Genomic DNA, 72,089 nt, shown 5'->3' on the forward strand with positions numbered 1-72,089 from the left:
CTATATTTCAGATGGGCTGCCGTTACTTAGCCGTACTTCAGATGGTCTGTCTTTACTTACCCGTACTTCAGATGGGGCGACGTTATTGAATAGTACTTCAGATGGGCTGCTGTTATTAACAGTAGTTCAGATGGGCTGCCATTACTTACCCATACTCCAGATTGGCAGCCGTTATTTACCTATACGTCAGATGGGCTGCCGTTACTTATCCCATACTTCAGATGGACTGCTGTTACTTACCCGTACTTCAGATGGGCTGCCGTTACTTATCCCATACTTCAGATGGGCTGCTGTTACTTTGTACTGCGCACCTCATTGTCATTCCTAAAAACCCGTTTTAATTCATATTACGCTACATAATATTCAAATCCACCGCGCTTGTAGAATCTCAGGAGAGACGAGTATTTCCCATCTGTTTTACCCTCAGGATCACTCTCAGTAAGCCCCGCCTTCGAACACAGTTGTCACTGCGTTTATTGCACTCTCTACTGGCAAACGCAACCTTGAATTAGTCTGTTTAAATCAACTTTAGTAATTCGCCAGACCTTTGTCAACTGAGGGTCATCTTTGAATGAGTAACAGTTAGTTTGTTTGTGATTATTGTCATTGCGTGAGTAGGGATCACTGGCAACTCAGGGGTATATAAACTCAAGATGGCCAGGGAGCGCGCCCCCTGACGCTGCCCCGTTTGTTCCCAGGTATGTTCTGTGTTCCCTAGCCATTCAGTTACTTCAGTCAATTGTAGTGAATATCAGTGTTCACCAGTGTTCATGATTTAACAGTTGAATTGTCATTCACCCAGTGTAGAAGTAATATACTGTAACGTAAATACGTCTGTCGTCTAGACAAGAGAGTTTGTTGGTGTTGTCATGTTTCTCAGTCCCCTGACGCTGCCCCGTTTGTCTCCAGGTCGAGGGTGGGCTTAATTGAAACCCACCGGTCGCTCGGAGCCGGTGGATACCCAGCAGTGGTCAATATAGGAGTGATGGCGCTGATTCGGCATGATTAATCGGCTCTACTCTACCTCGTGGGCCGAGGACCCCAAACCCACCTCGGGTCGGAGTGTAACCGACCACAACAGCAGTTGTTAGAGGCGCCAGTGCTATACCCTGGGCCAGGCCTGGGAATTATGGTCCACAGTGTGGTTGTATGTGTTTTTTACCAGTATGTTTTATAAGGAATAAATCAATTAAGACATGTTATGGTTTCACCCTTCTTTACCCTTATCGATCTGGTCAATGGAAAACCTAACCCAATGCCTAGTCCACTCTGCCCGCTATCAAACGAGCTACATGCTGTCCAGAGGGGGTTTGGTGGCAGCGACCCTTAGAAATTAAGATTAGAGTTAAGTTATCCCCTTAGATTTAGTGACCCCAGAATCTGGCAGTATAAATTGGTGGCTATAGCGGTGGGATGGTTTTTAATCATTGATCAAATCCGAGGGAATTGAAGCTGTGATTTAAGTTGCAGAAAAAGAACAATTATAGAGAAGTAAGGTAAGGGTGGTGTAGGTGTTGAAAAAAAAAAACCCGCCCCCTTACACAGGTGGCACGGAAGTGATGTAATTTACATGGTATCAGATCAGGAGGAATAAATGTGATGCTGTGGATATTTTTTTTTGTGGTTTTAAGGAGAAATTGAAAACAGTTCACGGCAAATACCTTACTCGAAGTTAGGTTAGAACAATTGCATCCAGAAAATTAGAAATCTGTTTTAAAGTAGAGTGTGCAGTGAAGTGTTTAAGATTGAAAAGTTCAGTGTTGAAAAATGTCTGAGAATCAGAGTTTAGCTACCTAACTATTTTTTTTGCAGTCTTTTGTGAAATCTCAGAAAAGTGTTGGTTGTATGCCAAGGTAAATTTTTTTTGGGTGCCTTTCTGCACTGGTACCATAGCAATTGTTGTGATCACCCGAGTTAATACTTTGTTATTTACAGACAATGAGGGACATTGAACATGTGCCGTGTTACGAGTGTTGTGGACAGTGTCGATTTCTGAGTGTACCGGAAGGCCATAATTATATTAAGGTTATGTAACAGTGTTATTTGTAATTGACAAAATATGGGTGTAGTTGTTTTAATTTTAATTGGAAGTGTTTTAGTTATAAGTTGAGGTCAGAATTGGGGCAAGTGAATTTATTTGTATAACCTGTGTTGTGTTAGATACCCGAGTATTTGGTATATTTTGTATTGTTTCTATTATTATGATTTTTAGTGCATAGAGCATTAGTTTCTAGCAGTGTAGACTTACAGGCAATGTCATTGAGTGTGTTTTATGTATATTTGAGATCTAATACATGTATAATTTCAGCAATTGCTTTGATGAGTTGAGGACTCTATGGTGATATGGACATCTGTAAAAGAACGCAATCTTTGAAAATTTATTGGTGAAAGTACATGTAAGGACCCCCCATTTGTGAGTACAACAGAGTACATTGTGAAGTGATAAGTGTTGAAATCATTGCAATTGAAAAGACAGTGAACATTTGTTGAGTACTGAGGGGACAGTCTCGTAAAGTATTACCATATTACCACTGATTCTTTTTTGTGTGCGTGACTCAGTAATGGAAATGTCTATGTTTTTGTTTAAGTTGATTTGTTTAATTATAATCTTTTGGTAGGGGGGGGGGGAAGACAGTTACTCAGATGGTTTTTGAGGATGCTTTTTGAAGATCAGCTATTAGTAGTGGTATCTATATTGTCTGAAAAGGTTTTTTTTTGGGTTGTTGACTTCGTCAGTCGTACTGAAGTCACCCCAACATTATAAACCCAAGTTCTTACGAACTGAAGTCCGGAGATCCAGTTGCTGCCTATGTTGTCGAAAGGAAAAATCTCAGTTTATGTGTGTCGGAAGTTTTTTTTTGGGTTGTTGACTCACTCCAAGTGAGGGAGTCACCCCGACTTTGAAATACCAGTTCTTCTGAACTGTGAGATGGAAAATACGTGTTTTGTGTTATGAGCCCCATTGTGTACTTATAGAACCACGGTTTTGTGTTGAAAAGGTGAATTATTATTGAAACGAAGTAGTAATCGGAGGATGTGGCTGATGTAACTAATGCCCCATTCATAGACAGGAATTTAAATTCCTAAGTATATGTAATTTCATGCAGAGTTCTTTGTTGTATATGTAAGGTCAGAGTCACTGTTTATGCGCTGGTGCCAAAAATATGTTGAGGTATTATGCTGATGAACTGTTAGGGGAATGTTCCCTATACTATATTGTACGGAAATAAGAATTAAGTTGTTGCAGGTATTGGTAGCGGAGACTCGAGTATGAAACGTTTAAGTCTCCTTAGGTTTTGTTTTATGTATTAAGGTACTGTAATCACGAACTGTTAAGATATGTCGAATGTATGTGCACTACCGCGTTAGTGCTTTTGCCTATTATTCCGCCTAATATGAATCTTTGGAAGGGGAAGGCAATGTACTGCGCACCTCATTGTCATTCCTAAAAACCCGTTTTAATTCATATTACGCTACATAATATTCAAGTCCACCGCGCTTGTAGAATCTCAGGAGAGACGTGTATTTCCCATCTGTTTTACCCTCAGGATCACTCTCAGTAAGCCCCGCCTTCGAACACAGTTGTCACTGCGTTTATTGCACTCTCTACTGGCAAACGCAACCTTGAATTAGTCTGTTTAAATCAACTTTAGTAATTCGCCTGACCTTTGTCAACTGAGGGTCATCTTTGAATGAGTAACAGTTAGTTTGTTTGTGATTATTGTCATTGCGTGAGTAGCGATCACTGGCAACTCAGGGGTATATAAACTCAAGATGGCCAGGGAGCGCGCCCCCTGACGCTGGCCCGTTTGTCTCCAGGTATGTTCTGTGTTCCCTAGCCATTCAGTTAATTCAGTCAATTGTAGTGAATATCAGTGTTCACCAGTGTTCATGATTTAACAGTTGAATTGTCATTCACCCAGTGTAGAAGTAATTTAACGTAAATACGTCTGTCGTCTAGACAAGAGAGTTTGTTGGTGTTGTCATGTTTCTCAGTCCCCTGACGCTGCCCCGTTTGTCTCCAGGTCGAGGGTGGGCTTAATTGAAACCCACCGGTCGCTCGGACCCGGTGGATACCCAGCAGTGGTCAATATAGGAGTGATGGCGCTGATTCGGCATGATTAATCGGCTCTACTCTACCTCGTGGGCCGAGGACCCCAAACCCACCTCGGGTCGGAGTGTAACCGACCACAACAGCAGTTGTTAGAGGCGCCAGTGCTATACCCTGGGCCAGGCCTGGGAATTATGGTCCACAGTGTGGTTGTATGTGTTTTTTACCAGTATGTTTTATAAGGAATAAATCAATTAAGACATGTTATGGTTTCACCCTTCTTTACCCTTATCGATCTGGTCAATGGAAAACCTAACCCAATGCCTACTGTACAAGGATTTCATCATTATCCTCATGGACGAAGGAAGGGCTCATAGGTGTTAAATGATCAGCTGCTTTTCCCTCAATGATATCTTTAGACACTAGACCTTCTATGACCACATTTTGAAGAACTTCTTTAGTTACGTTACATGAAGGGGGGATTTGAAAATAACAAGCAATGGATTTCCAGTCATTTTTCTTTATGTCTTGACCTTGTAATTGATCATAAGTTGGCTCTCTACAAAATTCTTCTACGTTAAATTTAGCAGCAGCCATGGTGTACACAGACAATAAAAAGTGATACCAGCAATACATTAAAAAAAAGTGTTAAAGAAACAGGTGTTATTACATTCCAACCAAAATGGAATAAATGCCAAGTATCACGAAACAGATAAATGAGAAGAACTTGAAGGTAGGAAGATAACCAAGAAAACCCTCTGGCTAGTATCTAGTTATGCCCGAATTACAACAATCACGAGTGTGGACACCTCGATTTATAGACTGGGATAAGGGGAGGATAAGGCATTGGTAAGTTTTGGTAAGTTTCTCTGTTGAGTTCAGTCACTTTGTTCCAGATATTTGCGGTTTTGTTGTGTAATTCTACATTGATTGCTAGGAGGTTTGCTCTCTTGCGTAGCTGTTAATTATTGATGTGGTCTGTATATTTTATGTTATATATAAATCTGAGGGCTATATTTTGTATTGTTTGTAACTTTTTAATGCTCGTTTTACTAAGGGTGTTCAATGGGATGGGTGGGTATTCCATAATTTCTTTGGTTATACATGCTAAGGTTCTTAAATCGTTTTAATTTTGATAATCTTATTCTTACCTGTGGTTCTTTATCTTGTATGTATGTTATATATCCTCTTTTTGTTAGTCTTAGTCCAAGCATTCTGCCTTCAGTGTCGTATGGGTATTGTTCCTGGTTGACTATTATTGGACTTGTTTCGATTTTGCCTATTGGTTTTATCTTGTATTTATTCTTATTTGTCCTGATTTTCCATTTTTTCTTTAAAGTCATTTATGGTTTTTTTATCGCTGTTGAGGCGTAGCGTGCCATATATTTGGTTGATTTTCCTGTGTATGATACTATTTGAGTGATATTATCAGTAAACATTACATATTCGCTGAAGGAGGTTGGATGAGGTGTGCCTGAGGTATATATTGCATAGAGTGTTGGAGAAAGGCATCCTCCTTGAGGTACTCCACTCTCGAGATTAAATATAATTCCCATAAAGTTTCCACTTTGAATTTGTGCTCTCCTATCATCTAAATAGTCATGCAATATTCTTAGCAAGTGTTCATTAAGTCCCAATTTTAATATTTTATATTTTAAGCCCAAATACCAAACTTTATCAAATGCCTTAGAAACGTCCCTTGAAATTACTGTATATTGATCTGGTTCCCCTTGCTTTTTTCTATCGCCATTATTTCCGTTATTGTAGCTATTGCAGTTAGGGTAATTCTATGGGGCATAGATCCACAATATGTATTTTTTTTTACCCCTGTTATGTTAAAAGAAATTATAAGTCTTGAATTCATTTTTTGCCAATATTTTCCCGGTAATTTCTAGTAAGGATATATTGGCCGGCAGTTTAATATTTCCTTATTGACCTTGCCCTCCTTGGGAATAAATATAATTTTAGCATATTTTAGTTTGTCTGGAAAGTAACCGCTTATTAAGCATGCGTTATAGATGTTTAATAATGTTTTTAAGATGTTTCCGGTATATTTATGATCATATTCCGTGTAATACCCGTGAGACCAGGGGCCTTTTCCTTAAACTTCCTCAGTGTATCATTTCTCCCATAGTTATTATTTGATTATTAGGTAATAAGTTATAGTCTAGATATTGCTTTGGGGTGATTCTTTGTATGTGTCTTCCCATTTTATCTTCTATCCTTCCTTCGTGTTCATTATCAAAATCTTCATTTTCCTCATCTGATATTTTAAAAACTTTTACCCATTCCCATTTGAATGCTGACTCTTGTTCATTTTCCTCGTACAGTTTTGTTCCATTATGGTCGTTAATGTATGGTGTTTTTTGCTTGGTATGCCCCATCATCTTGTTTATGGAAGTCCAAAATGTTTTTGTGTTTTAGTCTTGTCGGCCGCCATTATAATATCATTCGATTTTGTTGTTGTTTGCTTCCTTACATGCGTCTCTTAATTTTATCTGTAGTGCTGTCTGCGTCGTATATAGCCATCTGTTACTGCCGTGTCTTTCCATATACCTGTTTATTCTTCTATTAGTCTATTGTTGGGTAATGTTCTGAAGTGTGAAATAGGAGTGTGTTTGGTTATAAATGTTTTTATTGCTGAGTGCAGTTTGTCAATTTCTGAGTCTATGTCTTCTATTGTTTTCCCTTGTAGATTAAACGAATGGTGATTGCCTAAGTCTTCTTTGTAGCTGTCCCAGTCAGTTTTGCTCATTTTCAGTCCCTGAATTTACAGGGACTGAGAGAGGCTTATATACAAAGGGTGCCCTTGCATAACATCAGGTCAGGTTAATAACATGGGATCCACTACTCCACACACCACCTCCACTGCACACAAAAGAAAAGTTTTTAAAAATGGGTTACGTAATAAATCATGTCAAATCAGGTAAAAATCATGAAGCACAGTAACCATCTACCCTACATCTCCCTCAAATGCTTTCAAAGCATTTTTAACCTTGCGCCACTGGCAAATAAATTTATGTAACATATTATCAGACTTCTTGCTGATTAGGGAAATGAATTATATATATATATATATATATATATATATATATATATATATATATATATATATATATATATATATATATATATATATATATATATATATATATATATATATATATATATATATATATATATATATATATATATATATATATATATATGCAAGTAAATCACTGTAGGTGCGCGTGATCTAGGTATATGCTGATAACCACAAGGAAAGAAGCAAACACGAAGTTCCCAAGCGCTTTCGTGTAATACAAACCAAGGTGTATATATACACCTTGATTTGTATTTCTCTCTCTAGTCTGTACTCACCCCTGAAGATGTGAATTACACGAAAGCGCTTGGGAACTTCGTGTTTTCTTCTTTCCTTTTGGTTATCAGCATATATATATATATATATATATATATATATATATATATATATATATATATATATATATATATATATATATATATATATATATATATACTAGCAGAATCGCCGCCCTCCGGGCGGCTCATCCGCTAGGTAACGGTAGGACGCCACCCTCTGGGAGGCTCAACATTGTCTCACTGTTCAGTCCCCAAAACTTCTTCTTCCATCAATAGTTCATTAATGGTGTATGTAAGTTCCATCATGTTTTTTACTACAACAGTACAGCAAAGTAAATTTTTTTTAGCATTAAGCTGTTATTATTTTATTGTCTAATCATCACTACATATAACACCACCCATCATCACTACATATAACACCATCCATCATCACTACATATAACACCACCCATCATCACTACATATAACATCACCCATCATCACTACATATAACATCACCCATCATCACTACATATAACACCACCCATTATCACTACATATAACACCATGCATCATCACTACATATAACACCATCCATCATCACTACATATACCACCATCTTCTCGTGCGGACACACAAACACATGGACATATAAATGTATATTAGGGTGGTCCTTTATTTGAGGCAAAAAGCAAAGTTTGCCATTTTTTTTACAGACCCTGGCAAAAGTTTCGTTTGGGGTAGAAACATTGCTTGTAAAATATTTTTTAAATATCTTAATAATTAAAGGTTGCTCAAGTCAAATGAAATTTAACAATATTATGCCCATGCTTAATGTTCATAACACATCATTTCCTAGCCCCCAACCCTGGGCCCCCCCACTGAGTCTAAGTGGGTATTAGCTGCTCAAGGCAGGGGTCGCATGAGGACCAGTCTCACTCTTTGTCGCCCAGTAAGGTCTGCTTGAGGGCATTAGGGAATGATTTCCTGTGGTCAGCAACTGTCTGCAGTAGATACTGCAGTGACTGTTCGTCCTTGGTGATGCGGCCTGAGAAATCTTGGACTAAGGCTACTCCTCTTTCTGCATGATCATTGATCACAGACAAAGCTTGTACACTGGCTTTTGCATTTTGGAAGCCAGGATCATCTTTCCATTGTTCTACTGGGAGGGCCAGGAAATCTGTATTCAAGTTGAGCTTTTTGAAAAATGACTTTGTGTTCTTTGTCGTGAAATCATATAGGTTCTTCACTTGGAGTGTGTCTGGATTGATTGTAACCCGTTCGACATGCTTTTCTTCTCCAATAACGATGTTCATAGCTTCCAACATGCGGTCCTTCACTGCTGGGAGAATATCGTCATCAAAGAAGGCCAATGCAACCAACTCTTCTGACAAGTACCAGAGGTGTCTCATCATTTTGTGGAAAGTTGCCTTTGATATGGCATCGCTGATGGTACTGTAGTCTTGTAGAGCTTTAAGCAACATCAGATCTCCTTTTGGTGCCTTTGCAGCAAGTGGAGCAGTTGACCAAGCCTTCACATATATTCGGGCAAAGAAAATGCACAAATCTCTTAGTCCTCTGTTCTCCTTTGGAGTAAACTTAAACTGAGAACGGAATAACCACATTTTGAAGGAATAAATGGTTTTTGCCATCCATCGTGCTTGGTGCATTGCACCAGGAGCAGAAAATCGTACTCCCCGAGAAGGTGATGTGCCAAGGAAGATGGAGACCAGCTCTAGCAGATCTCGATAATCATCTCGAAGCTGTGTCTCCAAAAGAAACTTCTCAATGAAGTTGGTTAGATCGTCCCTAACAGCTCTGACCGATTCTTCTGCCAGATCGTCGGTGGAGGAGTCTTCAAACTTCTGCTTGTCAATTTGTTCCCATTTGGCTTGGAATCTTCTGAACAGCTGTATGTCAGGAGCAGCTGAGTGCCCCATTACAGCTTCAAAAGCAGCTCCAGCTACAAGTTCTAGTACATGGTGGCGGCAGGCAAAATATAGCAAATCACGACCCAGCAACTGCTCAGTTTTGACACACGCACCCTTGTGGTGACCAGTAGTTGAGCTTGTATCAAAACACATGCCATGCACGATGTCTGCAATGTGCCATTGCTGCAAAGCCTTCACAACAGCTTTTGCTTGTTCATCACCGGTACCAGAGGGAAGTTTTGGAACAGCAAGAAGTTGGGAGGTGCCATTGCCTGAGACAAAAACTGGAGTCTGTCATGGCCCCCATGCCCCGTCAAATCAGGCATCAATTTACCATCCCAGTGAACAATTAAAACTGACTCTGGTTTGAAGTTTGAAAGGATTTCAGCTGCCCTGCTACTGCGATGATGCTGACGTTTCCTCCTGATGCTTGATCGATTCAAAATCAATTCACTGACATCATGGCCCAGACTCCGAGCAGTTTGGGTGACAATGTGCATGTCCATTCTATCTGAGGACTTGGTCCGATCTAATGCTGCAGAAAGTTCTGGAGTTAGAACTTTTTTTCGCCCACGCTTCTTGACAGTAGGTGGAGTTTGAAGTGCTGATGGGCCAGGAACTGGGTTGGATTCCTCAGAGGAAGACGTACTACTGCTGTCCAAGACAACGATGGCCTGGCATTTTTTGGCTTCTTCCTCTGCACTGTCTGCAGCCAACTTCCTTTTCATTGATTTCTTGAGAGTTTTTTCTCGTCGTTTCTGTCTTTTCAGGAATACTTTGTCAAGAGATGACATTGCCCCACGACGCCCTTATTCTCGTTGCTCTATTAAGAAATCCTTATCCTCCTGAACTGTCATCATATTCAAAGCATTCACATGTGCAATGTCAAAGAGATCTTCAAATGTATCAGTGAACTCTTTCTCTTTCTGCTTTTGAGTTTCTGTCTTTCTTGAAGAGTTCTTTTTCAAACTACTCCACTTGTCAAACATTTTGTGAACTTGATTCACACAATCTGGTTTGTGGTGTGTGGGAATGTTTGCTTTTGTCCAAAATTGAAGAACTTTGTCTGTGACTTCCCTAGCTGCCACTCTGATAGTTTTTTTCTGTATGCGATGCAGGCTTAAAAAATACAGTAACACTTGCCTGTTTGAAGGTAACTTAGCCCCTGTAATGTCATCACATAATGCCTTTATCAAATACACATTTTCTCGTGTTTTTACTCCCACATTAGCCATTTTGACCTGAGGAATAAAGAAATTAACTATTAATATAAATTAATAATGAGAATACTCTGCAGAACTGTTTCTAATTTCCCCAATCATCAATCACGACCTGCAAAAACTCACCACAATCGTGCTAAATGCGACGCACTAGTGGTGGGCGTAACAACAACACATCGCACAGATGGTGGCCTAGAAGCATAAAAACTGATAACGAAGAACCAGAGACTCTATATACACAATAAAAAAGAACCAGAAGATGGGAACAACTCTCCAGTCACACAAGGACGAGGAAGGACCCCACAAACAAACAAAGACTTAAAAAGTTCACAATAAAAAGTAGAAACGAAACAGATGGGGATCATCCCTCCAGTGCCACAAGGACCTGGAGCGATCCCCCCCCTAACATAATATGCCCCAAGGAAACATCAAACATCAAATAGAACAACTTAGTTTAGCTTGGCTGAGACCGGCCTTCCCTAACCGCAGCACTGTTGACGGAAGACAAAAACCTCGTCTCCTCAAGGTGGATAGCCCACCTGCTGTTAACCTCCTCCTATATTTCCCACTTCTGAGCTTTACCTTGTACTGATATCCTTCTTGCACCCTCAGAGCTAATGCTCTCTTCTCTTCGTATCACCGACCGACCGTACCAAGCCAGTAGTGTGTCTTTGTGTAGGGGGGAACGACATAGGAAAGGTTCGGAGTTAAGAACTTTTCAAGAGGTATAGGCAGGCGCCAGGGAAGGTTAGAGATAGGGGAGGTAACCCGATAGTATGTTGTGTCTTGCCTAGAAGAGGAGTTAACGATAAATGGCTGTCCATGGCAATTGCCATAATTTGCCGACTGGAAAAACATTGTGCAAGCAATGGTTGGGCGTACATTAATAAGTGACAACCATTCTATGGCAACGACTACCTGTACAGTCGTGATGGAGTACATTTGTCTCGCACGGGGGTAAAGACGTTGTTTGCATCCCTGGAGTGTGAAATTGTTACTCCTACGGGGGTGTTTCGCCAGTAGAGAGAGGTTAGGGTAAATGGGAGTGAAAAATTAAGCAGGTCCTGTGGAGTAGAATTGGTTACTCAGGACACGGGGTAAAACAGGGCCAGGGAAAGGTAGGTTTAAATGTATACTATACAAACAGTAGGAGCGTTAGAAATAAAATACACTTGCTGAGAGCGGCTGTATGTACCGAGAATGTAGACGCCATAACAATCACCGAAACATGGATGAATCTGGCTAGCAAGAACTTTTTATCAGAGTACCACATAGACGGGTACAACCTTTTACACAAGGACAGAGAAGGTAGGAAGGGGGGAGGGATCACGCTCCTCGTCAGGGATGCATTAAAATGTTGTATTAATAATTCAATAAAGGGTGAAATAGGAACCGAGTCTGTATGGGTAGAAATTGCGGAAGGAAGAAAAACCTAATAATCGGAGTGATTTACAAGCCCCAAAGTCTTGGGAAAGAAGCAGCTCAGCCCATATGGTAGGAAATGAGTAGGGCAGCAAAATACAACAACCTGTGCATTATGGGGGATTTCAACTTCAGAAATATTGACATGGACAACATCATAGGTGACTATGAATCTGACGTCTTCTTAGACGCAGTACGGGACAATTAAAAAATATATATTACAGAACCAACTAGAGGTGACGATATAATAGACCTAGTATTAACAAATAAAGAAAATATTATCAAAGACATCACAATAGGGGAAGAACTAGGGAACAGAGATCACAGAGAAATCAGGTTCACCCTAAATTGGGAAACGAAAAACAATTACAATATGGTCAGAGTCCCAGACTTTCTATCAGCGAATTATGAGGGGTTAAGAATGTACCTAGGTCAGGTTCGCCTGGGAACCATCAGGTCAGATCCCGGTAGGAACGGGTGAGGTCACCGGCGATACAACAATTGATCATGAGTTCATGACTATAATATATTCACTGGTATACTACGTAAAGCACAGGAACAAAATATACCATACAGAAAAATTAGGTCAAATAAGAATGAGACAAGGTGGATGACCAAAAAACTTAAACATGACATAGGAATAAATGATCGAATTTATAAGAAATTAAAGGGAGGGGCATCTCAGAAATAGGTATAATGAACTATCTAGGAATGTTAAGAAAAATGTAAGGAAAGGAAAGAGGAACTTCGAAATCAGGATAGTAAGAGAATCCAAGACGAATCCCAAGGGATTTTTCCAGGTATATAAGACAAAGGTCAAAGACAAAGTTGGGCCTTTAAAGTCAGAGAGAGAGGGGAGGTGATAGATGATAGTGAGAAAATAAGCAAAGCATTAAACAGCTACTTATAAGTTTTTCACAGAAGAAATTCACGAGAAAATGTCAGAGATGGATCTGATATTTAGGGGAAATTAAGTCGAGAAATTAAAGAATATCGCTATCAGAAAGGAAGATGTTCTTAAGAAGATCAATAAATTAAAGAAGACAAAATCCGCAGGGCCGGATGAAATTTTCCCTCGAGTTTTGAAAGAGTGCAAGGAACAGATTAGCGGACACCTCTTAAATTTATTTACAAAATCATTAGACAGGGAAATTGCGCCAGACTTGTGGAAACAGGCAAATGTAGTACCCATATTCAAAAAGGGAGATGGAGCATCTGCGTCAACTTACAGGCCGATTAGTTTAACGTTAGTAGTGGGGAAATTTCTTGAATCAATTATAACAAATAGCATCGATCGCATTTAGAGAAAACAAATTAATCTATGACTCTCAACATGGATTTACAAAATGAAAAATCTCGTCTATCAAATCTGCTGACTTTTTTAGGAAATTCATCGAGGTAGTAGATAATGACGAAAATTACGATGTTATTTACTTAGACTTTAGCAAAGCGTTTAACAGAGTACTGCATCAGAGGTTTCTGAGAAAAGTTAAGGCTCATGGTATCGAGGGGAAAGTTTTACATTGGATAAAATCATGGCTCACCGATAGAACATAGAGGGTCTGCGTAGATGGTGTTAAATCTGATTGGGGCAGTGTAACTAGTGGGTTCCCCAAGGGTCAGTACTGGGCATACTCTTGTTCATAATCTACATACACGATTTAGATACTGGGATTAGCAGTAACATAAGAAAGTTTGAGGATGACACCAAAATAGGACGGCAGATTAATTCAGGGCAGGATGCAAATGCACTACAGGGATATCTAAATAAACAACAAGAGTGGTCAGAAAAATGGCAAATGGTATTCAACACCAGCAAGTGCAGCGTACTTAATATTGGAAGAACAAATACTGTCAATGTATACAACCTTAACAACATCAACCCAGAGAAGTCGACTTGTGAAAGAGACTTAGGGGTACTTGTAAGCCCGGACCTATGGCCTAGAAAACAATGCGTTAATGTTCGAATAAGGCAAACAGAGTATTAGGTTTTATATCTTGAAGTATAAGTAATAAGATTGCGGAGATCATATTGCAACTGTATCTTGCGCTAGTCAGGCCGCACCTCGATTATGCTGTTCAGCTCTGGTGCCCTTATTATAGAATGGATATCATTTCACTAGAGTCGGTGCAAAGAAGACTGACGAAAATGATTTAGCGACTTAGAAACCTTCCATATCAAGATAGATTAAAAAAAACTAAACTTGCATTTCCTAGAAAGACGAAGAGTGTGGGAAGATATGATAGAAGTATTTAAGTGGGTGAAAGGAATCAATAAAGGAGATATAGATAACGTTCTTATAATATCCGTGCAGGATAGGACTCGTAGCAGCTGATTTAAGTTGGATAAGTGTAGGTTTAGGAGGGAGATAGGAACTGGTTAACAAATATGGTGGTAGACGAGTGGAACAGGCTTAGCAACTTTATAGTAAGAGTTGGAACGCTGGAAAATTTTAAAAGGAGGCTAGATAGATTCATGGCTGATAGAGAGTGGTAGTAACTCTTGACAGGAGCTGCCATGCACAAGTCAACCGGGCTATTGCAGACTCCTTATGTTCTTATGTTAACACACTATACACCCAATGTGCTACAACACACTATACACCAACCGTGCTACAACACACCATAACACCCACCATGCTATAACACACTCTACACCCACCGTGCTACAACACGCTATACATCCAGCGTGATACAACTCACTATGCACCCACCGTGCTACAACACACTATACAACCACCGTGCTACAACACACCATAACACCCACCATGCTACAACACACTATACACCCACCGTGCTACAACACACTATACACCCTCCGTGCTACAACACACTATAACACCCTCCATGCTACAACACACTCGACACCCACCGTGCTACAATACACTCTACACCCACCGTGCTACAATACACTCTACACCCACCGTGCTACAACATACCATAACTCCCACCATGCTACAACACACTCTACACCCACAGTGCTACAACACACTATACACCCAGCATGCTACAACACACTATACACCCACCGTGCTGCAACACACTATACACCCTCCGTGCTACAACACACTATACACCCTAGGTGCTCCAACACACAATACACCCACCATGCTACAACACACTCTACACCCACAGTGCTACAACACACTATACACCCACCGTGCTACAACACACTATACACCCACCGTGCTGCAACACACTATACACCCTCCGTGCTACAACACACTATACACCCACCGTGCTACAACACACTATACACCCACCGTGCTGCAACACACTATACACCCACCGTGCTACAACACACTATACACCCACCGTGCTGCAACACACAATACACCCTCCGTGCTACAACACACTATACACCCTCCGTGCTACAACACACTATACACCCTAGGTGCTCCAACACACTATACACCCACCGTGCTGCAACACACTATACACCCACCGTGCTACAACACACCACAACACAATAGGGCTACACCTGGATATCCATTTCTCTGTCCTTCTAGATCAGTTGTTGTCAACCTTTTTCACTCCATTCCCCCTTTGAGGAATTTTCAACATCCTCGTGGCCTCCTTCATTTTTCTCCCAGAACAGACAAACAGACAAGTGATAAAGACTAAAGAATGATAAAGAAGGACAGATAAATAGGACAAGAGTTAGAATGACAAACACACACAGACACATTCACGTACATGCACTCACACATAAAGCACATATACAGTCATACACAAACATGTACACAGGTAAACATTCACACTCAAGCTAGCAAGCTGAAGTGTACTTCCTGTAAGCAAGAACACGCCTCCTTTGATAAGCACTGCCCAACTTGGAAGAATGAGAAGAATAGTGAGTCATACCAATTTAGCACTAAAAATGGTAGGATTATATAAGTAAAGAATGAGTATGAACAACAATGACACCAATAAATAAGGAAATAATTAATAAAGGAAGCGTACAAATATTTCACCCACGTTAAGCAGCGACCACATGAATTATGAAACAAAATAAGTAACACCAATTAGGGAGTATATTATGCTTGAGTCAAGCTCAAACACAATATATGGTTCAGAGACAATACACTCCAGTGTTATCGTGATGGTATCCCAGGCCAGACTGAGATCATTGAGTCCTATCACCACTTGCAAAGGGATGACACACGGACACGTACTGAACAAGTCAGTTCAGCAGTTTGGTCCAGCGCCTGTCACACAGACAGGGACTGGACCTGTGAAATCTTAAATAATCCGTAAAAAAAAAATAGCACCAGAGTATGTAAATATTAAAATTGCATTGTCGTTATGATTAAACAAAATGACAAAAAAGAATGAAAATTCTCTTCTGCCAAGTCAAAATAAGTAATACAAGTTTTGTTTAATTAAGATTCCCAACATTATCTGGAAACGTACAATTTATAACAGCTCGCCGTGGCTCCCCTAAATTCTTGCCGAGGCTCCCTTGGGGGCTATGGCCCCCAGGTTGAGAACCACTGTTTTAGATCGTCTCACGTCGTACAGTATGCCAGAGGAACATTAAATTTATAGAACATACCCATATTTGGAAGAGAAAGGAATTTTTAAAATAAATGAAATCAGATAATTTACCTTCGGTACCCAACATTTTCTGCGACTGAAGGAGGGGTATTTTTCTAAATGTCGACTTCATCCTTCTTTAATAAACTATAATTATTAAGAGTTAATCGGATGGTGAATTAAATGTAATAATTCTCTTGTAACAAAACGTATTAACTAATTTTTGAAGACTGAACCGGAAGAGGTCAATGATACTAGGGAAGAATAAAGATGTTATATCATCAGGAGCGGCGGCGGCACCAGCCTCGATTATCAGATAGTTACACACTCACGTTCGAGATGAAGGAGCCAATATTCCCGAGACAATAAACAAGACTACCTGATAATATGGTGGGATGGAGGTATGTTATGGATGGTTGATGGGGTGGTGGTGATAGTGCTATTGATAATAGTGGTGGTATTGGTGGTGATGGTGTTGATAGTGGTTGTAGTGTTTTGGTAGTGGTGATAATAGTTGTGGTGATGATGGTGATGGTAGTAATGGTGTGTTGATAGTGGTGGCGGTATTGGCGACAGGGACAGGCAGAGATGACTGCCGGGAGTCTCTAGTCACAACTCTGCACATGGACAGCATAGATTAGATGGTCGTTTATGCACTGGGATCTTGGCAATCCGGTACTGTCTGTGCGACCGAGGAGCTCTTTTGAGGAGCCACTCCGCTCACCTCACATAGGGAGGGGACTAGGAAAGGTGCCCTAAACATTGCCTGCCTAAAGCACCAACCTGACTGGGCAACCACACCCAGTAAGGCCATCCCTATGCTGTCGAAAACACAATCATAATCACAGATCCAAGAATTACAAACTATACAACCTTTTATGGTCACTGCATGGAATGGCAAGACCCTTCTGGATACTAGTACAAATAAGCATCATGAAAGAAGAACTACACTTGTGGCAAAAGAGCTGGCTAGGTATAACAACGACATAGCAGCCATTAGTGAGTCCCGGCTCCCAAACGAGCGTTAATTCACAGAACTGGGGTCTGGCAATACCTTCTTCCAGAAGGGTAAGCCTGCTGCGGACCGAAACCACATTTATGGAGTTAGCTTTGCCCTAAGCGAATGTATCCTACATAGGCGAACTGATATGCCTGTTGGAATCAATGAGCACCTCATGAAGCTCCGAGCCCCACTGAATTTCTCACGTCATGCCTTCTTTATCAATCCATAAGCCCCAACACTAGATGCAGAGGATGACATCAAGGAGGCCTTTTACACCAACCTTGACAGAGTGGTAACCTCTATCCCTAGAGAAAATAACATTGAGCTCCGAGGTGACTTCAGTGTCCGAGTTGGCAGAGATGTTAACATTTGGCAGGGAATCATTGGGAGAAATAGACTAGGCAAGTGTAAACCCAATAGCCTTCTCCTCCTCAGAAAGTGTGTTGTACACAACCGTACTATCACCAATGCCTCGTTTAGGCAGCCAGACAAGTTCATGGGTTTATGGCAACACCTAAGATTCAAACACTGGCATCTCATTGACTACATCATTGTCAGAGAAATATATCCCCAAGATGTCATCATCACCCGAGCCATGCGTGGCTCAGACCACTGGGACGCTGATCATCGACTCATCAGAGCCAAGCTCTCTCTTCACATCACTCAAAAACGGCAGAGACAGCAAGCCTCGAGAAGAGGTTTTATCATTAAGAGTATGGAGGTTCCAGCTGTTTCAATTCAATTCAGTGGTAGCACATGCTTTCAGAAAGCAGCTCGAACCAGGGCTGATAAACAATCCAACAACAACCAACCCAAATCCCAATACCAAATGGAATATTCTCGACACTGTCATGACGAAATCCTGCAGAGAGACCCTCTGCTAGATTGAAAGAATAGACCAGGACTGGTTTGGTGAAAATTACCCGGAATTCATTGAACTCGTTGATGAAGAACGTGCTACTTTAACTGACTGTCAGAACAATCCTCAGTTTCGGACCAAAGCTGATACCTTCCGCAAGAAGAAAGCGGTGGCCCAGCGCAAACTTCACATTCTAAAGAATGACTGGTCTAAAAATAAAGCATGTGAAACACAAAAACTTGCATCAACAAAAGATGCACGAATTTTTCAATTCCACTAAAACATTGGATGGGCCAGTCACTCATGGCACAGCTTCCCTCTGTTCAACCGACGGTAACTCCCTAATTAAAGACGAAGAAGGCATCCTTCGGCACTGGAAAGAGCACTACCATTTGCTGCTCAACCGAAACGCCGATGTGGATGTCCTGACTACCCTGTAGATCCTTCAGCATCCAGAGCTGACTCACCTCAGCTATCCTCCATCCCTAGATGATGCAGCTACTGCCATCAAACAAATGAAAAATAGCAAATCCATAGGGCCTGATGGAATCCCAGCTGAGATGTATAAAGCACAAGGATCTTTGCTCACCTGCCGTCTCAACTCTCTCCTGGAGAATGTATGGGAAAAGGAGGAAATCCCCAAGCTCTTAAAGACGTCTTCATCATCAACGTTTATAAGAACAAGGGAGATTGGTCGGAATGTGGCAACTATCGTGGGAACTCACTGCTGTCCATAGCTGGTAAGATTATCGCCCGAGGAAGAAAGCTTCCCCCAAGAATCTCAATGTGGCTTTTGACCATCACGTGGCTCCACTGACATGATCTTTGCTGCCCGCCAGATACAGGAAAAGTGTAGAGAAAAGTGTGGTGACCTGCACATGGCCTTCACTGGCCTTACCAAGGCCTTCAACTCGGTCAACAGGGAAGCCCTGTGGCGAACCCTCAGCCGTTTTCGCAGCCCTCTAAAATTCATCCCTATGTAACAATGTCAGTGTTTCCGCCAAATTCGAGCCAATAGGGTGAATGCCTTAGGCCTGGACCAATGAGAAACCTGCTAGACGTGACGTCATGAAAGATGTAGCATCCCTTTGTGGGCGACACAGTTTGAAAAACACTGCTGTGTTTTTGGAGAGATGAAGTGTGGACGTGTAGGTATCAACTCCTCGTATGGCGACCTATAATGTGAGTACCTTTTAGGTTTTTCCGTTTCACGAAATGTATTGTGATTCATATGAGCCGCCTGGTTAGCTAGCTCGGAAGATAGGTTATAGTTTTGAGATTGTAACTGTTCATTTTGAGTTGACTAAAACATTGTCATGCATGTCTTTGGTATTATGCAGTAATACAGTGACTCCTAAATAATAAATATTTCATATTTCCCCTCTGTTAAGTGTTGTATCTTAGTCCCCAGCTATCCACCTCAGTTATCCACGTCCTCAGTCTCCCCTTGGTGTGTGTGTGAGCCAACTGTAGGCCTGACCAAACCTCCTTCCCTCCTCTAATACGCTCCCCACAAACATAAACAATTACTTCTCACTCCTTCCCTTCTCGAAGAGACAGAAGAAAAGAAAGAATAAAAGGAATAGAAAAGAAAGAGTAAAAGAGAAGTAAAAGAGTAAATAAATAAATAGAAGTAGGAAAAGAAACATACATAAGTAAATAAAATAAATAAAAATGTAAACAAAACAGACCTCTGTTACACCCATTGTGAGGCAACTCCACGATGGCATGAACGGCAGTGTCCTGCACAATGGCACCCAGTCTGAGTTTTCCCCATCCACACGGGGTTAAAACAAGGATGTGTACTGGCACCAACTCTCTTTTTCATTTTCTTGGCTGCATTCTTTACTCATCTCCGTGCCAATTTAGCTGGTGGGGTGGACATCGAGTACCGGATGAAGGGTCTTTTCAACATAAGACGACCCCAGACAGGAAAAAAGTATCGGCAGCTTCCATTACTGAACTTCATCATGCAGACGATCTCACCCTTGTCGCTCACACTGAATGTGACCTACAGGAGATCCTGAACACCTACACAGATGCGTATGCACACTTCGGCCTTGAGGTGAATGTACAGTACGTATGAATCAGATTCTCTTTCAGCCTGCCCCAGGTTCAGCCGCACCTCCACCATCCATCCAGCTTAACAGTATTTCTTTCTCGAATCTTACCCACTTTCGGTATCTCGGCGCCCATTTGTCCACCACCGCAGACATCGATGAAGAGTTTCAACATCGGATCTGATGTGCATCTCAAGAATTTCGTAGACTCCATACCAATGCCTTCAGCTGTAGGAAGCTGAAATTATCTACAAAGTTGCACCTATATTGAGCAATGGTCCTCCCCACCCTGCTATATGGCAGGGAGACATGGGTCCCATGCAGGTGTTACCTGAAGGCACTTGAAAACTTTCACCAACGTAATCTACGTTCCAACCTCCGAGGTCGCTGTTAAGATAAGAGAACAAATACCAATATTCTCGCTGACACCAAATGTAGGAGCATTGAGTCTACCATTATCCATGAACATCTACGCTGGGTTGGCCATGTTACCCTCATGGACGACAGTAGACTGCCAAAGCAGCTACTTTACAGTCACCTAACGAATAATAAACGTAATACTGGCGGACAACTGAAAAGGTATTAGGATAGTCTGAAGACAGACTTGAAAAAATGCCAAATCGACACCCTCAACTGGGAGACGATTACTCCACATCGTGACGATTGGAGGAACACCACACAAGAAGGTGTTAATACTTTTGAGTTACCCTGACTGTAAGCCGAGGCAGACAAGTGCCAACGCCGGAAAGACACTGTAGCCCCTCCCGTTTCGGCTTCTTTAGTCACCTCAGAACTCACCAACGAAGGTGACATCCTTAATAACTCATACAATTGTATCATAGGTGGATGATAGTCATACTCGATTCTGGCCCTCACGGACCACATAATAGCCCAGAATGCAACAGGGGAAGTGGATACCAGTGAAGTAAATAAGATTCGTAGGTCCATTACGACAGATCGACAGCACTGCCAAAATGATAAGTTGCAGCAACTATTGCTCCAGGTACCAGAAAATTTGAAAAAAAAAGTAGCTATAGCGCAGGAGGTGGGCGCCTCGAACTGGTTAACTACGTTACCGATAAGGGCAAATGGTTTCGATCTTAACAAACAAGAATTTACAGATGCCATTGCTCTAAGGTACGGTCGGCCAGTAGAAGGTTTGCCCTCCCAATGCGTGTGTGGCTCTTCCTATGATGGCGATCACGCCATGGTGTGCAAGAAGGGGGGTTTCATATGCATGAGGCATGACGAGGTAAGGGATCTCACAGCAAATATGTTGAAGGAAATCTGCCGGGATGTCACGGTAGAACCGACCCTTCTTCCATTGGATGGTGAGATCTTCCAACACAGGACTTCAAACACATCTAACGAAGCCCGTGTGGACGTCAGTGCTCGAGTATTCTGGACGCGGGGACAGCGAGCTTTCTTCGACATCAGGATTTTTGATCCCATGGCCGCATGTCACCGTAATCTAGCTCTCGATGCTGCACACAGGAGGAACGAGAACGACAAGAGAAGGGCATATGGGGAGAGAATTCAAAACGTTGATCAAGGCAGCTTCACTCCTCTAGTGTTCACAACCTCTGGTGGGATGGGACCAAGTGCAAGATGTTTCTACGCCAGACTCGCGGAGTTGATCTCCGAACAGAAGCAGCAGCCCAGAAGTTATGTTACAGCCTGGATGAGATGTCGACTGTCCTTCTCTCTCCTTCGGTCGGCTTTGCTCTGCCTCAGGGGAACGAGAGCTTCTGCCCCAACTCCCACAACTGCTGCAGATATACTGTCACTGAATGCCGCATAGATCTGCGGCTCAACTAATTTAACACAGATAGGATAGCTTCTTATGTATTAGGATATTTAATATTAAGGTAATTAAATGGTGGCGAAGGTGTGGCTATTGGGGGAGGCTGGAGGCCACTTAAAAAAAAAAAAGTAGAAGTAGTAGTATTGGTGAGGATGGTAGTGGTAATGGTGGAAGTGGTTTGTTGATAGTTATGATGGTATTGATGGTGTTGGTGGAGATGGTGGTGGTATAAGTGGTGTGGTAATAGTGGTGTTAATGGTGGTATCACTGGTGATAATGGATAAAATTGCAAAAATACAACATAGTAAGTGCAAAGAATGTTAATTCTCTCCTGGTGATAAAGTACTACTATTTCTGCCCATTCTTGGTAATCCACTAAAGAGTAGATACACTGGTCCCTACATTGTCTCCCATAAACTCAATTCTCTAAAGTTTGTCGTCAATACTCCTGACCGGCGGAAAGATTCACAACTGGTCCATATCAATCTCTTGAAAGCTTATGTTGACAGGAAGCCAGAGGAAGAAACCACAGAGGGACAAATGTAATTTCCAGTGCCATGTGTAATACTAGTTTGGTTCAAGAGTAGGAGACAGTCGCTCCCTTTTCTAGAGTATTTGACTTGGATGAAGAGCCCAATCTTCCTACCCCTAATGGAAACCATAAATACACAGACATCCTCGGTAATCTTGACTCTCACTTTGATACGTTACCTCAAACACAGAGGGACGATTTAAAACATTTGTTATTCTCTACCCCAGAGTCACTTATGACCTCCCCGGGTTTTGCAGTTTTCTCCAGGATGACGTCACCCTCATTTCCCTAGATGTTCAACCCATAAAACAATCTCTTTATCGCCTTAATACTGTAAAAAGAGAAATATTGAAAACCCCTAAACCTGATGGCAGTAGGCACACTATGTATATATAAGCGTTAGGTCAATAAAGTAACTGTCCCCGATTCTTTCCCACTTTCTCTGATGGAAGATCTGATAGATAACACTGGGCAAGCTAAAAAATATTACTGTAGTACGATTGACTTGTTAAAAGTTTGCTACCAAATAGGATTAACAGAACCAAAACCATCTGTGTCTTTACTACACCCTTTGGTGTATATCAATACACTGTTATGTCATTTACGATGATTAATGCGCCTGCTACCATCCAGCGAGTGATTAACTACAATATTCAAGATCTTGAGGACTGCTGCTTATCTAGACGATCTAGTGGTCATCGCCAACAGCTGGGGAGAACATCTTACCAGGCTCAACGCACTTGGATCGAAAACAGGGGGACTGGATTCGCCATCAATCTGGCCAAATCCACATTCGGGAAGGCAACTGTTGTATACTTGGGACATGTAGACTGGTGCGACCAAAGACTGCAAATGTTGAAGCCATCCATGGTTTTCCTCCACCTACCACCAGAAAAGCTCTTATGATATTTTTGGGAATGGTTGGCTACAACAGAAAGTTCTGTAGCAATTTTTCCACCGTCGCAATCCCTAAACTAAACTGATCAGTCCCAAAACTCCATTCCTATGGACACTTGAATGTGAACACGTTTTTGAACACCTCAAACTGTTCCTATCCTCCCAGCCTGTCCTGAGGACCACTGACCACTCACGACCCTTTACCCTCCAGATTGACGCCAGCGAGGTCACATTTGGTGCAGTCCTCCTACAAGAAGACTCTACCAGCGTCATATTGCACTCTGTAGCCTACTTTTCATCAAAACTCAAGAGAGGTCAACAGGGGTATTCAATCATCGAGAAGGAGGCCTTGTCACTAGTCTTGACCAAAAGGAGATTGGAATGTTACCTCCACCAGAACCCGGAACAAACCACAGTCTACCCTGACCAAAACAAGTTAAAAATGTGTTCATACATTAATTATTATTCAGCCCACCATAATACTCAAACAGTCAGAATTTTCATTAATGTTTTACATGGTCTAAGAATATGCATTCCGGAATTCATTGATGAGGAAAATAAATATATCTATTATATTGGCTTGAACCTTAAATACCCTAGGTCTTTTAAAGACAAATTCCTTAACATTTCAATAAGAATCTCTTAGTATTACCATTTAGCAAAATTTCTCTCAAATTCCAATGCAACTGAAAACCTGGAACGTTAATGTAGCATTTAAAAACTCCTGCACTGTAAAACAAATGTTAATTAAGAACTCCCCCAACAATGCAGGCTGCTGCATTTACAAGGTTCCTTGCAAGGAATGTAATATGTTTCACTTCGGCCAGAACGGGTAAAGATCTTATAACTAGACTTAAACAGCATAAATATAGTGTTAGGACAGGCCAGGAATCCAATGCTTTGTTCATTCATATGAGAGATGTTACGAGTTGGGGATTTAGAATATAGTTATACGTCTACCCAGATCCCAACAGGTAACAAAAAAAAAAAAACAAAGACAATCGGACTATAAAAGGGTAGACAAAGGATGTGAGTTTTCGTTGTATATAATAAAGTACCATAAATCCCTAAACAAAATATTCAGCTTGTAAATTACCCTTAACCAAACTTAACCTAAACATTAACAGTATATACATATTAATACAACATAAACAATTTTGAAGCAAGTGGACGTGGGGGAGGCAATACAAGATACAAATACTTAAGTGAGGAGCTGAGATGGCTGACGAGTAAGGCCGAGTATTGTAGAAGACGGTAGGTAGTCACTGCACCGTAGGTTTAGAGGATAGATGATCCTGTGGTCACTTCCCAGAGCCAAGTCTTCTTTGTGAGCTCCAATTCGAGGAAAGAGCACTTGGCTCTGGGAAGTGACCACAGGATCATCTATCCTCTAAACCTACGGTGCAGTGACTACCTACCGTCTTCTACAATACTCAGCCATCTCAGCTCCTCACTTAAGTATTTGTATCGTGTATTGCCTCCCCCACGTCCACTTGCTTCAAAATTGTTTATGTTGTATTAATATGTATATACTGTTAATGTTTAGGTTAAGTTTGGTTAAGGGTAATTTATAAGCTGAATATTTTGTTTAGGGATTTATGGTACTTTATTATACACAACGAAAACTCGCATCCTTTGTCTACCCTTTTATAGTCCGATTGTCTTTGTTTTTTTTATTGTTGTTACCTGTTGGGATCTGGGTAGACTTTTAACTATATTCTAAATCCCCAACTCGTAACAAATGGCGACCGTGACAGGATACGACCTTAAGTACCATATTCCTTCCTCCCTTGTTACTCAGTGTTAATTATTCCTCCCAGTCACTTCTGTTCACAATTGCTTTACGGTGGTTTAAAGTTTCCTTCATATGTGTGTGCATATATTGGTATTATCGTACAGTAAGAGTGACAGCCGTAGGATATTAGGTTCCAAGTGTCATAAGGCTTACCTGTTATTACACGTGGCAGTCGTGTAGTAAGTCTTATCGAGTGTAGGGAAGAATCCGGATCTGTTTAATGCCGTACCCTCACTCCAGAGTAGGCTGTTCCATAGTCGCTAGTTTAGGGTGAAGTGATATCTTGGGACGCCCCGCTCTACCAGGACCCCATAATTATAAAGCCTCAATTATTGTTCTTCTCATTATCTCATTCTGGGTCAATCATACCAAACTCAAGGGTTGTTAATCCGGATCTTATATTAATGCCGTAATACGCCCTTCCTCTTTCAAGTATCTCAGGGCTGTTAATCCGGATCTTTATATTAATGCCGTAATACGCCCTTCCTCTTTCAAGTATCTCAGGGTTGTTAATCCGGATCTTTATATTAATGCCATAATACGCCCTTCCTCTTTCAAGTATCTCAGGGTTGTTAATCCGGATCTTTATATAAATGCCGTAATACGCCCTTCCTCTTTCAAGTATCTCAGGGTTGTTAATCCGGATCTTTATATTAATGCCGTAATACGCCCTTCCTCTTTCAAGTATCTCAGGGTTGTTAATCCGGATCTTTATATTAATGCCGTAATACGCCCTTCCCGTTTCAAGTCTCTTATCCTTATCTAAGGATATTCTCAGAAGAACAATATTCATAAGTGTAATTTCCCTAGGTATAACTTGGGTAGTTTCCGGGACTTTCTGGTTATCCACTGCCGTGATATTTTCTAGGGTAATCCACTTATCTTATCTTTTGACCATTAATTAATTTATCTAGGTTTTCTTAATGGCCACCTCAGGATTTGTTAAACTTGGTAGTCCTGGAGGAGTGGAAGAGCAAGATACCATTTCACATCTTGAAGCATGTGGAGGAGCGTGGAGAGGTTAATTTAGGGCGTGCAGCTGAGCTGGCTGATGAGTACGCCTTGCTGGTGGAGTCACTGTGCCGTAGGGAACGTGGTACTTTCCGACATGTTAGGTCCTCCTCTGATGATAACCTTGGGGACGTGAGTGGTAGGTCGAAAGGTCCCACACCTACCCCCCCTGATGCAACCAAGTTATATTGTTCTTACTGTAAAAACCCAGGCCATACAATCCAGACTTGTAAACACCCAAAGTGTCGAATTGCTAAAAGTAGTTCCCTGGATCCCAAATCCAAACAAATAGCAACCACCAATGTGGAAAGGCCCCATCAGGATCTCTTCTCTTCATTCGCCTATGAGGGAAAAATTTCAATCATGGAGGGGTCTCGTTCTTTCCCTATTCGTATACTACGTGATACCGGAGCAGCACAATCTATCCTCCTGTTTAACGTCATTCCTGATATATCTACCGCATTTACTAATGAGAGTGTTCTAATATCAGATCTCTGATCCCATTCTTCCTATCCTTTAGCTAAAGTGCACCTCCAATGTCCCTTGATTACTGGGGAAGTGCAAGTAGCCATAAGGAAAGACCCAATGCCTGTGTGCGGCATTCATTTATTATTGGGTAATGACTTGGTAGGAGATCTAGTGGTTCCTAACATAAAGACAGTCGACTCTCCCTTACCTGTCAACTCCACCACTGACCTTAAAGAAACTATTCCTCATCTTTTCCCATCTTGTGCTGTCACCCGGTCACAGAGTGTGCGAAATGGGCCCTCTTCATTTGAAACCACCTCCAATATCTTACTACCCACAGAAGATCTGTACAATAAGACCATTAGTAAGGATGAGCTCATTACAGCCCAACAATCTGATCCATCTTTGTTCAAACAGGTGATGAAAGACCCCAGTGTGGACCATTGTACATCTTCGGCTTACCACCCACCGTCCCAAGGTTGCTTGGAACGGTTCCATCAAAACTTTCAAGTCAATGCTAATAAACTATCTCCCCTCAACTATATAGTCCATACTCCTGATCGCCGAAAAGATTCACAACTTGTTCACATTAATCTCATGAAACTTTACCATTCCAGGCAGTCAGAGGAAGACATCCCAGAGGCTATAAGCCTACCTGTATTGCAAACGGTTTTGTCAGGGCCGGAGCCGGAGACAGATGACATGGATCTATTGGAGAATTTAGACTTCCCTCTACCTAAAGAGAACCCTGCTAACAGTCACATACTCAACAACTTGGATGAGTATTTTTCTGTTCTGAATCCATCTCAAGCAAAAGATCTCACTAAGTTATCAACATTTCCTAAAGTCACGTCAGACCTCCCAGGGTTTTGCAATATACTTAAACATGATATTAAGCTAATCTCAGATGATGTACAACCCATTAGGCAATCAGCCTATCGACTAAATCCACAAAAAAAAGAGATTATGAAAAAGGAGGTAGATTTTTTGTTAAAACATAACTTAGCTGAGCCTAGTACCTCCCCCTGGGCTTCACCTTGCCTTCTCATTCCAAAACCCGATGGCACTTTTCGTTTCTGTACCGATTATCGTAAAGTGAACCAGGTCACTGTCTCAGACTCCTACCCTTTACCTTTGATTGAAGATATAATAGACAGCATAGGCTGTGCCAAATTTATCAGTACGGTGGACTTATTGAAAGGATACTATCAAGTGGGACTCACGGATAGGGCAAAAATAATCTCGGCATTTATAACTCCATTTGGTCTTTTTCAATATTTGGTTATGGCGTTTGGCTTTTCTAATGCTCCGGCCACATTCCAGAGGGCCATCAACTACCTTATTCAGGACCTAGGTGGGACGTTCGCCTACCTGGATGACCTGGTGGTGGTGTCGGACAGCTGGGACGAACATCTGGTGCGTTTGGAGATACTGTTTGCACGACTGCAAGAGACTGGATTCACCATAAACCTGGCTAAATCTGCTTTTGGCCGGGCATCAGTGACTTACCTGGGACATATCGTTGGGCATGGTATGGTGAGACCCAAGGACGCAAACGTTAGAGCCATCTTATCCTTCCCCACTCCAAGGACGAGGAAAGAACTCATGCGCTTCCTGGGGATGTGCGGCTACTACTTCTCCAGCGTGGCCGGACCCCTCATAGACCTTACCAGTTCTGCGGTCCCTTACATCTGGAACCAGAGGTGCGACCAGTCTTTCCACCGCCTCAAAGCCTTCCTTGCCTCCAAGCCTATAGTCCACCCCCCTGACTACACCTTGCCCTTCCATCTGCAAATCGACGCTAGTGGTGTCGGAGTTGGGGCTGTGCTCCTACAACCCGACCCAACCACTGATGTCCTTCACCCTGTGGCATACTACTCCGCCAAGTTGAAAAAACATAAGACCAACTACTCGACCATAGAGAAGGAGGCCCTGGCTCTGGTGTTGGCAATAAAGAAGTTTGAATGTTACCTCCAGTCTTGCCCACAAACAACCCTAGTCTTCACCGACCATAACCCACTCACGTTCATCCAAACCAACAAGACCTCCAACCAGCGAATCCTCCGCTGGGCTCTCCTCACCCAGCCCTATAATCTACAAGTCCGGCACATAAAGGGGGTGGACAACCTGATTGCAGACTCCTTATCCCGAGCTCCAGTGGAAATGCAGCAGCTACTCTCCAGACGCACCAGGTGATCACCTCCTTCGCGCCCGCGCTACGGAGGTCTTTGGAGGGGGGGTGTGTTACGAACCCCTCCACCCAGCACTACGAACCACGCCATCTATTGTCTTGATCTACCTACCCAGCACCACGAGCAACGCCATCTAGGGACGAGACACGAGTATGACTCGTCTTAGTTACCACTCCGGGGTTTCCCTTCTCCATATCCTGGTTGTTGCGTCACTTCCTCCAAGTCTTCTTTGTGAGCTCCAATTCGAGGAGAGAGCACTTGGCTCTGGGAAGTGACCACAGGATCATCTATCCTCTAAACCTACGGTGCAGTGACTACCTACCGTCTTCTACAATACTCAGCCTTACTCGTCAGCCATCTCAGCTCCTCACTTAAGTATTTGTATCTTGTATTGCCTCCCCCACGTCCACTTGCTTCAAAATTGTATTAATATGTATATACTGTTAATGTTTAGGTTAAGTTTGGTTAAGGGTAATTTATAAGCTGAATATTTTGTTTTGGGATTTATGGTACTTTATTATACACAACGAAAACTCGCATCCTTTGTCTACCCTTTTATAGTCCGATTGTCTTTTTTTTTTATTATTGTTGTTACCTGTTGGGATCTGGGTAGACTTTTAACCATATTCTAAATCCCCAACTCGTAACAGAGATAATAAGCATTGCCTCCTCAATATTACCTTGTAATTCAATTGTCAGTAGGAACATTATAGAATCCAGTCTCATTAAACATACCGAATTTGTCAACATGAATTTTAATGATGGTATGTACAAACTGGATAATTTTGTGATAAAGTTGATTTGTAACCAAGTGAGAAAGTTGGGTCATCTTACCCTATGACCTTACTACGGACAGCTGCTGTGCTTAGAGATGGCATGGTCAATTTTTTTTTTATTAAGAGGATTAGTAAGGGTCACTGCCTTATGACTGGAACATTGTGGACACCTGCTGTCCCCTAGGGACTTGATCTCGCTCTCCTCTATTGTATATATTTGCCTTGTCAAGTATAACTTTTTAGTCTGCACTCACCCCTGAAGATGTGAATTACATGAAAGCTCTTGGGAAGTTCGTGTTGTTATTTTTCCTTGTGGTTACCAATATATATATATATATATATATATATATATATATATATATATATATATATATATATATATATATATATATATATATATATATATATATATATATCACGGGTTAGAATCTATGGTTAACGAATTAAATAGTTGAAAGGACAGTACCGAACTCTTAATTCACTTAAAAAACTAAATGTAGCAAGTACGTTAACCATAAATTCTACTCGCGGTAAAAATAAAGTTGTGACCCAGATGAATATGGTAGTATTCCCCTCTGCTTGGGTAGGGAACCGGATGTATCATGGTACAATGGTGGCGATGGCGCGGGTAACTCTCTTGATGGACTGACAAGCACATGCCTGTGACATATCCGCCATAAGAACATAAGAACATAAGAAAGTGGGATACTGCAGGAGGCCGACTGGCCCATACAGGGCAGATCCCTTTCACACCCATCCCAGCACTTCCATGTGCCTATCCAACTTCGTCTTGAATCTCCCTAGCGTCCCCGATCCTACTATAGCACTCGGTAGCCTATTCCACATATCCACAACTCTATTACCAAACCAGTGCTTGCCTATATCCTTTCTGAATCGGAATTTATCTAATTTAAAGCCACTTGTTCTAGTTATTTCGTTATTACTGAGCTTCAGAACATCTTCCATTTTACCCTTGTTAATCCCACTTACCCACTTGAACACCTCTATCATATCTCCCCTAACTCTACGCCTCTCTAATGAATGCAAGCCTAAGCTTTTCAGTCTTTCTTCATATGGAAGGTTTCTAATATTATGGATAATTTTTGTCATTCTTCTTTGTACTCTCTCCAAAGAATCTATGTCCATTCTATAATAAGGACACCAGAATTGAACCGCATAATCCATGTGTGGCCTCACTAATGCTAGGTAAAGTTTCAAGATAACGTCAGCAGTTCTGTTACTCACACTCCTAGATATGAACCCAAGAATCCTGTTTGCCTTGTTGCGAACGCTAATACTGTACATTGTTTTCTAGGTTTCAAGTCGTTGCCAACACATACACCTAGATCTTTTTCACAATCTGAGTTTTCTATTTCCGTGTTACCTAGTTTATACTTAAAGTTTGTATTCGTCTTCCCTATCTGTAGTACCTTGCATTTATCAGTATTAAAATTCATTTGCCAGTCTACTGACCACTCATGTAAGGTATCTAGATCTCTTTGAAGGTGTTCAAAGTCATGTCTCCAACAGTCGCCTGCAAATCACCTGTTGCCAGGTAACGAAGTGCAGCCAATATCTTCTGTCTTGGTGATATTCGGAGACCTAGAAATACATTTTTACAAATTATTTTTGGATAAATTATGATTGAAAATTAAGTACAATAATTCCTCGTTATACACTGATTCATCTTACACGGTTTTGCTTATATACGGTAAATGAATATATACCAGTCTCTTTAACACGGATTGGCATCGCTGATTTTTCCAATGTGGGGTGGGACAGAAATGAAGACAATTGGGATCCAATTCACATAATTTTCAGCAAAAACTTCAATTATTCTGTTACCCAAAATTCAATATAACTACATGTTTTGTCTGAACCATTGTCATGTTCACTTACCTCTCCTGTCTCTGCAAGCTAGAAGATGTCCTATTTCTTCTAACAAGGCTGCAACACACTGTTTGGAGAGCCGATGCCTCTCCAAAAACTCGTCGTCGGTGAAAACCTCGACAGGATCGAGTTGTTGCCTAAGTATGCGTCTAGTACGTCCACCTCTATGGTTTCTGCCTACTCTCGCTACCTCCGAGGCGTCCAAAGCTTCTTGGACTTCATGCTGAAAAAAATAAGTTCCTGCATTAGTAAGACAATTTAACCTAACCTCTCCTTCCATCTCTCAAACTTATCTCAACCTCACCTACCCTTACCTACTCAAACTTGACCATTATGCAAGCCATTAACCCATTAACGAGACTTAACCCCTCTCCCTACCGTTCTTGGAACAAGGTCGTTGCCGGCCCTGACACACAGTCACCACCACCTCCTGCCTACCGGGGCCCCAGCAGTCTTTCACCAGCACCATCACCTCTAGCTCACCTCAGTCCTCACCTTTCCTCCCTGTCACCACCACCTCCTGCCCACCCGGACCCCAGCTGTCTATCACCAGCACCAGTACCATCACCTCTTGCTCACCTGAACCCTCACCGCCCCTCTCCGTCGCCACCACCACCACCTGCCAAGTCGGGTCGTCGCCAATCCTCGCCGCCACCTCCAGCTCCTGCAGAGGTACACCAAGTTGGTTCTATGGAAACAATCACTCTCTGTCTAGATCGCCACTCCAAGCAAATCAACCTTCTCTCTGCCCAACTCAACTCGTTTATGGAGACAATTGCGACATTGCAGAGGCAACAACAACTCATTCTGGACACCTTGACGCAACAGGGGCGCACTTTGCAAGCCCTGGTGACCCGCCGCCTTCCTTCTCCTGAGATGGAGGATGCATCCCTCGCTCTCCCACTCCTCCCTTTCCAATATCCTCAACAGAATTTGGTACCTCCTCCGTAGCCCTGTCTATCCCCACCGACTCTTCATCTCACACCGGAGACCAACCGGCCTATTGCAGACTCCATATTTTCTTATGTTCTTTTGTTCATTCCAGGCGTGGTAACTGCCATGGCAGTTGATACACCGTGGAGCAACTGGGATTTTGTTTTGAATTTTCGATTTGTATTCCACTGTGTCGTGAAGACCTACACAGAAACTGCAGTCGACCATCCTCGTGCACTCCCAGGTGCGGTGTTCCGACGATTGGCGACGACCACAGATTTTCGGGGTTTTGATAAATCGGTCGAGAGGACAGTGTGATTAGGTCCTACATTCACCTTCGGGGGGAGGGGGCCCACCCATCAGCCGATGAGTTCGTTGGAAGGGCGTTTGGAGACCGGGTTGATGCGGCGCTCCATGTCGAGTAGTTGTGGGAGAACAGGGCGAAGATGTTTGATAGGGATCTCCCAGGGTACTTGGTGAACCATTTCCTTGATACGACGAGTTTCTGGGGTAATGGCATTCTTCAATTTGTTTGAAATCTTGGATACACAAAACCATTGTATTCACACTTGATTCTACCATACTTGTAGACAAAATATAGAATGGCTGTGTGCAGTACTGTATATCAACATTGCCATTAAACATATGGAAACCCTTGATACTTGCCATCTATAGTATAATGAAAACAAAAACCTTAAAAATCTCATATGCCAAAACTGTCAATTGCAAAGTGAATTATTACTACCACACCAAAGTACTTAGAGAAACTGTTGGAAAAAGAATGGTAAGGTAGTTCTTTATTGCAATACACTGAGTCACTAAGGGAATAAAAAAAACCATGAATTTATATTGTGTTAACGCTCATAGGAGCGTTATTGGTTTGTTGCTTTTGTTGATGCCTTGTATGACTGTCAATCACGCTGCCCCTCCACGCCCTCCCCGTCACCCCATAAGTGCCACCAACTACTGGTATCGTATCCCTGCCATGAGACATCTCCGGCAGGTAACCCGTGATCTCCACTCTCCCATACGGAGGTCTCACTCTCCAGAGGTCTTAGAAGACTTCAAAAACTGGTGCTCCTTTGTAACTCGGGAGCGTCGTCGGATTCGTGAGGCGGACTGGCTATCCTTCACGGGGTCTCTATCGTTCCAGTCGTCACCCTCTTATGAATGGAATCGGATTAATGCTATACGGGGTACTCGACGGAGGCCTCCTCCCCACCCTGACCTCGCCTCCCTTGCCTGCTCTTTAATGGAGGACTGGGCACGAGCCTCCTCCCCTGAGGCACTTCCAGATCCGATGCAGGAGGCAGTGCAGGCCCGCATCGATGCGTCTCAGCCTGTTGTTCGTGCTGCTCTTACCTCCCCTGCCCCCACTGATCATCCCATCACACAGTTCGAGCTTGACAGTGCTCGTCGCTCTAGAAAAGACACCTCTCCTGGGGATGATTCAGATAACCTGTACTAATATTCCTAACGGCCCCTTGCTCGCTCTCTGCAATATGTCTTATGAACATGGGGTTTTCCCGTCTAACTGGAAAAATGCCACTATTATACCCATCCCTAAGCCGGGAGATCCTGGGAAATGTCGACCCATTAGTCTTACCTCCTGTGTTTGCAAGATGATGGAGAGGTTACTCCATCGTCGCCTTCTTCACACCACAGGCGGCTTCCACAACTCCCTCAATGTTTCATACAACATCGCAGCACAGCACACTCCATTGATTCTTTCTATTGAAATCAGACTGCCCTGCGTCTCCGTCTTCCTTGATATCAAGGAAGCCTTTGATACGGCTCAGCCTGCCCTCATTTTAGCTGAACTTGCGCGGTTAGGGGTTAAAAGGAGACTTCTTCGATGGATCGCCTCTTACCTCACTGGACGTCAGGCCCGGGTTTGCGTTGAAGGCTCTATATTTCCTGTTCAAGAAATGAACCTCGGCACCCCTCAAGGTGGAGTCCTGAGTCCCACCTTGATTAACACTCTCATGCACTCCATTGCATCTCTCCCGTGACCGACAGAAGTTGTCCACTCAGGATATGCCGACGATGTCCTCCTCCAAGCCCCTGACTACCTCAGCATGCAGGAAGCCCTTGAACTGGTCTCCAGAGAGAGTGATTCACTTGGTTCCTTCTTTCAACTGCGAAAACAAAAGCCATGTGGCACGGTCGTGTTGTACCTCCACCCCTTCTCTTATCAGGAACACCCTTGGACTGGGTTAATGAGACAAAATACCTGGTGTGTATGTAACTCGCACACGTTGTCAGATCCCTCAAGTCCGCTATCTTCGAGACATATGCTTTCGGCGTCTCGTACCCCTCTCTACCATGTGCAGGGGTTCCCTTGGTGCCACCATCCCTGTACTTCTCACCATGTACAAGTCATTTGTCCGCTCCTGTGTCGACTACGCCGCCCCTGCCCTCGTCAACATTAGTCAACATTAGTCGGACTGCTGTCAACCGTGTCGAAGTTATCCAGAGGAAAGCTGCTCGTATCATCCTTGAGGCTCCTCAGTGGACACGCTCTACTTCTCTATATACCGAACTTGGTCTTCCCCCCTTACAGGATCGTGTCCAGGAGTTTTACCTAAAAACTACTGTTTCCATTCTACGGGATCCTCGGGGCAACTATGTCCAAGCCAACTTGACTCCTGCTGTCCGAGCCCTTCAGGAACACGACCCCCTGCCTGATATTGTTGTCACCCCTGCTGTTTGTTCGTCTCCTTCTCCCTTGCTGGATTTTCAACCTGAAGTGATTGCCCTCGGTGGACCGCTCCCGAAATCCCACGTGAACCCTGTTATTCTCTGCAAATACCACCTTTCCAGGATCGCCCACTGGTCCCCAGGTAGGGTCGTCCTCTACACTGATGGCTCTGTTGACCCCGCTACAGGTCGGGCCGGGGCTGGTGTCTACATCTCCCGTCCTGATGCCCCTGAGCCTATCAAACTTTCTCTCAGAGTTTCTGACGGGGCATCCTCCACTCGGGCTGAACTAATAGTCCTCCTTGCTGCCCTTCTCGCTGAGGAAGAAGCAGATGGTTTCTGCCCCTTGCTTGTCTGCTCCGATTCCATGTCTGCTCTCGGCGGGATCGCATTTGGATCAGGGGAAAATAACCTCATCCTCCGAATACGAGGGTTAACATCCACTCTTCAGGATGCAGGCTGTCCTGTGACATTCCTATGGATACCTAGTCATGTCGGTATCTTGGGGAATGAGGCAGCAGATGGCCTTGCCAAGACTGGCTGTAACAAGGCCACACCTGACTATGTTGTTCCTCGAACACTTTTACAGCTTAGGACCCAAATTCGCCGCAAACAGAGAGAAGCTTGAGAAGCAGCCATCCCCCTGGACTCCCCGCCCACCTGGTACTATGTCCTCCGTAAACTTCCTGACCTCTCGTACGTCTATGGGAAAGGGTCGCGGAAAAGGTCGTGATTGCTGCCCGTATCATCATTGGGTATGACTTTGCTTGGGAGATTGGTATCCCCGCATCCCCTGAGCAACGCTCTTGTGCATTATGCAGAAGACCCGACAGCCGCGCCCTTGTCTACTAACTCCTAAGATGTCCCCACACACAACGCTTCCGTGACGCCTGCTGGACCACCACTCCCCGACCCCTTGACGGAGACACGATGATCCTCCCCATACTGGTCAGATATGTTGTAAATAATATTGATAATGTGTTAAAGGAATATCCTTCCTTCCTTAGGCTTTAGTAAGCCCCTTTATAATATTTATACTGTATATACTTGTTACACTTGCCAGATGCTTCTGGTGTTATTGTACAGGGGTACCTAGTGACAGCACTAGGATCCCGCTTCCTCTATCAAGGAATAAACTATTGAAATTGAAATGGTTGTTCCTCCACACACACACACACACACACACACACACACACACACACACACACACACACACACACACACACACACACACACACACACTGCACTGTCACTATGTTGAAATGAACTGTAGTTTGTTTCTTCCCCCATCTAGTTATTATATATCTATTTGTATCAATTTATGTTACTTGTATATTATTTGTAATTCGTAACCCATTCCCCAAATATGTAACTGTATATTTTCAGCCTTCTACGCTGCTCTTCAATAAACCGTTAATTATTATATATATATATTACATACACACACACACACACACACACACACACACACACACACACACACACACACACACACACACACACACACACAGTCGTCACTTCACCTACAGAGAGTGAGAGTTACTGAGAGGAGAGTGAAGCGTGTTGATCGTAAACAAACACACACACACACACACACACACACACACACACACAAAAAAAAAATACGACATCCTCCCATCCTCCATCTCTTACGTTCACCTTCACTCCACCATCACCTGTCCCCACCCTCCCTTCCCCCTCCCTCTCCTTTCCCACCATACCCTCCCCCTACCACACCTCTCCCCCTCCCCGAGCCACTGCAGTGCGTGTGTGTAAATCACCTGAGAGCTCTGTGATGTTTACCTGTCTGGCGGGGGACTCACCTCAGGATGTTGCTCACCTGTGTTTGTCTCTCCCAGGTAATAACTCTGATGCTTTATATTCGTTATGACGTGTTCAGACACAGTCAAAACTCTGTACACACGTCTATCACCTGCCGCGGTGTACCTCGGGTAAGGTGGTGGTGTACCTCGGCCAGGGGAGGTGTCCTCAGGTAGGGAATGGTGTACTCAGCCAGGGGAGGTGTACCTCAGGCAGGGGGTGGTGTGCCTAGCCAGGGGCGGTGTATTTCGGCCTGGGGCGGTGTACCTCAGGCAGGGGGTGGTGTGCCTCGGCCAGGGGAGGTGTACCTCCGCCAGGGGGCGGTGTACCTCGGTTAGAGGGCGGTGTACCTCAGGCAGGGTGGTGTACCTCGGCCGGGGGCGGTGTATCTCGCTGGGGGCGGCGTACCTTGGGGAGGGGGCGGCGTGCCTCGGCGGGGGCGGTGTACCTCGGGCAATGGGCGGTGTACCTCGGGCATGGGCGGTGAACCTCGGCGGTGGTGTATCTCGGCCAGGGGGTGTACCTCAGGCAGGGGTGATGTACCTCGGCCAGGGGCGGTGTACCTTGGGCAGGGGGCGGTGTACCTCGGGTAGGGGCAGGTGTACCTCGGCCGGGGGCGGTGTACCTCGACCAGGGTGCTGTGTGCCTCGGCCAGGGGGCGGTGTACCTCGGCCAGGGGGGGTGTACCTCGGCAGGGGTGGTGTACCTCGACCAGGGGTGCTGTACCTCGGCAGGGGCGGTGCCTCGGCCGGGGCGGTGTACGCCTCGGCCAGGGGGCGGTGTACCTCGGCAGGGGCGGTGTACCTCGGGGAATGGCGGTGTATCTCGGCCAGGCGGTGTACCCCGGGCAGGGGGCGGTGTACCTCGGCCGGGGCGGTGTCACCTCGACCAGGGTGCTGTGTACCTCAGCGGGGCGGTACCTGCCAGGGTCGGTGTACCTCGGCGGGGCGGTGTACCTCGGGCGGGCGGTGCACCTCGGCCGGGGGCGGTGTACCCCGGGCAGGGGCGGTGTGCCTCGGCGGGGGCGGTGCACCTCGGCCAGGGGTGCGGTGTACCCGGGCAGGGGGCGGTGTACCTCGGCCGGGGGCGGTGTACCTCGGCCGGGGCGGCAGCCTCGGCCAGGGGGCGGGAACCTCGGGCAGGGGCGGTGTGCCTCGGCCGGGGCGGTGTACCTCGGCCGGGGGCGGTGTACCTCAGCCAGGGGCGGTGTACCTCGGCCAGGGGCGGTGTACCTCGGGCAGGTGCGGTGTACCTCGGCAGGGGCGGTGACCCCCGGGCAGGGGGCGGTGCCTCGGCAGGGGCGGTGTACCTCGGCCAGGGTGCGGTGTATCCCCGGGCAGGGGCGGTGTACCTCGGCCAGGGGGCGGTGTACCTCGGCCAGGGGGGCGCGCCTCGGCCAGGGGGGGGAACCTCGGGCAGGGGCGGCGTACCTCGGCAGGGGTGGTGTGCTTCAGACAGGGTCGTGTTACCTCGGGCAGGGGGCGGTGTACCTCGGGCAGGAGCGGTGTGTACCTCGGGCAGGGGCGTGCCTCGGGCAGGGGCGGTGTACCTCGGGCAGGGCGGTGTACCTCGGGCAGGGGCGGTGTACCTCGGGCAGGGCGGTGTACCTCGGGCAGGGGGCGGTGTATCCTCGGGCAGGGGGCGGTGTACCTCGGGCAGGGGCGGTGTTCCTCGGGCAGGGGCGGTGTACCTCGGGCGGGGACGGTGTACCTCGGGCAGGGGCGGTGTACCTCGGGCAGGGGCGGTGTACCTCGGGCAGGGGGGCGGTGCCTCGGCGGCAGGGCGGTGTACCTCGGGCAGGGGGCGGTGTACCTCGGGCGGGGGGCGGTGTACCCTGGCCAGGGGCGGTGTACCCCGGGCAGGGGCGGTGTGCCTCGGCCGGGGCGGTGTACCTCGGCCGGGGCGGTGCCTCGGCCGGGGGCGGGAACCTCGGGCAGGGGGTGGTGTGCTTCAGACCAGGGGTCGGTGTACCTCGGGCAGGGGGCGGTGTACCTCGGGCAGGGGGGCGGTGTACCTCGGGCGGGGCGGTGTACCTCGGGCAGGGGGCGGTGTACCTCGGGCAGGGCGGTGTACCTCGGGCGGGGGCGGTGATCCTCGGCCAGGGGCGGTGTACCTCGGCAGGGGCGGTGTACCCTGGGCAGGGGCGGTGTACCTCGGGCAGGGGCGGTGTACCTCGCAGGGGGCGGTGTACCTCGGGCGGGGCGGTGTACCTCAGGCGGGGCGGTGTACCTCGGCGGGGGCGGTGTGCCTCGGGCAGGGGGCGGTGTACCTCGGGCAGGGGGCGGTGTACCTCGGGCAGGGGCGGTGTACCTCAGGCAGGGGCGGTGTACCTCGGGCAGGGGCGGTGTACCTCGGGCAGGGGGCGGTGTTCCTCGGGCAGGGGCGGTGTACCTCGGGCAGGGGACGGTGTACCTCGGGCAGGGGCGGTGTACCTCGGGCAGGGGCGGTGTACCTCGGGCAGGGGCGGTGTACCTCGGGCAGGGGCGGTGGTATACCTCGGCAGGGGGCGGTGTACCTCGGGCAGGGGGCGGTGTACCTCGGGCAGGGGCGGTGTACCTCGGGCGCGGGGGCGGTGTACCTCGGGCAGGGGCGGTGTACCTCGGCCAGGGGCGGTGTACCTCGGGCAGGGGCGGTGTGCACCTCGGGCAGGGCGGTGTACCTCGGGCGGGGGCGGTGTACCTCGGGCAGGGGGCGGTGTGTACCTCGGGCAGGGGCGTTGCCTCGGGCGGGGGCGGTGTACCTCGGGCGGGGGCGGTGTCACTCGGGCGGGGGCGGTGTACCTCCGGGCAGGGCGGTGTACCTCGGGGAGGGGACGGTGTACCTCGGGCGGGGGCGGTGTACCTCGGGCAGGGGGCGGTGTACCTCGGGCAGGGGGGCGGTGTACCTCGGGCAGGGCGGTGTGTACCTCGGGCAGGGCGGTGTCCTCGGGCAGGGGCGGTGTACCTCGGGCAGGGGGCGGTGTACCTCGGCCAGGGGCGGGTACCTCGGGCAGGGGGGTGCCTCGGGCAGGGGGCGGTGTACTCAGGCAGGCGGTGTACCCCCGGGCAGGGCGGTGGCCGCTCGGGCAGGGGGCGGTGTACCTCGGGCAGGGGCGGTGTACCTCGGGCAGGGGCGGTGTACCTCGGGCAGGGGGGGGTGTGTACCTCGGGCAGGGGGGTGTCCTGGGCAGGGGCGGTGTACCTCGGGCAGGGGCGGTGCCTCGGCCGGGGCGGTGTTGGGCAGGGGGTGCTGGCGGGGCGGTCTCGGCAGGGGCGGTACCTGGCAGGGGGCAGGTGTGCCTCCCAGGCAGGGGCGGTGTGCCTCGGCCAGGGGCAGTAGCGTGAGCTGGGAGCGTCATTCAATGATTCCAAGTCTCATTATTTTCTCTTTTATCTCTTTCTCTACCCCTCACCTCCCTCCCCTCACCTCCCTCCCCTCACCTCCTTCCCCTCACCTCCCCTCCTCTCACCTCCCTCCCCTCACCTCCCTCCTCTCACCTCCCTCCCTCACCTCCCTCCCCTCCCCACCTCCCTCCCCCCTCACCTCCCTCCCCTCACCTCCCTCCTCTCCCACCCCTCCCTCCCCTCACCTCCCTCCCCTCCCCACCTCCTCCCTCACCTCCCTCCCTTCACCTCCTCCTCTCCCCCTCCCTCCCCTCCACCTCCCTCCCCTCACCTCCTCCCCTCCCACCTCCCCTCCTCCTCCCACCTCCCCTCCCCTCCCCCTCTCCTCTCCACCTCCCTCCCTCTCACCTCCCTCCCCCTCACCTCCCTCCTCTCCCTCCCTCTCCCCCTCCCTCCCTCACCTCTCCCTCTCCCACCTCCCTCCTCTCCCCCTCCCCTCCCCTCACCTCCCTCCCCTCACCTCCTCCTCTCACCTCCCTCCTCCCCCCTCCCCTCCCTCCCCCTCCCCTCCCCTCCCTCCTCCCCTCCCACCTCCCTCCTCTCCCTCCCCTCCTCTCACCTCCCTCCTCTCACCCTCCCCTCCCTCTCACCTCTCTACCTCTCCTCCTCCCTCACCCCACCTTTCCCCTCCCCACCTCACCTCCCTCCTCCCTACTCACCTCCCACCTCCTCCTCCCCTAACCTCCTCACCTCACTTCCCTCCTCTTACCTCACCTCCCCTCTCTCCCTTCCTCTTACCTCCCTCACCCTCCCTCCTCTACCTCCCACCTCCACCTCCCTCCTCTAACCTCCACCTCCACCCCTCTCACCTCCAACTCCTCCTCTCCCCACCTCCCCTCCCTCCTCTCCCCCTCCCCTCCCCTCCTTCTCACCTCCTCCTCCCTCCCCTCCTCTCCACCTCCCTCCTCCCTCTCACCCCTCCTCCCCTCCTCCCTTCTTCCCCTCTCCCACCTCCCTCCCTCCTCTCACCTCCCTCCTCCCACCTCCCTCCTCTCCCACCTCCCTCCCTCCCACCTCCCTCCTCTCCACCTCCCTCCTCTCCTCCCCTCCCTCCCCTCTCACCTCCCCCCCTCACCCCCTCCTCCTCTCCCTCCCTCCCTCACCTCCCCCTCACCTCCTCCTCTACCTCCTCCTCCTCCCCCCTCCCTCCTCTCCCCTCCTCCTCCTCCTCTCCCTCCCTCCTCTCACCTCTCTTCACCTCTCCTCCCTCCTCCCACCTCCTCCCCTCACCACCCTCCTCCTACCTCACCTCACCTCCCTCCTCTAACCTCACCTCACCTCCCCTCCTCTCACCTCCCCCTCCCCTCACCTCCCTCCTCCCACCTCCCCTCCCTCACCTCCCTCCTCTCCCTCCCTCCTCTCATCTCTCTTCACCTCTCCTCCCTCCTCTCACCTCCCTACCCCTCTCCACCTCACCCCTCTCCCCTCACTCCCCTCCCTCACCTCCCTCCCTCTCCACCTCCCTCCTCTCACCCCTCCCTCCCTCCTCCCTCCCCTCCCTACCTCCCTCCTCTCACCTCCCTCCCCTCCACTCCTCCACCTCTCCTCCCCCTCCTCTCACCTCCTCCCCTCACCTCCCTCTCCCTACCTCCACCTCCTCTCCCTCCTCTTACCTCACCTCCTCCCCTCCCTCCCTCTAACCTCCACCTCACCTCCCTCCTCAACCTCCTTCACCTCCCTCTCCCACTCAGCTCACTCCTCTCCCTCACCTCACCTCCTCCTCTCACCTCTCCACCTCACCTCATTTCACCTCACCTCTGCGCTCTCGACCAACAGAACAACTCCTAGCAGGTTTTCGCTCACCGTTCTTAAAAATTACTGTGAGGCGCGACACAACCTGGCGGTGTGCAGGTGTCTGTCACTGCCCACCTGAGTCACCTAATATTAAAGGCAGGAGCACCAGGGCACGCACACACACACACACACACGCACACACACACACACACACATAGAACAGAAGGAGAAACTGCAGCGGGCCTATTTGCCCATACTGGGCAGTCCCGTTTACACCCAACCCCAATCTTATATCCATCCAACCTATGTTTGGCGTATTCGAGTTAATGGTGATGTTTGGTAACTTGTTCCACTACTCTTTTTCCAAACCAATGTTTACCTATCTCTCGCCTAAATTTAAATTTGCCTAATTTAAAACAATTGCTACGAGTTCCCTCCTGGTTGGATAGTTTGAGTACCTTTGTTATATCACCTTTGTTTAGCCCTGACTTCCATTTATACACCTCAATCATATCGCCCCTCACTCTACGTCTCTCGAGGGAGTGCAGACTAAGAAGCTTTAACCTGTCTCTGTACTCAAGGTTCCTAATGCCTGGGATTAGTCTTGTCATTCTCCTCTGAATTCTTTCTAGGGATTCTACATCCATTCTATAGTACTGTGACCGGAACTGAACTGCGTAATCCAAGTGAGGTCTCACATGCGCAAGATATAGTTTTAGGATGACCTCGCTAGTCTTGTAACTCCTTTCTATGAACCCAAGTACTTTATTAGCCTTGTTTCGAGCAAATACACATTGTTTACTTGGTTTGATATTCGTACACACACACACACACACACACACACACACACACACACACGCAGAAGATGAAATTAATAAATAAATACATCAATATGGAAACGGACGTCAAAAGATTCACAAACCTTCGACGGCTTCTACTATCAAAATAGTTTTCGTGTGTGTGTGTGTGTGTACCCGTCGTCCGTCCGTCCGTCCGTCTCGTGGTTAACTGGAGTTAATTAACAAGGTAAACTAACTCTTAACAACCTGACTTTAACCTTAATTACGGTAGATTAAATCCTGTTATATGTTAGTAGTCATATTTACTCTCTCTCTCTCTCTCTCTCTCTCTCCATCCATTAAACCGTACCCATAATTCCTGGTATTCATTATACCTGGGATGTTTCCATACCTGTTCTAGTCTATCGATTGACCTAATTAAATCCTAACCCCTGTAATCTAGCTCACGGCCTCCAGGTCTTGACTCTTTCTCGATAAGTTTTTTTCTCATACTGACAGACCCATTATGTCTACACCCTTTGACGATGATGGTTTACCCCTTTGGTGATGGTTTAACCCTTTGATGATGATTTAACCCTTTGATTATTGTTTAACCCTTTCATGATGGTTTAACCCTTTGATTATGGTTTATCCCTTTGATGATGGTTTAACCCTTTGATGAGGATTTAACACTTTGATTATGGCTTAACCCTTTGACGATGATTTAACCTTCTGATTGTGGTTTAACCCTTTGACTATGAATTAACCCTCTGATGATGATGGTTTAACCCTTTGGCGACGATGATTTAACCATTTGACGATGATTTAACCCTCTGACGATGATTTAACTCTGGCGACGATGGTAGTTCTAACACTTTGACTATGGTTTAACCCTTTGACGACGATAGTTTAAGCTTACGGACGGACAAGAGTCGTGACCTTGACCTTGTTTCGCATGTTCTATATTTAGTGATTTAATCTGGGTGGTGGTCGAGGCGGTCAAAGAGAGGACGTCGGGCGAGAAATGTCTGAAGAATTGATGTCAGGGCAGAAAAACAGGAGGAGGGAGAGGTGAAGGAGGAGGGAGAGGTAGAGGTGAAGGAGATGGTGCCAGAGGAGGAGGAGGACGACGAGGAGGGAGAAAATTAATGTAGAAGTGAGATAAAAGGAAAAAACAAAAAAAAGAAGAATATTCAGAGAGAGAGAGAGAGAGAGAGAGAGTTTTTCCAGAGCCTTTAAGTCTGGTGTGTGTGGTGAGTGTTAGTGGGTGCAGTACAGTAGTCACTCAGGGCGTCATGGTGACCAAGGCCGTCACTACCTACTACTGTGCTGTACTGTTCTGTCAGATGGTGAGCTGCTCCCGTGTAGTGTAGTGTTGGGAGTCGGGGCAGCGGCTTAACTAAGGACCTCACCCATGTGTTCACTGTATCTTGTCTTATAGTGTTAATGTGGCCATAAATTAAAGACTTGTGGCCACCACACTCAGGTTAACGACCGCCTGTATGGCCATCCTGATGGAGGGTGTGGTAGGTCCTGGGTGTGGTCAGCTGCTAACCTGCTCTCCTGCATCACTAGCGTCTGGTATCTGTTCTTCTTACGAATATGGTTGATGATCTACTCGCCAGGGTGACAAGGTCGTCATGAAAGACAGTAAGTATAGTTAAACCTCTATTTAGCGGACTATATGGTGAGGAAAATCCTTTATATCGAGCAGTTCGTTAGATGTGAAGCTTCTTCCATCTAACCAACTTTAAAGACACGAAAGTAACTTGTAAGAGGTTAGGTTAGATTACGTTACGCTAAGTTACGTTACGCTAGGTTAGGTTACGTTACGTTAGGTTACGTTACGTTAGATTACGTTACGTTACGTTAGTTTGGATGAGGTAAGGTTAGGTTAAGGTAGATTAGAATAAAGCCTAAAATAATTACCAATATGTTAGCAGCCTTGGTGTAGATGGAACACCTGTGGTAGCGGGTATACCTGGAGTAATTGTCCCAGTCGTCAGGTGTTGTACCCAAGAGGAGGCAGCAGAGAGGTGTGGTAGACCAGGTGTAGTGCGTGTGTGTGTAGTATCAGAGAGGTGTGGTAGACCAGGTGTAGTGTGTGTGTAGTAGCGGTGAGGTGTGGTAGACCAGGTGTAGTGTGTGTGTAGTATCAGAGAGGTGTGGTAGACCAGGTGAGTGTGTGTGTAGTATCAGAGAGGTGTGGTAGACCAGGTGTAGTGTGTGTGTAGTATCAGAGAGGTGTGGTAGACCAGGTGTAGTGTGTGTGTGTAGTAGCGGTGAGGTGTGGTAGACCAGGTGTAGTGTGTGTGTAGTATCCGAGAGGTGTGGTAGACCAGGTGTAGTGTGTGTGTAGTAGCAGAGAGGTGTGGTAGACCAGGTGTAGTGTGTGTGTAGTATCAGAGAGGTGTGGTGAGCCAGGTGTAGTGTTGTGTGTAGTATCAGAGGTGTGGTAGACCAGGTGTAGTGTGTGTGTATCAGAGGGGTGTGGTAGACCAGGTGTGGTGTGTGTGTGTGTGGTATCAGAGAGGTGTGGTAGACCAGGTGTAGTGTGTGTGTGTGTAGTATCAGAGAGGTGTAGTAGACCAGGTGTAGTGTGTATGTAGTATCAGAGAGGTGTGGTAGACCAGGTGTAGTGTGTATGTAGTATCAGAGAGGTGTGGTAGACCAGGTGTAGTGTGTATGTAGTATCAGAGAGGTGTGGTAGACCAGGTGTAGTGTGTATGTAGTATCAGAGAGGTGTGGTAGACCAGGTGTAGTGTGTGTGTAGTAGAAGAGGTGTGGAGAGTCATAATAATTAACCCCGTTGTCAGGATATTATGGCACTGAATGTTACACAGTATTTCAATTACATTATTTGTTTAGTTCTATACACGGTAACTCCTTCACAAATGCGTGAGTACAGGCGTGTGGAGGCAGTATGTCTGGCCGCACACTTTGTTATTCACGTTTGCGTGAAGTATTCAAGCACATTGTTATTTGGTTCTATACATGATAGCTGATATAGTTACTAAGTGCAAAAAGTGGATACACTCTTAATATGTCGGCTATCTTGCCATTAGAGATGAAGTGTTGTGCCATTTCACGCACAGTGTGCTTGGACCTGTCCCTAAAGGGTTCTAACTTCACAGAGTCGAGGACGTAGTGTTCAGGTGTGTGGCCATATATCTGGCCACACACTTTTATTTAGTCTTGTTTACATCTGTTTGAGGAACATACTGCCAAAAGTACTTATATCCTAACCTTAATCTAGCGGTTACAACATCTTGTAATCTAGTGATCTTGTTACTTGCTCCATATACATGTTTCACTTGATACATCTCATCATGGTAAACTATGGATCGACTAGTGCCTGTTTGCACTTGTCTACTTGCGTTAAATTCATCAATAGGTTCTTTCTAATTACAGTTTAAGGGTTCTTTTGACAGACCCAAATTGTATTCAACGGTGTCTTTGTTAGACGCGAGTTTGGCGAGGGCATCAACTCTGTCATGTTTTATGAGGCCTATGTGAGAGGGATCCACAACAGTTTGACCTTGACACCCGGTCAACAAGGCACGCATATTTGTGTCTGGCTTCAGAGACAAGAGCGTGACAACTTGAGTTGAGGGTGTCAAGGGCAAGTAGTGAGGATAGAGTCAGTGATGATGAGACTGTAGTGACAGTGGTTTCAATGAATTTAATAGCTGTGAGTATGGCAACTAATTCAGTTTGTAGAGTGGATGCCCAGTTGTTAATTCTAACTCCTTTCTCAATTATATTACTGTCAGGTTGAGTCACAATAGCACTTCCATCCCTCCCACAGGCGTTTGAGATCCATCAGTGTAGATGGTCTGTGTGATATTATCTGTCTGTAGAGTGTGTATGTGTTCAAGAGCTCTCACTTTGGCAGTGTGTTGGAGATAAATACTTTGTATAATTAATTTTTAGGCGGATACGTCGGTATTGTGATATCGAAGGGAACTGTCCGCCAGGGTGGCAGGAAGCGCTGTTGTGTCTCAACTTTGTACAGGTGGTCTAGTCCAAATATCTTCATATGTGTAGCTGTAGTTTTGATCCATTTAGACTCAGCAGTCCCATGGTTCATACATTCTAGCAATTTTAAGAAACAATGTTATCAGGATCACCACGCAGAAGCCTCAGGGCTATCATGAGGTTGACTTCAATTATTCTATCTTTAACACTGGGTATACCTAGTTCTTTCCTCATATTAAGTACTTTAGTGTTCATGGGACATCCTAGGATAATTCTGAAGGCTTTATTTTGCATTTTCTCGAGCTTGTCAACGCCTTTCCTGTCACGAATGACCAGGGCTGGTGCGTGGTAATCTATCAGAGATCTTATATAGCCTAGGTACATTGTTTTAACAATTCTAATATTAGCACCATAATGGGGCTGTACCCCGCTACACTTCTAAGAGGTCTCAGTCTGTCAGTACATTGGCGGGTTAGCTGTTGTATGGCAGGTAGGGTACAAGGGACGAAACACCAAGATATTTAAAAGAAGAAACATAGTCAATAGTGTTGTTACCTATCTTGAACTTGGCGGGGCCGCGTTTGCGGTTACCAGCTTGTTTGTTGAACACCTTAGTTTTCTCAGTGGAATAATAAGACCGAGGTTCTCACAGGCTGCGTATACATGGTTCAGGGTGGTTTGCATTTTACGATGAGTTTTAGTATGTATAAGAATATCATCAGCATAGCTGATTGAGATATTGCTGGGGTTGTCTGGTATTAAATTTAATAATGCATTCTAAGAACATTGAACAAAATGGGGCTAAGTACTCCACCTTGAGGGGTACCAGGTTGGTAGATCAGGTGTAGTGTGTGTATAGTAGAAGAGGTGTGGTAGACCAGGTGTAGTGTGTGTGTGTGTAGTATCAGAGGGGTGTGGTAGACCAGGTGTAGTGTGTGTCTGTGTAGTATCAGAGGGTGTGGTAGACCAGGTGTAGTGTGTGTGTGTGTAGTATCAGAGGTGTGGTAGACCAGGTGTAGTGTGTGTGTGTAGTAGCGGTGAGGTGTGGTAGACCAGGTGTAGTGTGTGTGTGTGTAGTATCAGAGGTGTGGTAGACCAGGTGTAGTGTGTGTGTGTGTGTAGTAGCAGAGAGGTGTAGTAGACCAGGTGTAGTGTGTGTGTGTGTAGTATCAGAGGGTGTGGTAGACCAGGTGTAGTGTGTGTGTGTAGTATCAGAGGGTGTGGTGAGACCAGGTGTAGTGTGTGTGTGTGTGTGGTGAGGTGTGGTAGACCAGGTGTGGTGTGTGTGTGTGTAGTAGCGGTGAGGTGTGGTAGACCAGGTGTGGTGTGTGTGTGTGTAGCAGAGGGGTGTGGTAGACCAGGTGTGGTGTGTGTGTGTGCAGTATCAGAGGGGTGTGGTAGACCAGGTGTAGTGTGTGTGTGTGTAGTAGCGGTGAGGTGTGGTAGACCAGGTGTAGTGTGTGTGTGTGTGTCAGAGGGATGTGGTAGACCAGGTGTGGTGTGTGTGTGTGTGCAGTATCAGAGGGTGTGGTAGACCAGGTGTGGTGTGTGTGTGTGTGTAGCGGTGAGGTGTGTGGTGGACCAGGTGTGGTGTGTGTGTAGTAGCAGAGGGGTGTGGTAGACCAGGTGTAGTGTGTGTGTGTGCAGTATCAGAGGGGTGTGGTAGACCAGGTGGTGTGTGTGTGTGTGTGGTGGTGTGGTAGACCAGGTGTAGTGTGTGTGTGTAGTATCAGAGGGATGTGGTAGACCAGGTGTAGTGTGTGTGTGTGCAGTATCAGAGGGGTGTGGTAGACCAGGTGTAGTGTGTGTGTGTGTAGTAGCGGTGAGGTGTGGTAGACCAGGTGTGGTGTGTGTGTGTGTAGCAGAGGGGTGTGGTAGACCAGGTGTGGTGTGTGTGTGGTGAGGTGTGGTAGACCAGGTGTGGTGTGTGTGTGTGGTGAGGTGTGGTAGACCAGGTGCGCTGTGTGTGTGAGTATCCGGGGGTGTGGCGTGAATCGAGCAGGCACCCAGTTAGTGTGAGGTGAAGTGAATCGCTCTCCTCCCTCTTTTCCTTCCTCCTTTCCTCCCTTCCTTTTACATCTTCCACCTCCTCTTCCTTCCCTCCCTCATCCTCGCCTCTCCCCTCCCTCGCCTCTCCCGCCCTCCCCTCTCCCGCCCTCCTCGCCTCTCCCTCCCTCCCTCGCCTCTCCCCTCCTCGCCTCCTCCCCAAACTCACGAGTATCGATACCTGGACACACACACACACACACACACACACTTATTCCTTGATATCATTTATAATTTGTCCATCTGGCTGCTTCATATTTCAGCGAATGATCTGGACTGTTTATTTTTACCTTCCTTACTCGATATTGGTGACCTGATTGGATGACTGAGTGGGGTGGTTAGGTTAGGTTAGGTTAGGTTAGGGGTGGTTAGGTTAGGTTAGGTTACTTTCAATTATGTTAGTTTATCATGAAGACTTTAGTTAGGTTCGGTTAGGTTAGGTTAGAGAGGAAAGTCCGTTATATCGAGGGTCTGTTAAGTATGAAACCCACCGTTATGTCAAGAAAGAAGTCCGTTATATGGAGGTTTTATTGAAAAGATAAGAAATATAAATTAAATTTGCAATGTTTTCTTTCCTTTCCTTCTTTCCTTTTCTTCCTTTCTTTTTCCTCCTTGACAAGTAATAATCTTAAGGTAATAAATTATTGTCCAGGTGTTTGTCTGTCGCGGTAATTCCTAACCTGGTAATTATTAAGATAAATGTAATGTGTTTAGATAATTACGGTTGGTCTTTTGGGGTAGTTATGTCATAAACATGTTTAATAATTGTTATATACTTTTTGAAGGGAAATTAGGTTAGGTTAGTTTACGTTAGGTTAGGTTAGGTTAGGTTGGTTTACGTTAGATTAGTTTAGGTTAGGTTACGTTAGGTTAGGTTAGGTTGGTTTACGTTAGATTAGTTTAGGTTAGCTTACGTTAGGTTAGTTTACGTTAACATAAGAACATAAGAATGGAGGAAACTGCAGCGGGCCTATTGACCCATACTGGACAGTCCTGTTTATACCCAACTATTGCTCACATAAGCATCCAACCTATGTTTGAAGCTATTCAGCCTATTCGAGTTAATGATGATATTTGGTAACTTGTTCCATTCATCCACTACTCTGTTTTCAAACCAGTGTTTACCAATTTCACGCCAATCTAAAATTGTCTAATTTAAAACCATTGTTACGAGTTCGCTCCTGGTTGGATAGTTTGAGTACCTTTGTATGTCCCCTTTGTTTAGCCCTGACTTCCATTTATACATCTATCATGTCGCCCTCACTCTACGTCTCTCGAGGAGTGCAGATTAGATGCTTAACCTGTCTCTGTATTCAAGGTTCCTAATGCCCGGGATTAGTCTTGTCATTCTCCTCTGGATTCTTTCCAAGGATTCTATATCCATTCTGTAATAAGGTGACCAGAATTGAACTGCGTAATCCAAATGGGGTCTCACAAGCCCAAGATATAGCTTTAAGATGACCTCGCTAGTCTTGTAACCAACACTCCTTTGTATGAACCCAAGTACTTTATTAGCCTTGTTTCCAGCAAATACACATTGCTTACTTGGCTTAAGATTCTGCTTATCATTACTCCTAAATCTGTCTCGCAGTCGGATTTCTCAATAACATCGTTGTTCATCTGGTATCTGGTTAGGTTAGTTTAGGTTGGTTTGCGTTAGGTTAGTTTACGTTAGGTTAGTTTAGGTTAGTTTACGTTAGGTTAGGTTAGTTTACGTTAGATTAGTTTACGTTAGGTTACGTTAGGTTAGTTTAGGATGATTGTTACTCTTGTTTTTTCTTAACGACAGTGATGGTCAATATGGTGTTATATATCATGCTTACAATGCCATCATTCATGTGTGTGTGTGTGTGTGGGTGCGTGTGTGTGTGTATATGTGTGTGTGTGCGTGTGTGTGTGTGTTGGGTGCGTGTGTGTGTGTGTATATGTGTGTGTGTGTCTCTCTCATTACATATATATTTTTCTTCTAATATTTCGCACAGTGGCCACCGTCAAGGCCAACAGCGGGTGACAGGCGCTATATACACCAGGTGAACACGACTCTGCACGCCTCCTGCCATGAACTTAACACCCTTCCTCCCTCTCCTTCCCTCCCCACTCCTTCCCCTCCCTCTCCTACTCCCTCCTCCCTTCCCTCCCTCTCTTCCCTTCCCCTCCCTCTCCTTCCTCTTTTTTCTCCATCTTCTCCCTCTTTCCCTCTTCCCCTCTCACCCCTACCTGTCTACCTACACCGCGATGCAACACACACACACACACACACACACACACACACACACACACACACACACACACACACACACACACACACACACACACACACACTTCAACAGTGACCTTGACGTGGAATGAATTTATCGTAATTTTGTCGGTTTTATTAATGTGCAGTTGTGGACAAAATCCAACAGGGAAAAGGAAGAGGAGGGAGGGAGGGAGGGAGGGAGGGAGGAAGGAGGAGGAGGAGGAAGGAGGAGGGAGGAGGGAGGAGGGAGGAGGAGGAGGGAGGGGGAGGAGGTGAGTGGTGAGGAGGAGGGAGGGGAGGGAGTGAGGCAGGAGGAGGACGGAGGGAGGAGAGGAGGAGGTGGTGTGTAGGAGCTCCATTTCTCCTCCTTCCTATTCTCCTTCTTCCTCCTCTCCCTACATTCCTTTCCTCCTCCCTCGTCTCCTTCCTCCCCATTCTTTCCCCTACCCTCTCTCTTTCCTCTTCCCTCCTTCTCTTCCCCCTCTCCCATTCTACCATCCTCCTACCTTGTCCTCGCCACCCACTATCAGGACAGAACTCCCACTACACAAGAGGCTGCTATATCCCTTGCACCTTCCACATGATCAGAATTTAGGTTTTGTTTCAGCTGTGGGTCTCTCTCTCTCTCTCTCTCTCTCTCTCTCTCTCTCTCTCTTCCACTCTTACTATTTTCTTCTGTCTCTCCTCTCTCTCTTTCTGGGGAAGGCAAGGGAGAGTGAGGAAAGCAGGGAAGTGAGGGAGGCAAGGGGAAGAGTGAGGAAGGAGGGAGTGAGGCAGGGGGAGTGAGGGAAGGCAGGGAAGTGAGGAGGCAGGGAGGAGTGGGGGGAGTGGGGGAGGGGGGAGAGGTGAAGGAGGCAGGGGAGGTGGGGGCGGGGAGGTGGGGAGGCAGGAGGTGGGGAGGCCAGGAGGTGGGAGGCAGGAGGTGGGAGGCAGGAGGTGAGGGAGGCAGGAGGTGGGAGAGGAGAGGGAGGTGGGGAGGCGGGAGGTGGGGGAGGCAGGAGGTGGGAGGGCAGGGAGGTGGGAGGCGGAGGTGGGGGAGGAGGTGAGGCAGGGAGGTGGGGAGGCAGGAGGGTGGGGAGGCAGGGGGAGGTGGGGAGAGGCAGGGGAGTGGGGAGGCATGGGTGAGGAGGAGGAGTGGGGAGGGCGGGGTGGGGAGGAAGGCAGGGAGGTGTGGGGAGGCAGGAGGTGGAAGTGGGAGGGCGGGAGGTGGGAAGGCAGGGGAGGTGAGGCAGGAGGTGGGGAGGCAGGAGGTGGGAGGCAGGGAGGGGTGGAGGCAGGAGGCGGGGAGGTGGGGAGGCAGGAGGTGGGAGGCAGGGGGAGGTGGGGGCAGGAGGTGGGGAGGCAGGAGGTGGAAGGCAGGGAGGTGGGGGCAGGAGGGTGGGAGGCAGGAGGTGGGGAGGTGGGGGAGGGCAGGGGAGGAGTGGGGGCGGGAGGCAGGCAGGGAGTGGGGAGGCAGGGAGGTGGGGAGGGCAGGGAGGTGGGGGAGGGGAGGTGGGGGGAGGCGGGGAGGTGGGGGCAGGAGAGGGGAGAGGCTGGGGTGGGGGGCAGGGGAGGTGGGGAAGGCAGAGGAGGGAGGCGGGAGGTGGGAGGCCAGGGAGGTGGGGAGGGCGGGGGAGGTGGGAAGGCCAGGGGAGTGTGGGGAAGGCTGGGGAGCAGGGGAGGCAGGAGGTGGGGAGAGGGCAGGAGGTGCAGGGTAAGGGCAGGAGTGGGGGCAGGGGAGGTGGGGAGGGGCAGGGGAGGTGGGGGGCAGGGGAGGCGAGGAGAGGTGGGGAGGTGGGGGAGGCTGAGGAGGTGGGAGGCAGGGAGTGGGGAAGGCTGGGAGAGTGGGGGCTGGGGAGGTGAGGAGCGGGAGGTGGGGAGGCAGGGGAGGTGGGGAGGGCAGGAGGTGGGGGAGGTGGGGAGGTGGGAGGGGTGGGGAGGGCAGGAGGTGAGGTGTGGGGAGAGGAGGGAGGTGAGGGGAGGTGGGAGGCTGGGGGAGGGTGGGGAGGCGGGGAGGTGGGAGAGGCAGGGAGGTGGGGGAAGGGAGGGGGAGGTGAGAGGGGAGAGGTGGGGAAGGCTGGGGGAGGTGGGGGCGGGAGGTGGGGGCAGGGGAGAGGTGGGGGAGGGCAGGGGAGGTGGGGAGGCAGGAGAGTGAGGGAGGGCAGGGAGGTGAGGGGCTGAGGGGAGGTGGGAGGGCAGGGGTGCATCAGCAGTGGATTTAGGGTCAGTCCTCTGCAGTTTGTCACCAGGTTCAGGGAGATGGGTGCAGTGCAAGTGTCTCTGTGGGATGTTAAGAAAAGATTAGTGACGTTTTTTCTGACTAGTGCATGTATCGTGTTTTGGTTTGTAGAGATGGTTGGGTTGAACTCTGACAAAATGTGAGGTTTAATATTGTCTTAAGGTTAGTATCATTATCAGCAGAAACAAATTAGGCGTAACATGACATCTGACTTGTAAACAAACAGGGCTTCACAGTATGTGGGACTAGCATGTGAACCTTATAAATAACTAACTATATGCAGAATATTTGCACATGAGTTAAGCAGGTTGGTGAGGTTATTTGGTGTTATTAACACGCATACCTTAACTCACACGTCTTACTATCTGCCCTACCTGGCAACTCCTATAATCACAACTCCTCACCCTTTAACCCTCTCTCTCAGACCACCCTCCCCCTTACAAGTCATAACCCCTCTGCCCTCCCTTATACCACTACTGTCTGTCACTAATAACACTCTCTGCTAAGAATAAAGCAATCAGCGTATTATTTTATACTATCAGAAATATATAATTTCAAAATCTGATAGAGTTTTTTGTTGTACACGTCGTTATTATAGAAAATAAAATAATTTGTTTGAAAGTGAAAAAGTGATATTGGGGGACAGTAAAGGCCAGGTCTAGCTCTTCAGGCGATAAAGGTTTAAGAATATTTTTGTCAACTGGAAAATATAAGACTAATAATAAACACCTCAAATGGAACTTTTTCAATTTTGTTTTATTGATTCTATGAAGATTTTGTACCTCTGGACGTTTATTCCTTTAACTTTTTGACCAGTTTCTTCTTAGTCGTAAAATCAACAAGCAGTTTTTTCGAGTTTGTTTGCGGCGTGAGTTGATGGTCGAGCCAATGGACTCACGACCTGAGGACAAATAACGCAGTGGTTACTATTAGAGGTCTGGTATCTGGACACTGTTCAGCCGTCATCGTCATCAAGGAAACCACCAAGTCTCAAATGGTTAAAACATCGTCCTCAAAGGTTTGATCCACTATCCTCAAAAGGTTAAATCATCGTCCTCAAAGGGTCAAATCATCGTCATCAAAGGTTTAAACCACCGTCTCAAAAGTTAAACACCGTCCTCAAAAGGTTGAACCACTATCCTCAAAGGTTAAATCATCGTCCTCAAAGGTCAAATCATCGCCATCAAAGGGTTAAACACAAATGTCAAAGGTTAAACCACCGTCTTCAAAAGGTTAAACCATCGTCGTCAAAGCGTTAAAGTGTTAAGTCCATTTATTATTAACCAACAGTTTCGTGGCTTCTAAGTAAACTTTTATAACACAGTATAATACATCGGCGCCATTATTACATGAGAACTAAGTATAAATAGAGGCAGTTTAAGCATAGATTAGGTTACCAAAGAGAAAGAGAGAGAGGCGGTTTGGGGTGACAAAGTGTAACGAGAATACAAGTCGCCTGGAAATTCTGGCTGTTGTGCATTGTGTGGGGGAGGCAAGGCGGGATGCTCCTCTGGTCTGGTCACTGTTGAGGCTGGCAGGTCAGGGCAGGGGCGATGTGAGGCGAGGCGGGCGATGTGGGGCAGGGCGGGAGGAGAGGAGATGTGGGACAAGGCGATGTGGGGGCGAGGCTAGGCAGATAATCACATAATGTTTACAGACATAATTTGGAAGTATTTTTTTGTAATATGGTAAAGTAATTCAACAGTAAATTCTTAACTTAGTAAATAAGCGTGTGTGTGTGTCTGTATTGTGTGTACAGTGAAACACAAATGGTATTACCTGTTGCTGGTCGGTAATGGTATTAAGAAACTACTAAACTGCTTCCTTAACATATATCATATTTTTCCTTGAAATTTGGAAATATTTTGTAAACTTTATGGAATTTGTAAGTGAGTTAGGCAAACATTCTAGTTCATGGCCATATCAGTGTGTATGTGTGTGCATCTGAGAGTGTGTGTGTGTATGGCTATCTTAGTGTTTGTGGGCATCTCAGTGTGTGTGTGTGTGTGTGTCTGTATAATAATAAATAATAATTAACGGTTTATTGAAAGAGCTTGGCAGCAGAAGGCTGAAAATATACAGTTACATATTTGAATGGGTTTCGAATTACAAATAATATACATTTTAAAACATAAGTTGATACAAATAAGATATATAATAACTTGATGAAAGCTCAAACTACATTCCATTTCAACATAGTGACAGTGCAAGAAGTAGTGTTTACTGGGAGTGAATACACTGGTTTATTACAAGTTATTGATAATTTTTACAATGGTTGGGACTGGGCTGTTCTGCTGATCGGTTTGTGCACGTATGGGCTGGATGCGGTTGTGGTGTCAATTGTGTGGGTGGGTGGGGTGCTTGTGGCTATCTGAGTGTTTGTGGCCGTCTGAGTGCTTGTGGCCATCTTAGCCCTTGTGGCCATCTTAGTGTTGTGGCCATCTGAGTGTGTGTGTGTGTGTGGCCATCTTAGTGTGTGTGTCCATCTGAGTGCATGTGGCCATTTTAGTGTCTGTGGCCATCTGAGTGCATGTGGCCTTCTTGTTGATGCCCAGGTCCAGGTTCGTGTTCGTGGCGTAAGAGTATTATAGCAGTTTCCTGGAAGATAAAATGACTAATTATACTCGATCAATGGTGTGTGTTCATGGTGTGTGTGTTCAGGTGTGTGTTCAGGTGTGTGTTCAGGTGTGTGTTCAGGTGTTTGTTCAGGTGTGTGTTCATGGTGTGTGTTCAGGTTGTGTTCATGGTGTGTGTGTTTTCAGGTGTGTGTTCTGGTGTGTGTGTTCAGGTGTTTGTTCAGGTGTGTGTTCAGTGTGTGTTCATGGTGTGTGTGTTCAGGTCTTTGTTCAGGTGTGTGTTCAGGTGTGTGTTCATGGGTTCAGGTGTAATATTAATAATAATAATAATAATAATAATAATATATAATAATAATTAATAATAATTATGGTTTTATTGAAAAGTTCTGCAGCCCGAAGGATGAAATTATACATTTGACGTAAATGACTTATACATACGCTGGTGGTTTTAACAAAATTCTCATTAGAGAAGGTAAGAACATACAGTGAACATACAGATTATTTACAGTGGAGGAGTCACGTAGATCATGTGGGTGAGGTATTGAACAGTAGTGCATGAAGTGTGCTCCCTCGATGGTGTTATGGGGGCATCACATGGTGTAGTGGTTCCCTCAGATGGTCTTATGAGGCATCACGTGGTGTAGTAGTTCCTCACAGATGGTTATGAGGGGCATCACGTGGTGTAGTAGTTCCCTCACAGATGGTGTTATGAGGGGCATCATGGTGTAGTGGTTCCCTCACAGATGGTGTTGGGGGCATCACGTGTGTGTGGTTCCTCACAGATGGCGTTATGGGGGCATCACGTGGTGTAGTAGTTCCTCACAGATGGTGTTATGAGGCATCACGTGGTGTAATAGTTCCCTCACAGATGGCGTTGGGAGCATCACGTGGTGTAGTAGTTCCCTCACAGATGGTGTTAGGGGCATCACGTGATGTAGTAGTTCCTCACAGATGGTGTTATGAGGCATCACGTGGTGTAGTAGTTCCCTCACAGATGGTGTGTGTTCAGGTGTGTGTTCATGGTTTCAGGTGTGTGTTCAGGTGTTGTATTCATTGGTTCAGGTGTGTGTTCAGTTGTGTTCATGGGCTCAGGTTTGTGCTCAGGAGTGTGTATGTGTGTTCATGGGTTCAGGTGTGTGTTTCAGGTTTGTGTTCAGGTGTGTGTTTAGGTTCAGAGTGTTTTCATGGGTTCAGGTGTGTTCAGGTGTGTGTTCTTGAGTTCAGGTATGTTAGGTGTGTGTGTTCAGTTCAGGTGTGTTCGGTGTGTGTCATGGGTTCAGAGTGTGTTCAGGTGTGTGTTCTTGAGTTCAGGTATGTTAGGGTGTGTGTTCATTGGGTTCAGGTGTGTTCCGGTGTGTCATGGGTTCAGGTATGTGTGTTCAGGTGTGTTCATGGGTTCAGGTTTGTGTCAAAGGTTTCAGGTGTGTGTTCATGGGTTCAGGTGTGTGTTCAGTGTGTGTGTTCAGGTGTGTGTTCATGGGTTCAGGTGTGTTCAGTTTGTGTTCATGGGTTCAGGTGTGGGTTCAGTGTGTTCAGGTGTGTGTTCAAGTGTGTTCCATGGGTTCAGAGTGTGTGTTCAGGTGTGTTCTGGTTGTTCAGGTGTGTGTTCATGGGTTTCAGCTTTGTGTTCAGTTGGATGTTCAGGTATATGTTTGTGTGTATGGATTCAGGTGTGTGTTCAAGTGGGTTCAGGTGTGTTCAGGCGTGTGTTCATGGGTAAGTGTGTGCTCAAGTGTGTTCGGCTGTGTGTTCAGGTGTGTGTTCAGATGTGTTCATGTGTGTGTTCAGGTGTGTTTGTTCGTTATCAGTCTTCAAGTAAATATATGCTTATTCTGTATTTAAATAGATACCCGATTTTCTTAATACGTGTCCTTGTTGATGAGTGGGGCTAGGGTGGGGGCTGGGGTGGGGCTGGGGTAAGACTGGGGTGGGGCTGGGGAGCTAAGACTGGGGTGGGGCTGAGTGAAGACTGGGGTTGGGCTGGAGAGTAAGACTGGGTGGAGCTGGAGAGTAAGACTGGGGTGGGGCTGGAGGAAATGACTGGGTGGGGCTGGAGAGTAGACTGGGGTGGAGCTGGGGTTAAGACTGGGGTGGCTGGAGAGTAAGACTGGGGTGGGACTGGGTTAGGACTGGTGTGGGTCTGGTGTGGGTGGGATAGATAAGGAATAGGTGGGGTCTGGGATGGGGGCTGGCAACATCTTCACACGCCCCTCTCGGCAGTCAGTGACCTCTCCTTTAAAGCTGCTGCCTCAACTCACCCACCAGGACGACTGTGTCTACTGTATATATGACGCTTGGGCCATGGTGGTCAGAACCTAACATCATAACGTAACCTAATCTAATCTAATCTAACCTTATGTAACTTAACCTAACCTAACCTAACCTAATCTAATCTAACCTTATGTAACTTAGCCTAACCTAATCTAATCTAATCTAACCTTATGTAACTTAACCTAACCTAACCTAATCTAATCTAATCTAACCTTATGTAACTTAACCTAACCTAACCTAACCTAACCTAACCCACTATCCTGTGCATAAATTAACAGGTGTAGTTTTGTGTTAATTTAAATCAAATAAAAAAAATCTAAACAGATTCAACATAAAAGTCCAATGATACTTACTGAGTGATTTACTGAGTGATTTACTGAGTGATTTACTGAGTGATTTAATGAGTGATTTACTGAGTGATTTACTGAGTGATTTACTGAGTGATTTACTGAGTGATTTACTGAGTGATTTAATGAGTGATTTAATGAGTGATTTACTGAGTGATTTAATGAGTGTTACTGAGAGTGATTTACCAGGTGATTTACTAGATGATTTGCCAGGTGATTTACTGAGTAGTTTAATGAATGATTTGCTAATTGATTTGTGGTGATTTACTGGTGATTTACTGAGTGATTTACTGGGTGATTTGCTGAGTGATTTAATGGTGATTTTACTAGGTGATTTACTGGGTGATTTAATGAGTGACTTACTAGGTGATTTACTGAGTGATTTACTGGTGATTTAATGAGTGATTTAATGAGTGATTTAATGAGTGATTTAATGAGTGATTTAATGAGTGATTTAATGAGTGATTTACTGAGTGATTTAATGAGTGATATAATGAGTGATTTAATGAGTGATTTACTGAGTGATTTACTGAGTGATTTACTGAGTGGCTTACTGAGTGATTTACTGAGTGATTTAATGAGTGATTTACTGAGTGATTTAATGAGTGATTTACTGAGTGATTTACTGAGTGATTTACTGAGTGATTTACTGAGTGATTTACTGAGTGATTTAATGAGTGATTTAATGAGTGATTGACTGAGTGATTTACTGAGTGATTAAATGAGTGATTTACTGAGTGATTTAATGAGTGATTTACTGAGTGATTTACTGAGTGATTTACTGAATGATTTAATGAGTGATTTAATGAGTGATTTAATGAGTGATTTAATGAGTGATTTACTGAGTGTTTAATGAGTGATTTACTGAGTGATTTATTGAGTGATTTAATGAGTGATATACTGAGTGATTTACTGAGTGATTTATTGAGTGATTTAATGAGTGATTTACTGAGTGATTTAATGAGTGATTTACTGAGTGATTTATTGAGTGATTTAATGAGTGATTTACTGAGTGATTTATTGAGTGATTTACTGAGTGATTTACTGAGTGATTTAATGAGTGATTTACTGAGTGATTTATTGAGTGATTTAATGAGTGATTTACTGAGTGATTTACTGAGTGATTTATTGAGTGATTTACTGAGTGATTTAATGAGTGATTTACTGAGTGATTTAATGAGTGATTTACTGAGTGCTTTACTGAGTGATTTAATGAGTGATTTAGCGAGTGATTTAATGAGTGATTTACTGAGTGATTTACTGAGAGGGAGGGAGAGCAGGAGAGAGAGGCGGAGGAGGAGAATTTGAGGGAGAGATAAGGAGAGAATAGGAAGCTGGAGGGAGGAGAAGCAAAGAGTAGGAGAGGAAGGACGAAGGGGGACAAGCAAGAGGAGAGGAGAAAAGGAGGATAGAGGGAATGAAGGAAGGAAGGAAGGAAGGAAGGAGACCCCTAATCATCTGTTGAACGCTCGTCCTGATGCCATACCGACGCATGTTACTTGAAGCCAAAATTCCCAACAAACTTTGTACTGTTTTGCGTCTCTTAATACATAACCCATAACATAGGATAATCGTTGTAGTGATATAGTATACAGTAAAACCTTCATATAACGGACTTATTTTTCCATATAATCCGTTAGATGGAGGTTTCACATAACGAACCCTCTGTATAACGGACTTTTCACCTTTAAAATCCGTTAGATGGGGGTTTCTGGACCGACTACATAACGGATTTATATCTCTATATAATCCGTTAGATGAGGGTTTCCCATAACAGACCCTCAATATAATGGACTTTTCATCTATATAGTTTTCTAGATGGGGGTTTCACACCTAACGGACCCTCTGTATAACGGACTTTCCTCTCCATATAGTCCGTTAAATAGATGGATTGATATAACTCCATTTTCGCCCATATAGTGTCCGTAAAAATGTTAGTCAAACTTTTTATGTCAAAAGTTAGAAGAGAAAATATTAAGCTGGACCATTTATAAATCTTGTGTTGTGATGATGGTGTTATTAATCCTCTCTCTCTCTCTCTCTCTCTCTCTCTCTCTCTCTCTCAACTTAAACTTCAATGAGTTCACAAAATCATTTCAGTTAAATTATCTTCGTGTGATAACTTTTTTAACACTCGACCATCAAAAGTTTAAGGCGTCGCGTTAAAGTTCAAACTTTGAATTAATTTTAAATTTTTTCCTTCGAAATTTAATGTTGGAAGTTAGTACAGTTAAATTATCCTCTACTGCTTCATGATACAGTCAGCTACTAAAGCCCGTTCACCTCTCCCCCTGAACTACGAACCCTGAGGTGATTCAGACTCGTGAACCCGAAGCATTTATGAAGAGAATAATGTATCAGTCTACTGCTTAGGGTTAACGAGTCTGACTCTCTCGGGGGTTCGTGGTTCAGGGGAAGAGGTGAACGGACTTAGTGATTAACTGTACGCTCACACTCACACACACACTCACACACACACATACACACACACACTCACACACACACATACACACACAGGACACCAAAGACAGGAAGAAAGGAGGGAAAATGGATGATCGAAAGAGATAGAGAAGTAGAAGAATGAGAGGAGGAGAACAAAGAACAATTTACCGGGTGAGAGAAGGAGAATAGTAGAGAGAATGAATGAGGAGGAGGAGTGATGGCAAGAGGAAGGAATTAGAGTCAAAGAGAGCTGCACTTCTTTTTTCATTCTACTGGTCTCTTTCTCTCTCTCTCTCCTCTCTCTCTCTCTCTCTCTCTCTCTCTCTCTCTCTGGTATAACGAGGCAGTGAACCTTCATCCTTGGTCCTTAACTTTCTTCATCACTTATGTCAGCTCAAGTGGCACTCCAGAGGTCATTACTTGCGTCAGGAAAACGATGTTAGGTCAACCAACCGCATCGGCCCGCATCTCAAAACCTGACCTAACTTGACCTAACCCGACTTCACCTGACTTAAGCCTAGCCGAACCCGATTTGCCCTGACTTAACCTGGCCTAACCCGACTTGACCTGACTTAATCTGGCCTAACCTAACCTCTCTCAAAACCTGACCCAACCTAACCTGACCTCTCTCAAAACCTGACCCTTGACCCTAACCCGACTTGACCTGACTTAAGCCTAGCCTAACCCGACTTGACCTGACTTAAGCCTAGCCTAACCCGACTTGACCTGACTTAAGCCTAGCCTAACCCGACTTGACCTGACTTAAGCCTAGCCCTAACCCGACTTGACCTGACTTAAGCCTAGCCTAACCCGACTTGACCTGACTCAACTTGACCTAACCCGACTTGACCTGACTTAACCTGGCCTAACCTAACCTCTCTCGACCTGACCTCTCTCAAAACCTTTAGACTCGAATTATCAATCAAGCCTAACGTTAAGAATATTCTCTCTCTCTCTCTCTCTCTCTCTCTCTCTCTCTCTCTATGATGGCACCTGAAGGCCAACCATACATACAAGTTCTGACATTTTCTTTAAGTTAATCGTGTTGTAATAGGGGGCCGTGTAATAATAATAATAATAATAATAATTAACGGTTTATTGAAAAAATTCTGCAGCCCGAAGGCTGAAAATATACATTGGACATAAATGACTTATTACATACATTGGTGGTTTAACAAAAGCCTTCATTAGAGAAAGGTAAAGGAACATACAGTGAACATACAGATTAATGTAGGTGTTGAACAGCAAACTCGTAGTGTAGTAACTCCCTCCCAGATGGTGTTAGGAGGAACTCACGTGGTGTAGTAGTTCCCTCAGATGGTGTTATGAGGGACCTGGCGTGGTGTAGTAATTCCCTCGCAGATGGTGTTATGAGGGGCATCATGTGGTGTAGTAATTACCTCACAGATGGTGTTATGAGGGGCCTCACGTGGTGTAGTAACTCCCTCACAGATGGTGTTATGAGGGGCCTCACGTGGTTCAGTAACTCCCTCACAGATGGTGTTATGAGGGGCCTCACGTGGTGTAGTAACTCCCTCACAGATGGTGTTATGAGGGGCCTCACGTGGTGTAGTAATTCCCTCACAGATGGTGTGTGTGTGTGTGTGTGTGTATCACTTGCCACAAAAACACGGGTATGTGAGAGTGGTGGGAGTGTGGGAGGTGAAGGTGGAGAGAGTGGTGAGTGGTAGGTGTCAGGTGAGAGAGGAAGGTGCGTAGGGGAGAGAGAGGTTGGAGGTGATGTTGACCAAAAGTAACTTGTGAGTGATGGCAGCTGTCAGTGTTGTGTTTACGCTACCTGACACTTCCAGATCCCACACGTAAATCGCTTCCTCCTGTCATTCTGCTGACCTATATAAGAAAGTGTGTGCTTTTACCGCTATCGGGTCGGGTTGGGTTGGGTTGGGTCGGGTTGGGTTAGGTTTGGTTGGGTTGGGTTAAATTTGTTTGGGTTACGGTTAGGTTAGGATAGGTTTTAGCAAGTGACAAATGGTGTCTGGTTCTCTGTTGACTCATCATGACAATAGCCAAGGTCGGTGGGATAGATAGTGGTAGTGGCGGTCAAACCCTCACTCATGATCGAGTTAGCGGGGGTGAGTGTCTGGCACCAACAGGGTCAGGGTCAGGGGCAGCCATTGTCCCTCTCCCCCTTCCCCCTCCTTCTATCCTCTCCTTTCATATCCCCCCGTCCCCCCACTCCGCTGCTTGCCCTATATCTCCTGTTCTCTCACTTCCCTCCTTCCAATCCCACCCCTTCCCTCCTCTCCCCCCCACCCCTTCCTCCCTCTCCCCCCCACCCCTCCCCCCACCTAGCCGTCAGCAACACCTGGGTGAGTTTCACCTGTGGTTGGCTTCCACCTTATCACCACACACCTGTTACTCTATCTGTGGGGTCTGTTGTGTGCAGGTGAGGTGGGAGGGTTAGGTTAAGTTAGGTTACACAAATGATTCACTATTTACTTTCTGGTTTGTTTATGTGGGAATGTTAATCGTTAATCCTTATTTGTGTCAATGTGTGTGTGTGTGTGTGTGTGTGTGTAGGTACTTATACATGGAGTGACCTACATAGAGTGGTGAGCCGTCCACATTGATTGCAGGACAAGTAGTGGCGTGAACCCATCCAGGTGTTGTCATGACTGAGTGTATACGCTGTGTGGTGTCGTTGTCAAGTACACCACGTTTAGCCAACACTGTTTTATGTATTTCTTCACTAGTTCCTCTCGGCTCCCTCCTTCTCACCGCCGTCCACACCACCTCACGCCATTCATGACGTTGATAAAGTGAAAATTCATTGATTTAACATTCTAGTAATATTCATTTCACAATACTTGACAGTTATTTAGACGCTGTAACAACCAGTTCTCTGATAACAACCGGTAACCTGATCACGTAAATACTGTACAGTCGCTCAAAAAACTATATACAAAATTGTGTTGAAAAAATGACACAATGGACGAAGGATTTTGACAACCCTACCGAGACAACAGGAGTCAGTGTTCATTCTGAAATTCATCGATCATCCCCAAGTACAGATACTTTATTTGAGTGATATTAGAACACTTGTTGTAGGCGGTCGGTGTAGAAATAAACCTCAGTTAACACTCACAGGTTCACGTCAGGGTGCAACTTGAAGTACTTAGCATGACCATTGTACTGTACCCTTAGTTCACTGCAGAGGAGGAAGGAAGTTTGTTTATTCCTTCAGTGTGTGTGTGTGTGTGTGTGTGTGTGTGTGTGTGTGTGTGTGAGAGAGAGTGTGAGTGTGTGTGTGTGTGTGTGTGTGTGTGCGTGCGTGTGTGTGTGTGTGTGTGTGTGAGCAGTAGACTAACACTACCATGTATCGAGAGGTCAGGAATCAATGGGAGGACTTATTAAATAATCTTTTGCCTTCTAACCTTGAAATAAAATGATAAAAAATATTAATATAATTAAAATCTTCCTGAACATTTTAAGGTTGTTACAACATCGTTTAGTGAGTGACAAAGTAAAGTTGTTGTCCTTTACAGTATAACCTCCATATAACGGACTTCTCTCTCCATATTATCCTTTAAATGGAGGTTTCACATCTAACGGACCCTCGATATAATGGACTTTCATATCTATATAATCCGTTAAATAGAGGTTTTGCATCTAACGGACCCTCGATATAATGGACTTTGCTCTCCCTAGCATCCGTTAAATCGAGGTTTCACATCTAATGAACCTGCAATATAATTAACTTTTCTCTCCTCTAGTCCGTTAAATAGAGGTCTTCACTCTTATGGTCTTCACTCTTATGGTCTTCACTCTTTTGGTCTTCACTCTTATTTTATACAGCAGGAAGTTTTAGCCCAGCACCACGTCTTACAGTATAACCTTGGCACAATTGGTCAGTGTGTTCCATCGATGTCTTGTACACACGCTACTTCATTCTGTCACGCCCTCCTCCTCCACCCCCTCCAACACTCACACTCCTCCTCCAACACTCACATATAACAGACCCTCGATATAACGGACATTCCTCTCTACATAGTCCGGTAAATAGTCTCATCGTGTGATGGCAATTGCTCCACCTGGTGTAATATGGATCAACACTTGTGCCGCCTCACTGGGATCACAGACTAACCTCCAGCCCACCACACTCACACTGACTTTGGGAAATCATTTATATTTTTGTCATTTTTTTGTGATGGTTTCTGTTGTTATTATTTGTTATTATTATTATTTATTGTTGTTATTATTTTTATTATTATTATTATTATTATTATTATTATTATTATTATTATTATTATTATTATTTTATTGTTTATATTTTTATTATTTTTTATTATTTTTATTATATTTATTATTATTATTTTTATTTTTATTATTTTTATTATTATTATTATTATTATTATTATTATTATTATTATTATTATTATTATTATTATTATTATTATTGGGGACAATAATAATGATAAATGATGAAAAAGTAGATCATTGAATAAATATACGAGCATATAATTAATTTCTCATTGTAGGAAGGCTCAATGTTTACGTGTGACGTCATGCATTGTTATGGTGTTCCTAGAAGGTGTTTAGTGATCCTCCTTGACGCCACAACACCACACACTGATACACCTGAGTTAATGAAGGGGATTACCTGGTAGGTTAGATTAGGTTAGGTTTAGTTAGGTTAGGTTCTAAACTTCTCACCCACCCACATCCCCCAACCACCAACACCCCTTACCACCAACCCACGCCCCAACACGCAACCCACATCAATAACCACCCAAATCCCACCCACATCCCTCAACCACCCACTCACATCCCCAGACACTACCCATTTCCCCAAACACCCAAAAGCCCCAAACCCACCCACCCCCACCACCCACCCACCCTCACCACCCACCCACCACCCAAACTTAACCTACCATCCCCTCTGTCAACTTTCACCTCTATCCCCGCCTTCACGCCCCTTCGTTGAGCCTCGTAAGCTGTGTGTGTGTGTGTGTGTGTGTGTGTGTGTGTGTGTGTGTGTGTGTGTGTGGTGCTTTAATATATTTTTCTCTTTCTGTTCTTCCCCTCTACCTATTTCCCCTCGTGGCTCTCCCCCTCTCACCTGTTCCCTCCTCTTTCTTCCCTCTTCACCTTCTCCCCTCTCCATCTTCTCCCCTCTCTACTTTCTCCCCTCTCCCTTTCCCTCCTCGCGGCTCTCCCCCTATCCCCTCCCTTTGTCTCCCATCCCCTACACCCCTCTCCTCTCCCCTCAACCTCTACCTAGGAGTGAGTCTAGTAAGCCAATAACGTTCCAGAAATAGGTTACCCAACACCTCCCCCCCTTTCCCCACCCTCCTCTCAATCTCCCTGTCACCCCTTCCCTCTTCATATCCCTTCCCCCACCTCCCTCCACCCCCCCACCTTCCTTCCCCCTCCTTCCTCCTCAACCTCCTCGACCCTCCCCCTCTTCTCCTAGCCTCTCCCTCCACACACACACCGTACTACCCCTCCCCCACCCCAAAGCTCGTACACTAGTTACTGGACGAGATGTTCACTAGTTCCTCTCGTCTCTGTGGCCACAAACAAGATATATTTTGGCTCGTTAAGCTCAACCTCCCCCTCTGGTGTACATTGTTGTCACTCTGTGTTCTATATCCAGTTAATGTAGGAGGTTTGGGCCAGGGCTGGTTTGGACCCCCCCTCTAACCTAACCTAACTTAGCCCCCACGTCATCCTCCCACACACCCTGAAGGTCACCCACCCACCCACCCAGGACACGGGGACGCATCTGACGGGGACATGTTGAGGTTTAGTGAATTTATTGCCTCAAATCTAGCGGCTGAAATAACCTATTAAAAAATCTGGCAGAAGTTTCCTGTTGTCTCTCGCCTTTGGTAGGAGTGAGAGAGAGAGGATGTGTGGGTGGTGTTTGGAGATTGAGAGGCTGAATGTAAACAGAAGAACGACAATAATAAACCGTCCATCAATACCAGGAGCGGTGACCAACGTCTTACCAGAGAATCATAATTTAATGATTCATACAGAGTTAATGAACGAGTGAGGAGGATGATGTATCGTAAGGCAGTGAAGGTATCATATATATGTTTCTACCTTCTCTCCTCCTCTTCCACCGTTCCCTTCCTTCTCTTCCATTCTCATCTCCCCCACTCCCCAAGATTCCCCTCCCTTCCACCCTTTCCTTCGCCTGCCCTTTCCTCTACTCCCCTCTGCCTTCTCTTACCCCACTTCCCCTCCCTCCATTCCTTCTCTCTCCTCTCCTACCCTCCATTCCTCCTCTATCCCCCCCTCCCCTTTCTCCTATTCCCCTTTCCTCCACTCCACTCCATACCCTTCCCCTCACTTAACCTAAGCTAACCAAAACAGTACAAAAGGATATGCTAAATGATATATATAAAATAAATGACTTATTGGAAATTTTATACAGCAAAATTTACCTTTAGTGGGGTGGCACACACACACACACACACACACACACACACACACACACACACTGCACCAAGATGGCCGATGGACCAACCAAAACAAGAACATAATTAATCAGTGTTGCCGAGTAAGATTCTCAACTCACGGTTTACAGAGACACGGTCGCGGGAACTAACAAAGAAAATACCTGTGTACAAAAATTATCACGCAAGATATCTTAGTGATTATTAAAGCAGGTAAAGGAAGAATTATGTACCATTTTGTTACATGCTATCGCCAGCCACCTTGAAGACACGTTAAAGAACAGAGGGTTTACATAATAAGCGAGTTTAAGGTGTGGTTTTTTTTGACATGTAAAGCAAAGGTTAATTATTATTATTATTTTTACTCATTGCAAACACGGATTGTACAGGTATGAGTATTGTGGGAATTATATTAAGCACCAATCGACCAAACCTAACCGTAACCTAAACAATCCAACCCGGCCCAACCCAACTCAATTCAACCCACAGAAGTCCATTCGCCTCTCCTCCCGAACCCCGAGAAATTCAGACTCACGAATCCGAAGCATTTATGGTACAGAATAATGTATCAGTCTACCGCTTCGGGTTCACGAGTCTGAATCTCTCGGGGAATCGGGGTTCAGAGGAGAGGCGACAGGATATTAGTAGTTAACTGTATCTGTGTATTGATTACTAAGCCTTTGGCCGGCACTGTACATGACTACTTTCGCTAACTCATCTGTAAAGTTAAATGCTCATTCACAGCTGGGAACGAACCGATGACGCTTTGGACATAAGGAGAGAACCCTGTATCCATTCAACCACCGCACCCCACGATATAATAATAAGAACCATATAATATACGAGAGCATGAGAGCTATATTACCGTGAGTTATATAACCTCAGAATACTGGTAAGAGCTATATACATAAACGACATAGATATCGGCGTAGACAGCAACATAAGTAAATTTACTGATGACATTAAAATAGGGAGTGTAATTAAATCTGACGAGGACTCTGCAAAACTACAGGAAGTTCTAAAAAAAATTTTCGAATGGTCTGAAAAATTACAGGTGAAATTCAATATGGACAAATATAAAGTACTCAGTATCTGAGATGTAAACAGGGAAACCAGATACCAGACGAACCACGATGCCATAGAGAAATCCACTTGCGAGAAAGATTTAGGAGTAATGATAAGTAGGAATCTTAAGCCAAGTAAACAATGTGTATTTGCTCGAAACAAGGCCCGCTGCAGTTTCCTCCATTCTTATGTTCTTATTTTCAGAGGAAGAGAGGAAGAGCTATATACTGGCGAGAACTCTTAATCCTCCCGCCAACCTCATTAAGGGATTACGACCTCATAACTTTATTTCTCTATCACCTCTCTCTTTATCTGCTTTACGGAGCGGAATCCCAAGTAGGAGTTACCGAATTCTTTTATTTATTATTATTTTTGGCCATTTTCTATCTTTTAGCAGCGGCCATGAGAAGTGCTTATTGTCTATCGTCCTAGTAATGCAAAAAAAAATCGGTGACATCATATAGGACAGTGTTACAAAGTTTCCACGAACATATTCTGTAAGCTTTTTTTTTTTAACTGTACACGTATTTACATGAACCTAACCTAACCTAATCTAACCTAACCTAACCTAACCTAAAGTGATTCTAAGGGGTTAGATTTAGGTTAGTTCATGTTTGGTTAGTTTGTATTGTATGATAAAACTCGGTATTATTGTTCAACGTTGTAATGTTGTGGGAACTGACTCGACCATTGGTTCTTAGAATGTGAATAGGAGACTGGAAGGGAAAAGTGACTATTTATTTATTGTAAAGAAATGCAACGGGGGATTAGGGGAGTTATAGGTCTCTCTTAACTTGCATTCCCTAGAAAGACGAAGAGTGCGGGGAGATATGATAGAAGTATTTAAATGGGTGAAAGGAATCAATAAAGGGGATATAGATAAAGTTCTTATAATATCCGAGCAGGATAGGACTCGGAGCAACGGATTTATGTTGGATAAGTTTAGGTTTAGGAGGGAGATAGGAAGGAACCGGTTCACAAATAGGGTGGTGGACGAGTGGAACAAGTTTAGCAACTTTGAGGTAAGTGCTGTTACGCTGGAAAATTTTAAAAGGAGGCTAGATAGATTCATGGATGATAGAGAGTGGTAGTAACTCTAGACAGCAGCTGCCAGGCACAGGCCAACCGGCCTATTGCAGACTCCTCATTTTCTAATGTTTTTTCTCTCTTTTTTTGTTTCTCCGTCTCTCTACTTTAAAAAGACAAGTTCACAGTAATAACTACCTCTCTCTCTCTCTCTCTCTCTCTCTCTCTCTCTCTCTCTCTCTCTCAGCTTTCAAAAGAGGGAAAGTTCCCCACAACTGCTCACCAAATGTCTTCACACCTCCCATTCAACCTCTCGTCAGATGTGTGTTCAGGTTTATGGTTAGGTGTGTGGTCAGGTGTAATAATAATAATAATAATAATAATAATAATAATAATAATAATAATAATAATAATAATAATAATAATAATAATAATAATAATAAACGGTTTATTAATAGAGTTGCAGCCGGTGGCTGAAAATATACAAACTTACATGTGATTTATACATAATAATATACGTTCAATACATTTACAGGGCTGTACAGTACATAAATAAGGAGCTGTTTATTATTTTAATAATAGATGGGATGGTGCTGTTCTTATATCTATCGGTGCGGGCTCTTTTGGGCTGAATTTTGTTGTGGTGGCGGACTGCGCGAGGTGGGCGGGGTACTCCAGGTGTGTGGTCAGGTGTGTGGTGGCGGCCATTAACATCCCTTTAATATAAACAGAGGCGACTATACAAAGACTTGGCTGGTGTTTTGTTCCGTGCGTGTGACTGGCTCATCATTATACCCTCCCTCCCTCCCTTCCCCTCCCCTCCCCCTACCTTCCTCCCTCCTTCCCTTCCCTCCCTCCCTCCTCCTTCCTTCCCTTCCCTCCCTCCCTCCTCCCCTTCCCTCCCCTCCCTCCTCTCCCTCCTCCCTCCCCTCCCTTCCTCCCTCCCTTCCTTTCTCCCTTCCTTCCCCTCCCCTCCCTCTCACCCTCCCTTCCTTCCCCCTCCCCCTCCCCTCCCTCACCCTCCCTCCCTTCCTCCTCCCTCCCCTCCCTCCCTCCCCTCCCCTCCCTCCCTCCCTTCCTCCCCTCCCCTTCCCTCCCCCCCTCCCTCCCTTCCTCCCTCCTCCTCCCCTCCCCTCATCTTCCCTCCCTTCCCCTCCCCTCCCCTCCCCTCCCTCCCCTCACCCCTCCCTTCCTTCCCTCCCCTCCCCCCCTCCCCACCTGCCTCCCTTCCCCTCCCCTCCCTCCCTTTCCTCCCTCCCCTCCCTCCCTCCCTTCCCTCCCTTCCTCCCTCCCTTCCCTCCCCCTCCCCTCCCCTCATCCTCCCCTCCCCTTCCCTCCCCTCCCCTCCCTCACTCTCCCTCCCTCCCTCACCCTTCCTTCCTCAACTCTCCAGCCCATTACCCTTCCCTTACCCCCCCTTCTTTCCCTTACCTTCCTCCTTTATAACCTAAACCTTCCTTCCATCACAACCTCCCCCTTCTTTCCCTTCCCTCCCTTTCTTTACCTTCCTGCCCTTCCTCATCCTTCCCTCCCTCCTCTCCTCTCCTCTCCTATTTGCTCTACTCCCCTCTACACCCTCACCTTGGAGATTAGGATGGGGGGTGACCAAGAGAGGCGGGAGAATGGTTATTAGAGCTGAAAATGTGTTGAAGTGTTTAACAGGCGACTGACTTGGCGAGAAGGAGAAGGAAGTGAGAGAGGAGGAGGATAAGGAGGTAGAAGAGGAGAAAGAGAAGAAGGAACAGAAGGAGGAGAAGAAGGAGCAGGAGAAGAAAGAGCAGGAGGAAGAGGAGAAGGGGGAGATAGAAAAGGAAGAGAAAGAGGAGGAGGAGAAGAAAGAGGAGAAGGAGGAGGAAGTAGAAGGGGGGTGTCAATGTGAGGAAGGGTTTGACTTAGGTAGGTGGAAAAGGAAGAGGAAGACAAGGAGGAGCTAAGGAGTTTAGGGGCGGGGGATGTGAGTAGGGGAGGAAGAGTGGTTACGGAGAATGTATTGGAAAAAATGGCACAGGAAAAAATGGCAATAGGAAAATATGGCACCTGAAAAAGGCCGTAATCATCAAACTAGGAAAGAATGGCACATTAATTTTTTTACATGTTTTCGCTAAAATTTTATAACGTTTTTACTGAAACCTACTTCGAGTTATATCAACGTCATGACATAAAACATTTATTAACTTTAACTAAAACATTCTACCGTATGTTAGTGAAAACTCGTACATAAATGAATTACAAAATTAAAAATGTCACATTGCATATTATTGTTTAAGATTTCCAACGAATGTTGTAGCAAAACTACAGGAAGGTCTAAATAAATTTTTTG

At 45.7% G+C, this 72,089-nt stretch overlaps 1 protein-coding gene across 1 annotated transcript; it reads right to left on the minus strand.

Moving 5' to 3' along the window:
* Positions 1-30,496: 30,496 nt before the first annotated feature.
* On the minus strand, positions 30,497-44,093 carry LOC121866032 (proline-rich extensin-like protein EPR1). Its single transcript, XM_042365617.1, has 8 exons — positions 44,056-44,093; positions 38,753-40,564; positions 37,610-38,670; positions 33,470-33,486; positions 33,193-33,258; positions 31,796-32,009; positions 31,425-31,498; positions 30,497-30,556 (listed from the first exon to the last, which is right to left on the minus strand). The coding sequence occupies exons 1-8, from the start codon at positions 44,091-44,093 to the stop codon at positions 30,497-30,499; spliced, it is 3,342 nt and encodes a 1,113-aa protein (XP_042221551.1).
* Positions 44,094-72,089: the final 27,996 nt, after the last annotated feature.

Source organism: Homarus americanus, unplaced genomic scaffold (assembly GCF_018991925.1).
Source record: "Homarus americanus isolate GMGI-L3 unplaced genomic scaffold, GMGI_Hamer_2.0 scaffold32583, whole genome shotgun sequence".
NCBI lineage: Eukaryota > Metazoa > Arthropoda > Malacostraca > Decapoda > Nephropidae > Homarus > Homarus americanus.

Bases quoted from the DNA above. Each gene is read 5' to 3' on its own strand.
- LOC121866032 (XM_042365617.1), bottom strand. From the start codon at position 44,093: ATGCGAAACAAGGTCAAGGTCACGACTCTTGTCCGTCC. The intron at 32,010-33,192 runs GTACCCTGGGAG...TATTTTTTTCAG, and splicing joins TCAAGGAAATGGTTCACCAA to CATGAAGTCCAAGAAGCTTT. The intron at 31,499-31,795 runs GTAAGTGAACAT...ATGTATTTCTAG, and splicing joins AGCTTGCAGAGACAGGAGAG to GTCTCCGAATATCACCAAGA.